This window comes from Podarcis vaucheri (assembly GCF_965113315.1).
Source record: "Podarcis vaucheri genome assembly, chromosome: 7".
NCBI classification, from domain to species: Eukaryota; Metazoa; Chordata; class Lepidosauria; order Squamata; family Lacertidae; genus Podarcis; species Podarcis vaucheri.
In genome coordinates, this window is record NC_138765.1 from 89,206,661 (window position 1) to 89,274,138 (window position 67,478).

The window sequence follows — 67,478 nt, forward strand, 5'->3', positions numbered from 1 at the left end:
TAAGGATCAGTGCTCACTAGATAGTGTAGCTATTGATACTTGCAACACAATTGCATAGGACATATAAAGTAAGGCACAGGTGTTTCCAATAACGATATACTTAAAGGAACAGTATGGCATATACGGCATAGAAAAACAAAATAGACCCATGAAAAACAAATATATAGTGGAATGGTATTGAATGGTTTAAACATAAGTGGAATTGTAATGAAATTAAAAAGTTTTGGGGAAATGATATATAACGAACTGAAGAAAATGTTCCAATTAATATTTGTTAAAAAACCTGAAGCATTTTTGTTAGGGATTGTAGGGAAAGACCTGCCAAGGAAATTGAAAAATATCTTTATGTATGCGACAACGGCAGCAAGAGTCTTAATAGCACAAGGATGGAAGAATGAGGAAATCCCGACTAAAGAACTATGGCAAGAGAAATTGATGGACTGCACAGAATTGGCAAAATTGACACACAAACTACATGACAAGGATAACTGTGATTTTAAAGATGAATGGGAACCCTTTACAAAGTATTTAAAGAAACAACAAAATGAACTGGACTCCTTGGCAGGCTTTGAATAAACATTCACAAACTTTTTATTGATAACACTCAGATAGATAAATTAAGGATCTGTACAGTTTTGTAACATGCAGAAAATAACATAGGCTGATAAACCAGAGAGAGGCGCTGAGGCAAGCCTGGGGGGAGAGGAGGGTGGGTTATGTTTTTGGGGAGGGGGGAAGGGAAAAAACAGAGGGGGGAAATTTAAGGATGATACATTTTTTTGATAAAATGTGATGCTGAAATAATTAATGAAAAATAATTTTAAAAAGAATGCTTTAAACATACAGCAAATGATGCGGGCAGCAATTTTAAAATGAAACAAAGTCAAGTTCAGAATTTAGCCCCCCCCCCCCGCGGGATAAATTGATTTAAACAGAATAAAATGAGTTTCTTGTTGATGTAGCCGCCGTTCAAAATTTGCCTAATCCCAGATTTCTTTTGATTTACCCATAATACTGTACATAATAAATCTGTGTCCGAATGTTTATGGGATATAAAATGTTCGACCAAAGGTGCCTCCATAATGGCATTTCATATGCGGGAACAATGTTCCCCAATGCGAACCCCGACTTCTCGTGTGGTGGAACCTATATATAATAAATTACATGGACATCGAGAAACACCCAGAGGTTGAAAGGAAAAGGACTCCATTGGCGCCTTTGCACACACTTTTCACCCGAAGAATTCCAGATCATAGTGGAAGTTGATAACCATCCCCAGGAGAGCGATCAGCAGCTGTGGGGCACAGCTGCCTTGTATTCCTCCATCCTGAGGATGGCATGCAACAGGCTGATGAGATGTTGCTGGAAAAGAGAGAGGTGCAAGTCACTTTCCCTGCTTTCCTGCAGAATACAGGAACCCCTAGATATTACCCTGGGAAGAAGGAAGCCAGAAAGCAGGTGGTTGGTCCTTACCACTTGGGTGGCAGATTCCGCCAAGGGGCTTTGGTAAAGCTGCTCGGCCATGAGATGGATCAGTTGTTCTGGGTCGGCCGATGCTAAAACCTCCTTCCACACTCTCTGGCAGTCTCTGTGAATGCAAAAACAAGAGTAATTGTCAGATCCAAATCTTCTGCTTGCTGCCATGCTCCAGAGAGAGGAAATGGCAGCAAGGGCTTTCTGAGCAAGCCCTGCAGCTTGCCAACAATACGATACCATACGATAATACAATAATCTTTATTGTCATTGTCCCATACAGAACAACAAAATTGAAAAATCTACATAAGGCATTCAAAAACCAACAAGCCTGCTATCCCAGCTATCCCGACCTGGTTAGCCCCCTAAAAACTCTGATACCCCATTTTTAAATACAATATACAGTACTCCCCTAGAGACTCCTTACACTGCGTTTAAAACCAAAATCACATTTGGGTAGAAACTGTTTCTCAGGCGGCTAGTCCTAGTCTTTAGTCCCTTAGCCCAGTAGAACCTAGAGGGCTCCATACCCGAAGGGAAACTGGAGGAGGTATTCAACCACTTTGTCCAGGTGGTGGTGTGACAAGATGGAGAAAGCGAAGACAGCTATGTTTCGGCCCTCCACTGTAGGCCCCTGGGTGATCTTGTAGAAGGCCTCCAGCAGCACCTCCACCTGTCAGAGAAAAGGAGAGAGTTGCTTGGCGAGTACAAGGAAGCGGGGCTGTCTGCAGGCGGATCCCTCCATCCCTCATTGAAAGAGGGACCCTTGACCTGTGCCACCACAGCCTCTTCCTCCAAGGTACCACTCAGGGTCCTGGGGAGTGTTGGACCCAGGCAGCTCCAGGGCGCCAGTTCCCCTATCCATTGTGGGCCAAGAGAAGAAGCTTGCCAGTCTGCTCCCAGAAGGAGGAGGGTTCCCGATCCCTGAATCCATGTTTCTCAGGACCCTTGGCTGAGGTTCTTGTCCTGACGTTGCCAGGCCCCTCTCAACTAGATAGATAGATAGATAGATAGATAGATAGATAGATAGATAGATTCTTTATTGTCATTACACAAGTGCAACATTGCACAAAGTGCAACGAAATTGGATGCCATCCCTTAAAACAACAAAAGCAAGACAACAACAACAACCAAACAAACCACATTCCAGCCACACCCACACCACACCCATCAAACTCCCAGGTCACACTAACGAGTTACAGCATTCAAAAGGGCCACAGCTCTTGGATAGAAACTGTTTTTCAGTCTATTTGTCTTTGACTTGATGTTTCTATATCTTCTGCCAGAAGGCAGTAGTGCAAACAGACAGTGTCCCGGGTGAGATGAATCCTGCAGGATGTTATTTGCTTTCCTAAGACAACGGGAACCGTACAGTTCTTCCAAAGATGGGAGAGGATGACCAATAATCCTTTGGGCTGTGTGTCCTGGCCACCCAATGGCAGGAGGTTGCCTCCCCTACACCAAACAGAGAATCTTCTTCTCTCCTACTGTCAGGGAACTGACATCAGAGGAAAGGGAGTTGGTAGGGCTCCCAGAGACTGGGAGAGAGTCAGCAGCCAAAGCAGGGACAAGGAGGGGGAGCGAGGGGTCTCTGGAGGAGGATCTCAGTAATGCTGAGAGAGACGCAGCAGCCCAGGCAGGAAACAGCAGGGGAGAGAAAGGGGTGAGAGACACATCCAGCGAAAATAGCGGGGAGGTGTCAGAAGCAACTGCAGGGAGACCCATGCTTCGCCGGAAGCTGCCACGTCGTGAGTCCAGGAGACGCGTTTCCGTTAAGGAACTTCTTTGCTGGAAGCGCTTCCGCAGGCAGCCACTGTCAGACTCTACTAGTGACTAGAGCAGACATGTCTGAGGAGCTCTGTCACACACAGAGGTTTGTGGGGCCGCACAAACTCTGAAGGGGCACAATTTTAAGCACAAGCAGCTAATCATCCCCTGACAGCAGTCTGACAGTCTTTGTACGCTGCCTGTGCAGGAGAAAGCATCATGAGCAACCCAGCCGGAACCGGAGAGGCAGGGGTTGGAGCTGGTCCAAGCTTGGAAGAAAGGTATCAAGCTCTGGAGGTCCAACTTGCGCTGCAGACGGCGAGGCTCGAGGAGAGAAGGGCTCAGGATGCTGACAAAAAGGGGAGAACCACTCAGTTCCCCAGAAAGGTACCAGGATTGGTGCAGAAGTTTGGGGGGGACCCCAAGGATTACCATGCCTTTAGGACCGAGATGCAATATGCCCTGAATGTGCATTTTGATGAGTTCCCTGATGAGGAATCGCGAGTTGCTTTCGTAATTGGGCATCTTGAGAAGGGGGCGCGGGACTGGGTTCGACCCCTGATGGCAACACACAACGATATCCTAAAGGACACTATGAAATTCTTTCGTGCAATGGATATCATGTTTTCCAGCGATATTGAGGAAGGGGTGGTGCGCAGACAGCTAATGGCTTGCAAGCAGGGAAGCAGATCTGTCCATGAGTACTGGACTGAATTTACCATGCTGATTCACAGATTGGGGTGGGATTTATCGGCAGCACCCATTCAGATGCTATTTGAAGAAGGTCTTTCTTCGGCTGTGAAAGACGAGCTGTCCAGGAGCCCCAGGGCGGTGTCTATGGATCAGCTGACCAAATCTGCGCTGACCATTGGAGCGCGCCAGGAGGCAAGAGCTTTGGAGAGGCGGGAAGGGAGAGGGGAACGTTGGAAGGAGTTACGCATTCCAGACATTCCTGAGCCAGCTTTCCCGCCGGCAGAGCCGATGGAAATCGGAACAGCCCGCGCGCGCGCAGTTTCAAAGCCCAGTGAGGGGGCGAAGAAGGAGGGAAAGGGAGCCCGGAAATGCTATCTCTGCCAACAGCCAGGCCACTTTGCCAGAGTCTGCCCCCAGAGGAAGGAATGGCAAGGGATGGTGGGAGCAGTTGAGGGGGGAGAGCAGGGAGAAACGGAGCAGGTAAAAGCCAACGCCTGGTTGCCACCGTCAGGGCACTGCAGCCAGGCCAAAGAGCAGTGAAAGTGCCCGTGCCAGAAGCTCCTCGACCTGCTCTAGTGATTGAAGTGTCGCTAGAGCTGCAAAATGGACACCCCCTAAAAATAAAGGCGCTGTTGGACTCAGGCAGCTCCTGCAATTTTATGAGCAAGGAGTTTGCTGCTGAACATCAGATACAGACTATCCCTTTAAGCAACCCCCTGCAGGTGACCACGATCGATGGCAGGGAACTGTTGGGAGGAGGAGTTAGCTTGCAGACCGTCCCAATGATAATGAGGGTGGCAAGGCACACAGAACTGATAGCGTTTAATGTGGCCACCTTGGGAGGCGCTCCCATTATTTTGGGAATGAGCTGGCTAGCCTTACATGATCCGCTGGTGGGCTGGCATCAAAGAGTGGTTTCCTTCGGTTCAGCACATTGCTTAGAACACTGCAGGGGGGAAAAGGGGTCAGCAGGGGCCCAAGCCACCCTGGCAGGGACTGAAGTAATGGGGAAGGGGAAGGTGCCACCACAGTATGCTGATCTCAGCGACGTATTCAGCGAGAAGGAAGCTGACCAACTACCCCCGCATAGGCCCTTTGATTGCCAGATCAATTTACTCCCTGGAGCACAGCTTCCTGTAGGCAAGTTGTATGCCATGTCAGACAGGGAAATGCAGGAGTTGCGAGCGTTCATTGACAAGAACCTGAAGAGAGGCTTCATCAGAGAGTCCAAGGCAGCGGGGGGTAGCCCAGTGTTTTTTGTGGATAAAAAAAACACGGACAAGCCGAGACTGGTATGTGACTTTAGGCGGTTAAATGCAGTGACAGAGCCGGCGGCTTTTCCTATGCCCAGGATTGATGATATTTTGACCAGGGTGCGGAAAGGAAAGATTTTTACAAAGCTGGACCTAAGGGGGGCGTACAACCTGATACGTATAAGGAAAGGGGATGAATGGAAGACCACCATGTTCACCCCTTTGGGGGCATTTGAATACCTCGTTATGCCTTTTGGATTACAAACAGGCTCCGCGTGTTTTCAAGCCTTCATGAACCACGTACTGGGGCCTTTGCTCTACAAGAATTGCGTGGCCTTCTTAGATGACGTGTTGGTGTATTCGGAGAATGAGGAGCAACATGTGAGAGACGTCAGAGAAGTGTTGAGCAGGCTGCAAGCCAACAGGCTGTGGGTGAAACTGGAGAAGTGTCAGTTTCATACCAAGGAGGTGGAATTCCTGGGGTACCGCTTGTCAGACAAGGGGTTGGCCATGGACCCCGGCAAGGTTCAAGCGGTGCTGGAATGGAAAACACCCAAGACCAAGAAGGATGTGCAGAGGTTCCTAGGGTTTGGAAACTTTTATCGTAAGTTCATCCGGAACTTCGCCCACCTGACGGCGCCCATCACGGACTGTCTCAGCAGTAAAAAGAAGTTTGTTTGGACGGGGGAGGCGGAGCGAGCGTTTGAGGAACTGAAAAGGGCCTTCGCCTCTGATGAACAACATCTACATGTGGATTTACAAAAAAAGCTGAGGGTCGAAACAGACGCTTCTGACAGAGCCATAGGGGCGGTGCTTCTTCTGCAGCCGGGGAAGGAGGGGTCAGAGTGGCGACCGTGTGCCTTCTTTTCGCGAAAGCTGAACAAATCTGAGAGGAACTACACGGTGTACGACCGGGAACTTCTTGCGATTCATGAGGCCTTCCGGAGATGGAGGCACCTGCTAATTGGTGCACAACAGAAGGTGCAAGTGTGCACGGACCATAAGAATCTAGAGTATTGGAGAACTGCGCGAGTGCTCAACCAACGGCAGTTGAGATGGGCCCAGGAGTTCTCCAAATTTAACTTTGAGATTTGTTACGTACCAGGCCCAGAGAACGTTAGGGCGGACGCTCTCTCACGCAAACCTGAATATTTGGAGGGAGAGGGTGCCCCCGAAGAGACCCATGTCATTCCCGAGGACCGCTGGGTGTGTGGGGCGGCATTGGTGGGGCAAAGGGAACTGGTAGAGGGAACGGTGCAGGATGAATACGCCCAGGACAAACTCAGGGGTCTCAGGAGGGAGGGAGACAAACCCGGGGGTTTTGAGGAGAGAAACGGGGCGTTGTACTACAAGGGAGCGTTATACATACCTGAAGGGGAATTGAGGGAAAAGGTACTCAAGCAACTGCACGATAGCCCCACAGCAGGGCATTTTGGGCAACACAAAACCATGTGGCTGGTTACCAGGGAATTCTGGTGGCCCAAGGTCAGGGAAGATGTGCGGGAGTATGTGAGAGGGTGTGACCAATGCCAACGAGCCAAGGGGGAGAGGCGGGCACCGGCAGGTTTATTAGAACCACTACCCACGCCGGAAAGGCCATGGGAGGCAGTGGCAATAGATTTCATGACTGATCTGCCCAGGTCCAAAGGGAAAACAGCCATCATGGTTGTGGTAGACCTGTTAACCAAGATGGCCCACTTTATAGCCTGCTCACATGCGGTCACAGCGGAAGAAACCGCTAAATTGTTTGTGGAAAATGTGTTTAGGCTGCATGGCGCCCCCTTGAGGGTGGTTTCTGACCGAGGGAAACAATTTACTTCCAGGTTCTGGAGGAAGCTCATGAGCTTATTGCATGTAGAGGTGAATTTCTCAACTGCCCGTCATCCAGAAACCAACGGGCAGGCGGAAAGAGCTAATGGTGTCCTCCAGCAATATTTGAGGTGTTATGTGAATGACAGAGAGAATGATTGGGTGGAGAAGCTGGCGTTGGCAGAATTTGCCTACAACAATGCAGAGAACGTGTCCACGGGGATGAGCCCCTTTTTGGCTAATCACGGGTGTCATCCCCGAGCCTTCCCAGGGGGGGAAGGGGAGAACTGGAGCGTTCCAGCCGCAGAACAGTTCGTTGAAGAAATGGAAGCGATCCATCGCCAGCTCCAACTTAATTTAAACAGGGCGAAGGAGGGATATAAGAGGCAGGCAGACAAAACCAGAAGGGAAGGGGAAAGCATTAGGGTGGGGGACCAGGTGTGGCTGTCCACCCAAGGGTTACCATTCAAAGGAGGTTGTAAGAAGTTAAGACCCAAAAGGTTGGGCCCATTTGAAGTCACGCAACAGGTCAACCCAGTGGCTTTCAGACTCCGGTTACCGAACCACATGAAGTTGCACCCAGTGTTCCACAGGTCGTTGCTGTCACCGTATAAAGGGGACAGAGAGGGGAGGGTCAATAGGGGACCAGCTATGGAGGAAAAAGAACACAGCTACCATGTAGCGGAGATTCTCGATTCCAGGTGGAAGGGAGAGCAAGTAGAGTATTTGGTAATGTGGGAAGGGGAGCCGGAGTCGGAAAACACCTGGGTCAGGGCAGAGGATGTAGATGACGAGGTTTTGATTGAAACTTTTCATCAGAGATTCCCTCGTAAACCCCAGCCAGTGGCGAGGTTCCGGAGGGAATACTTCGCCACCACTGACGAAGAAGAAGAGTTGGAGGGGTTCTCTGATTCCGAGGTGGAGGAGGATTCAGCGAGTCGGAACGAAGACCGATGGAGGGAAATGTTCGAGACGTCTGAAGATGAAGAGGATTCTTTTCGGGGTTTCAGCTCCTCACCGCCCAGAGGAGAGAGTAGGGGCGGGGGAGAAGGGGGCCCTGGAGGGGAGGTGGATGTCAGGGAACTGACATCAGAGGAAAGGGAGTTGGTAGGGCTCCCAGAGACTGGGAGAGAGTCAGCAGCCAAAGCAGGGACAAGGAGGGGGAGCGAGGGGTCTCTGGAGGAGGATCTCAGTAATGCTGAGAGAGACGCAGCAGCCCAGGCAGGAAACAGCAGGGGAGAGAAAGGGGTGAGAGACACATCCAGCGAAAATAGCGGGGAGGTGTCAGAAGCAACTGCAGGGAGACCCATGCTTCGCCGGAAGCTGCCACGTCGTGAGTCCAGGAGACGCGTTTCCGTTAAGGAACTTCTTTGCTGGAAGCGCTTCCGCAGGCAGCCACTGTCAGACTCTACTAGTGACTAGAGCAGACATGTCTGAGGAGCTCTGTCACACACAGAGGTTTGTGGGGCCGCACAAACTCTGAAGGGGCACAATTTTAAGCACAAGCAGCTAATCATCCCCTGACACCTACCTTTGCAGACGCCTTACCTTCACTTTTGTGCCGCCAAACTGCTTGATGAATTCTTCTAGTAAGTGGGAGATATCCAGTGGGTTGAAGCTGCTCTCGACAACCAGGTCTCTGGCCAGGAAGCACATGGCCTCCAAGAGCTGCTCCGCAGGGAGAAAGGCTCCAAAGACCTGAAGCGAGAGAGGAAGGTCAGAGATGCCCACAGGGCAGGGCTGGGGAGCAGAAGCCCAGGTGCTGCCTCTGCAGAACCCAGAACATGTGGCTTGAGAGACAGCGACTTACCCTGGCAAGAGAGTAACAATTATTTGAGGACCTTCTCAGCTCTGATGATGTGTTTACTTCCTTGACGTTCATGCCAGTGTCTCTGCAAATAGAATAATAATAATAATAATAATAATAATAATAATAATAATAATAATAATAAATGTTATTTATACCCCGTCCTCCCCAGCCGAGGCTGGGCTCAGGGTGGCTAACAAGCAATAATAAAAACAAGTTGAATGAATACAACTTAAAAACAAGATGAAAATACAACATTAAAACATTAAAATGCAGCCTCATCCCAGAAGGAGAAAGGAAAAAAGAAAGAGGGGGAGGGAATCAAGTTGATTCCAAGCCAAAGGCCAGGTGGAACAACTCTGTCTTACAGGCCCTGCGGAAAGAAATCAGATCCTGCAGGGTGCTGGTCTCATGAGACAGAGCGTTCCACCAGGTTGGAGCCAGTGTTGAAAAAGCCCTGGCTCTGGTTGAGGCTAATCTAACTTCCTTAGGGCCCAGGACCTCTAGGGTGTTGCTATTTATGGACCTTAAGGTCCTCCGTGGGCCATACTGGGAGAGGCGGTCATGTAGGTACGAGGGTCCTAGCCCATGAAGGGCTTTAAAGGTCAAAACCAGCACCTTCAATCTGACCCTGTACTCCACCAGGAGGCAGTGCAGCTGGAAAAGCACTGGGTGAATATGCTCCCATGGCAGAGACCCCGTGAGGAGCCTCGCTGCAGCATTCTGCACCCGCTGGAGTCTCTGGGACAGCTTCAAGGGCAGCCCCGCGTAGAGCGAATTGCAGTAGTCAAGCAAAGGAAAGCCCAAGGGTTAGTTCAGGTCTTGCTCACCTCACCCCATGCTGGGATGCCCATCAGAGCAGCTCCTCACTGGCCTCTGTCCCAAAACATGGCATGGAGCTGCCCAGGGTGTTGCTGAATTCTGAAAACCTTGCCTTGCATTCGTACAGGCTTTGCCCCGGCTTGCTCTTTTTGTGCAACCCAAAGCACTTAGCTCAGGTCAGAACCCCTGAACTGCTACAGTCAGAACAGATCAAAACTCCAGCATCAAGGGCAAAAGTTGCATGAGGGGAAATCCCTGTAGGATCCTCGAGTAAAGTGTGAAGCTCTAGCTGTCCCCTTACTTGGAAGGAAGCACCACTGAAATCAAAGGTGTGAGCTGAGTTTCACAAGTCCTTCCTCTGCCTAGGCCCGTATTTTGCAATTTCAAGGATCACAGTGGGCAAGTCCAGGTGGCACACAGCATATGCCTTTCCCAGGCGCTGCTGTCAGTCCCTGGGGCCTTGGGCTCCAGAGAGAATGCAATTTATATCCGCCCATCGTGTTTCTAATTTCTGGGATTTAAACTGCAGGGCCATGAGCTGTATTAAGGACACGGCTGATCCATCGCCAGTAAATCAAAAAAGAAAAGGGGAATGGAACCAACCTCCAAGAGGTGCTTTGGAATAAATTATTTCCCCATGTCATGAGGGGAGATTCACTTGCCTGCCACATTTTAATGCACTTCCAGATCGAGATAGATAAGGTGAACTTGCTGCATTAAAAAGTTAAGAATGAGCACCTCCTGGCTGGCTTTAAAGTTCAAGCATGGTGCAGATCATAAATCGAAAAGGGTGGCAGCCTCCTGCTAAATGCCAGGCTGACGGAATGCAAATATACGCCTTTTCTCACTCACCATTAGGCTCAAGAAGCAGAAGAGCTGCTCCAGGGAAGCTCATGTTGTTGTTTAGTGGTTTAGTCGTGTCCGGCTCTTCGTGACCCCATGGACCAGAGCACGCCAGGCACGCCTGTCTTCCACTGCCTCCCACAGTTTGGTCAAACTCATGCTGGTAGCTTCGAGAACACTGTCCAACCATCTCGTCCTCTGTCATCCCCTTCTCCTTGTGCCCTCCATCTTTCCCAACATCAGGGTCTTTTCCAGGGAGTCTTCTCTTCTCATGAGGTGGCCAAAGTATTGGAGCCTCAGCTTCATGATCTATCCTTCCAGTGAGCACTCAGGGCTGATTTCCTTCAGAATGGAGAGGTTTGATCTTCTTGCGGTCCATGGGACTCTCAAGAGTCTCCTCCAGCACCAGAATTCAAAAGCATCCATTCTTCGGCGATCAGCCTTCTTTATGGTCCAGCTCTCACTTCCATACATCAGTAAGGGAAGCTCATAGCAGAGGACAAAGGATGTTTGCAATGGGGAACATAGGGCTGGACGTTGGGGCTGAAGTCTGTGCTCTGCTAACCTCTAGGCTGGATTACTGCAACGTGTTACTCATAGGCCTGCCTCAGAAGATGGTTCGGAAACTTCAGCTGGTGCAGAATTCAGGGGCCAGGTTGCTCATCGCGGCAAGGCAGTTTGACAATATCACACTGATCCTGACCTGACTGCAGTGGGAGCCACTTAGTTTCTTGACCCAATTCAAAGTGCTGGTGTTGACCTAAAAAGCCTTAAATGGCTCAGGACCGCAATACCTCAAGGACTGCACCTCCCCATATGAACCAACCTCGACCCTGCAATCATCATCTGAGGTCCTTCTTTATGTTCTTCCTCAAGAGGTCTAGAGCAGAGGTAGGCAAACTAAGGCCAGGTGCCAGATCCGGCCCAATCGTCTTCTAAATCCGGCCTGCAGACAGTCCGGAAATCAGCATGTTTTTACATGAGTACCATTTGTCCTTTTATTTAAAATGCATCTCTGGGTTATTTGTGGGGCATAGGATTTCGTTCATTTCCCCCCAAAAATATAGTCTGGCATCCGACAAGGTCTGAGGGACAGTGGACCGGCCCCCTGCTGAAAATGTTGGCTAACCCCTGGTTTAGAGGGCGGCAACACAAAAATGGGCCTTTTCTGAAGTGGCTAACCATTTCTGGAATACTCTCCACTGGGAGGTTTGTCTGGTGCCATAACAAGAAAACAGCACAGCACAGCACAACACAACACAACAATTTTGTACCCCGTCCATCTGACTGCGTTTCCCCAGCTACTCTGTGTGGCTTCCAACATTATATATCTTTAGGCGCTAGGCGAAAACATTCCTATTCATCCAGGCCTTTGGCTGATTAATATTCTACAGCCTTTTAAATGTGACCGGGGGGGGGGGGAGAGGATATTGTTGTTTTTGCTTTAACGATTTATTTGTGCTTTTAACTTGTATTTTTATTTGGTGAACCACCCTGAGACCTTTTGATGAAGGGTGGTATATAAATCTAATAAATTATAAAATTATAAAAATAATCCCTCTGCTTAGCCCACCTCACAGGGTTAGGAGTTAAAATGGGGCTGTTGTTCCCCTGCGCTAGGAAGGATGGGAGAAGAACACCAGGAGCAGAGAGGGGGAACTATTGCCTCCATGTTCTGCTGGCTTTGGCAAAGCGATAAACAACTACCTGACATTCAGAAGACATCTTAAGGCAACCCTGTTCAGGGAAATTTTTAATGTATGACATAGTAGTGTATTTTGGGTGTTTGTGGAAGCCGCCCAGAGTGGCCGGGGGAACCCGGCCAGATGGGGGCGGGGTACAAATAATAAATTATTATTATTATTATTATTATTATTATTATTATTATTATTATTATTATTATTAAATGATTGCTGCGAATCTTTTAGAGGTTGTTTCATTGTTTGGGGTTTTTTTGTAAACCGCTTTGAGATTTATTTATTTAAAAAAAGAATTGGTATAGATTGTATGAGCTCAATCAAAATAAATAAAGAGATAGATAGATAAATAATGGGGAAACGCTTAAATTCTTTAAAGAGAGCCATCAATGATTGCTGCGAATCTTTTAGAGGTTGTTTCATTGTTTGGGGGTTTTTTTGTAAACCGCTTTGAGATTTATTTATTTAAAAAAAGAATTGGTATAGATTGTATGAGATCAATCAAAATAAATAAATAGATAAATAAATAGATAAATAGATAGATAAATAATGGGGAAACGCTTAAATTCTTTAAAGAGAGCCATCCTGGATCTGTCCAAAGTGCCTTCAGTCCAGCCTCCTGTTCCCTGGAGCGTCCATGCCAATGGAGTCATTTCAAGGTCTGGACAGCAGGAAACAAATCTTAGGTTTGCAGCTATGACAGGTATAGGTGCCACAATGTCAGAAGACACATCAGGATGCTGCTGGATCCTGCCAATGGTGGCCCAGCTAATCCCAAATCCTGTTCTCACAGTGGCCAACCAGATGCCCCGCAGGAAAACCCTCAGCTAGGTCCTCTACTGCAGTGTTTCCCAACCACTGTTCCGCGGCACACTAGTGTGCCGCGAGATGTTGCCTGGTGTGCCGCGGGAAAAATTAAAAAATTCGAAAGATTTTTTTTTTTAAGTCAAATTTTCGATTGGGGCGCCGTCACTAGATGACCCCTGGGGTTCCCTCCCTCCCTCCCGCTCTGCGCCTCCCTCCTCCTCCTCCGGGGAGGCCCTTCCTGGCTCTCGGCCAAGGCTTGGCGGCTGCCACTCACTCGCTCGCCCACCCGTCCCTCCATCCCTGCACCCGGCCTCTCCCCCTCCGTCCCCGGCGCGGGGGCTGCCGGGATCCCTAGTCCCCTCGCCCTTGGGCTCCGCGCCCGCACGGGGTGCGCGAACTACGTTTCCCAGCGTGGCCTGGCGGGCCGGGCGTTTTGTTTGAAGCGCTCTTCTCCCGGCCATGGAATGAGCGCAGCGGCAGCGGCCGGGCAGGGGCTCTTCCGCGCAGACCCCGCGCAGCCTGCCTGCACCCCCACGGAGATCGGGCGGCAGGATGGAGCCCGGGGATCCCCGCGGAGGCGGAGCGGCGGAGGCTGCCCCCCAGGTAGGGCTGCGTCAGGGTTTTTTTATTTTTGTAATGCTGCATCCGCGCCGGAGGGGACGCATCGGACCGCGGGGAGACCCCTTGGCGGGTGTGCAAGGCAATGCATGCGTGCAGGCGTTGCATGGAGTGCAGTGCAATGCAATGGCAATGCGGCACCCTGCATGCATGCATGCAACTTCCACCGGTGCTCCGGACTTGGCAGGTGAGGGGGGTCCCCAGTGGGCGGCAGAGAGAGCCGGGAGGGCGAAGGGGAGCCGGGGGGAGCAGCGCTGCTCCCCGAGCTGAGCCCGGGGGGAAACTTCGGCGTCGTTGCGCCAGGTGTTGGAAGCGGAGGCTGGCGGGGGCCCCTCACCTGCAAAACCTGGTCGCCTCTCATATATTTCGTGCATTGCATTCATCGCCCGCTTTCTCCTCCAAGGAGCTCCCGGGGGCGCACGTGGTTCTCCCCGTGTTATCCTCGCAACAACAGCCCTGCGAGGTGGGTCAGGCGAGTGGCCCAAGGGAGCACCCAGGGATTGTCCTGGCCAGGTGGGGTGATTTGAACCCTGCTCTCTGCCCGGTCTTCGTCCTCATTTAGCCCCCACATGTGCATGACTGTGCATGACTGAGGTTTTCCCCCCTCGTCTTGGCTATGGTGTGAGTCTGTGCTGTTAATTAATGGGGTTCTGCCTTTGGAGAAGATGAGCCAGCCCTCAAGGAGGTGATTATGTAATTTGCTAGCAATTCATGTCCCTCCCGGCGTGACGCTGCGCGCTGACGTCACGGGGCTGTAATGGTGGTGTGCCTCGAGAATTTTTTCATGAAACAAGTGTGCCTTTGCCCAAAAAAGGTTGGGAAACACTGCTCTATTGCATCTAAATCCACCAAGTTAAACCCCCAGCTTCCTGGCACAGAGGACCAGAAACCTACCTACAACTTCCAAAGGGAGCCGAATTCCACTTTGATGCTAACTGTGGGCATGAAAAAAACCCCTCTGCTATTTTTATCTCCCCAACAGGCTATTAATCTGTCGTCAGTGTTTGGGATTTCTCTCCCCCACCCCCCTTTAAATAGGATATATAAAGTCTCTATAAACTCAGCAGCATGATTTATGACCCGCCACCAAGGGACTACAGGAAAGTAATTCAGCAATGTCGCTTTGGGTTGCCTTCTTAACTCAGGTGCTTAGGATTAATGTCTCCCCTGTCCACCACCACATGCTGAGGGATCTTTTACTAGGCTACAGGTGAGTCCAAAAAAGCAAGAGGGGCCAGACCAACCAGATTCCCCACGGGGAGATTTTGCTCACCTGCTTTTAGGAGATCATTTATCCATTCAAGATTCCATGCAGGTGGATCTTCCCTGGGGTGGATATCCTCACGTAAGACAGTCTGGTTCAGTGGAGATGTGTGCCTTCTCCAAGCTGCCTGTGGTCATTCACAGGCCGCCGTGTCTCTCTCTTTACTAATTTGTGGCGCTTATATCCAACTTGGCATCTCAGAGTAGTCCCAAAGCGGTTTCCAATCTAATCAATAAAACAAAATCATAGAATTGTAGATTTGGAAAGAACCCCAAGGCGCATCTAGTCCCATCTCCTGCAAAACAGGAATCCAATTCAAGAATCCCTTGCAAATGGCCACCCAACCTCTGCGTATAAAAAAACCTCCAAAGAAGGAGAGTCCACCACCTTCTGAGGGCGTCTGCATTGATATCCCATCTTTTTCTCCAAGGAGCTCAAGATGACATACATAGTTCTCGCCTTCTCATTTAATCCCCACAACCTGGCCCCAGGTCACCCAGTGAGCTGCATAGCTGAGTAAGGAGGGATTTGAACCCTAGTCTCTCCCAGGGTTTCCCCTTCTGAGAAACAGCTCTTCACTTCACTCACAGAAGCTGCTCAGTTCTGCTCCTGATGAGCAATTGCTGGTGGGGTTTATTTTAAAAACTGCTAGCATTCTATGATGCCACAGTAGGGGGCTTGCAGGCGCTGGGCAACCGAAGTTGGCATGAGTGTTACACAAATCTGAAGGTGCACACATAGCAGACCCGCACCCTAGAGAAAAACCAATCCTATTCCCTGAAAAAAGAGACACTTTCTTTGAGTTCACAGAGCAATCCTGAAGCCATCTTGACCCTCTTAATGCCCCCAGACATTTACTCTGCCGCTGAAGGAAAAACCTTTTCCAATAGTTCTTTTCACTTACAAATCCTTCCAAAGCTATAAACATGAGGAGGCACCTCTCTTTAGGGAAGGGGCAGCAGCTGTGGCTGTCCAGAGGAGAGGGGAGAGGAGAAGAGGGGACACTCCACAAGGGAAGGAGTCAGAAAAAGAACAAGAGGCAAAACATTGGAAGACACAAGATCTACCCACCCTGGAAGACTGGCAGATGCAACTAATAGACTATATGGAGATGGCGGAAATAACTGGCAGAATCCGAGACCAGGGAGAAGACTCAGTGGAAGAAGATTGGGGGAAATTTAAAACCTATTTGCAGAAATATTGTAAAATTTCTGAATGTTGATGACATTGAAATGAAATGCTGGGGTTCTAGCAATAAGGTAAAATTTAAGATTAAACCAACAACAGATAAATTAATGGGCTATGAAATTGCTGAACCAATTTTTAAAAGGGATACAAGAAAGGGAGACGTGAGGAAGTCAGGAAAATATGTGAATTTAAGATATAAAATTAAGAAAGAGGGATTTTTGTGTTTTTCTTATGTTTTTTCTTTTTATTATTAGTTTTTAATGTATGTATGTATTTTTGTATTTTTGTGCTTAATGTTTGTATTGTTGTATTTTGTAGTATGTATTTTGTGTCTTTATTATTATTATTTGTCTCTGTCCTTGTATTTTTTCTTTTATACTGTGCATTGTTAAAACTTAATAAAAAACTTTTAAAAATAAAAAACAGAAAAAGAACAAGAGGCTGCCAGCTCTGCTGGCAAGGGGTGACATAGCTGGGCTCCTGAGCCTCACAGGGCTGCCGCAGAAAGAATGTAGTTGGTCAAGGGAGCCATGGACTCAAAAAAGTCCAAAACCTCTGGGCTAAGGGAAACCCAGCCAGATGGGTGGGGTATTAAAAATAAATTATTATTATTATTATTATTAGCAATTTCTCAAGTCTTTAAAAGTTGTTACACACACTTCTCCTGAGTCCTCACCTCCATGCAACATGTACGGTGAGAAACTCCGTCGCAACAGTAAAATTAAGATCTGCCTTGCTTTGACTGGTTCCTGCCTCCGCTCATTTTTCTCTGACCCATCATGGATTTAGCCCCAACCCCAAGAAACTAGTAACTGAAGGAGGTGGGTCATGGGAGTTGAAGCGTATGCTTTCTGCATACAACACACCCACTGCCAAGCACCTCCATCTCATCTGCCCCCGACCCCATACCACCCTCTCTCCAAAAATAGACCGGGGTCACTGAGTCCTTCCAGGCAATAGAATCAGCCGTACTGGAAGATTCCTAAGATGTTATTAATCCAGAGTCCAGAAGGTTCTGTTATAAGAATTCCAAGGTCCCAAATATAAAAGAAATGTTCATAAATGTACATTGCAAACACATACAGAAGTACAGGGGAGCAATCCTGAAGCCATTTTGACTCTCCCAGACCATTTGGACTCTCCCAAATTGACCTCAAACATTTCTCTGCAAGGAGGAAGGAAATGGGAAAGCCTCTCCCTTGTCTTTTGCTTACCTGTCTTAAGGGCGTATTTGTGTATGAATAGTGCGAGCCTGTGACCTGAATTCAGGAATTAACGTATTTACCATCAAAAAAGAATGACCAGGCTGCCCAGATAAAGCAGTCAGTGACCGTTAACAGATATCTTGGCCAACAGGATTTCTGCTGTAGATCACCTCCTGTGATGAATTTCTGCTGTGGACCTGCCCCCTTCTGTGATCTATGTATGATGTTTTGAGGGGTGGTCTTGAGCTACAGGGTGTGCAATTTCAAAAGTCCATATAAGGGTTTGCACACCATTGTTCTGGGTTCCTCCTGTCTCCCGCATGTGGTGACTTAGGACCCTGTTGCAACAGTTGAATAAAGATCAGGCTTACTAGCTGCTTTGCTTCTCAATAGTCTCTGGCTGGCCTCTGTTATTTTCTCCTACCAATGGGGAACCCACTTAAGGACTCTATACGGGCTCTTGCATACCTCATAGGGAGAAAGGAGCAGGCTTTTTCTATAACATAGGACTTCACATTTGCACACCACCAAGTTGGGCCAGTTCTCCAAGAAAGGGCCCAAATATGCCTTCATGCCTCTTTCTCCTCCTCCTCCTCACACACAAACGCTATTCTCCCTTGTGTATTTCCATCTCGACTGATTGCATACCCTCCAACATTTCTCTGTTGGAAATACGGATGTCCTATTATTATTATTATTATTATTATTATTATTATTATTATTATCCTCCGCCCAGCCACTCTGGGCTGCTTTCAACATACATAATAACATAATCAAACATTAAAGACTTCCTATACAGGGCTGCCATCAGATTGCTTCTAAAGGGTGCATAGTTACTTCGCTCCTTGGCTCAGGGGTCAAATAATTCCATACCCTCCAACATTTCTCTGATGAAAATAGGGACGTCCTAAGGAAAAGTGGGACATTCTGGGGTCAAATCAGGAACTGAGACGGCTTCTGTAAATCCTGGACAGTCCCTGGGTGACTCCAGCTGAGGTCCCAAGGCCCAGGTGGCCGAGGATGGAAGAAGACCAGAAGGACAAAGCTCCATCTCCCTCGGCCTCTCGCTGGGGATCGAAGGGGCTTTAGGCTCCTTTCCACCTCTAGAATGGAGGCTGCACAGGAGGCCTTCTTCACTTGAGGGTTCTGTCCCTGAAATGGCCCGCATGAAGGGTGGCATACAAATTTAAGAAATCACCACCACCACCTGCCATTCCCTGGGCATTAAAGCACCATAACCACCAAAATCTTTGCAGACATTTTGGCTAGAAGACTGGAAAAAGTTTTGGCAGAGGTGATACATAAAGACCAGGCCGGCTTTCTCCCTGGAAGACATCTATCGGACAATACAAGGAATATAATTAACATTCTAGAAAAGCTGCAGGTGAACATTAACACAAAAGCAGTCTTGATTTTCGTAGATGCGGAGAAAGCCTTTGACAACATTTCCTGGAGTTTTATGAAGAAAAATCTTCAGGGTATGGGGGTTGGACAAAACTTTGAAAATGGTATAGGTGCGATTTATTCTGAACAAAAAGCTAAATTGATAGTAAATAATGTGGTTACAGAAGAGTTTAAAATAGGGAAAGGGACACAACAAGGTTCCCCAATTTCCCCATTGCTTTTCATTTCGGTCCTGGAGGTTTTGCTAAATATGATTAGAAGGGACCATTTGATTCAAGGTATTCAGGTCGGAGTCAAACAATACAAACTTAAAGCTTTTGCAGATGATCTTGTTATGACATTACAGGAGCCGATATCCAGCACTAAGAGGGCCCTAGAAGTAATTCAGGATTTTGGTCAAGTGGCTGGCTTTAAATTGAACAAATTGAAAACTAAGGTTTTGGAGAAAAATTTGACACCGATAGAGAAAGAGAGGTTTCAGAAAGAGACAGATTTAACATTAGTAAAGAAGGTAAAATACGTGGGGGTGAATATGACATCTAAGAATGTGAACCTATTTAAAGACAACTATGAGAAATGCTGGTCAGAGGTGAAAAAAGATCTAGAAATTTGGACGAACTTGAAACTTTCCTTGCTGGGTCGAATTGCTGTTATTAAGATGAATGTATTGTTGAGAATGTTATTTTTATTTCAATCATTGCAAATTATTGAAAAGATGGACTGTTTCAAGAAGTGGCAAAGAGATATATCTAGATTAGTCTGGCAGGGCAAAAAGCCCAGAATAAAATTTAAGATTCTTACTGATGCTAAAGACAGAGGGGGGTTTGCCCTGCCAGACTTTAAACTTTATTATGGGTCAGCAGCTTTTTGCTGGCTGAAGGAATGACTACTTCTTGAGAATACAGATGTCTTGGATCTTGAAGGGTATGATAACATATTTGGGTGGCATGCATGGTATGGCAAGGTAAAAGCACATAAGGCATTTAAAAACCATATTGTCAGGAAAGCATTGTTTAATGTCTGGACAAGGTACAAAGATTTTCTGGAGAGTAAAACCCCAAGGTGGCTATCACCTATGGAAGCGAAAGCTTTGAAAAAAAATCAACATGGAGGCTAAATGGCCAAAATATTGGGAAATTTTAGAACAGGAAGGTGACAAACTGAAATTGCAGAGTTATGACAAACTTTAAGAGAAGGTGCGAGACTGGTTACATTATTTTCAAATAAGAGAGGTTTATAACTTGGACAAAAAAATTGGTTTCCAGGTGGAAAAATCAAAGTTAGAAACAGAATTGTTAGAACCCAATGCTAAGATACTTTCAAGAATGTATAATCTGCTGTTGAAATGGAATACTGAGAACGAAACGGTAAAATCTGCAATGATAAAATGGGCACAAGATATAGGATATAATATTATGTTTGCTGACTGGGAGAAGTTGTGGACCACCGGGATTAAATTTACGGCATGTAATGCCCTAAGAGAGAATATTATGAAAATGATGTACAGGTGGTACATGACTCCAGTCAAGCTTGCAAAAATATATCACCTGCCCGATAATAAATGTTGGAAATGTAAAGAAATTGAAGGTACATTTTTTCACCTTTGGTGGACGTGCCCAAGGATTAAGGCTTTCTGGGAAATGATATATAATGAACTGAAAAAGGTATTTAAATATACTTTCCCGAAGAAACCAGAGGCCTTTCTCCTGGGCATAGTTGGCCAATCGGTGTTAAAGAAGGATAGAACTTTTTTTATGTATGCTACAGCAGCAGCAAGAATTCTCATCGCAAAACATTGGAAGACACAAGATCTACCCACCTTGGAAGACTGGCAGATGCAACTAATAGACTATATGGAAATGGCGGAAATGACTGGCAGAATCCGAGACCAGGGAGAAGAGTTGGTGGAAGAAGATTGGAGGAAATTTAAAACTTATTTACAGAAATATTGTAAAATTTTCGAATGCTGATGACATCTAGCAACAAGGTAAAATGTAAGATGGGAATTGATAATAGATAAACTAATAGGACATGAATTTGCTGAATCAATTTTTAAAAGGGATACAAAAAAGGGAGACGTGAGGAAGTCAGGAAAATAAGTTAACTAAAGATGAGAAATAAAGAAAGAGGGAGTTTTTGTTTTCTTTTATATGTGTATTTTCTTCTTTTTGTGTTTAATGTTTGTATTTTTTGTATTTTGTAATTTTGTATTTTTCTGTTTTTGTATTTTTCTGAACTTTTCTATTGATAAAACCTAATAAAATATTATTTTTAAAAAAGCACCATAACCATAGCTGTCAATTTTCAGATTTGAAAATAAGGGATCAGCAGCCTCACCTATCCCAGGGACAGTCTACGGGATATCTAAGAATCCGGGATAGCAGTGGGAAGCAGCGCTGGAATAAGGGAATTTCCCACCCAAAAAAGGGAAGGTTGACAGCTACAACCATAACCTTCCTATATTGGAGCTCTCAGGGGGATGAGGGGTTATGCCCCTTTTGATGTTGGAGGCAAAGCTCCATGAGGAAGAGAAGCAGAATTTCTTGTTATCTCTTCCCCCTTACTTACTTACTTACTTACTTACTTACTTACTTACTTCCATTTTGGACTGGTTTCTAAATTTACTATCCTTCTGCCAGACAGAAATTCTGCAGGTGGGGAGCATTTTCTTTCAATCTTCTTTTTGGAATGTTTGCACTTACAGATCACTTCTATTTCATCATTGTAATGAAGTGCTTTGAAGCCATTTCTACACTGGGTAAAGTAATTTTTAGTCTCCCCCCCCCATTCCCCCACACCCCCACCAATATAAGGGCCTTATATTGCCTAACCACAGAATACCCTCCAACATTTCTCCGATAAAAAGAGAGGTGTCCCATTGCATAATGATGATTTTACTGTTTAAACTCCAAACATCTTACTGGGTTTCCCCAGACACTCTAGGCAGCTTCCAACATATATAAAATCATAATAAAACACTGGACATTAAAAAAACCCACAAACTTCCCTATAAAGGATTGCCTTCTGACGGATCAGGGAACAGATAACTCCATACCCTCCAGGCCATTTTTGCAATGAGAGGGATACTCTAAGGAAAAGTGAGACAATCTGGGATCCAATCAGAAACCTGGATGGCTTTGCTAAATCAGAGAAGCTCTTGGAAAATAGGGACACTTGGAGGGTCTGGCAAAGGGGGCAGCCGAAGCCCCAGCAGAAGCCTTGCAAGCAAAGTTGGAGGCCGTATTTCTATTTCCTATCAGGGAGGCCCTTGACTGGGCCAGTCCAGCCGCCTTCCGACCTTGGCCCTTGTCTGTGGGGCAACGCAGAGGCCTTGCAGTCGGTTGCTCCCAGGAAAGGGGGGGGGGGTGCCAGGGCTTCTGTCTGCTCCTGGGGGTCTCCTGCTCTCACATCACAAGGCAGGACAGGCTTCTGAAGCCTGCATTGGGATTGGCTGCCTAGTTTCAAAGCAGCCAATCCTGCCCTAGGTGGATGTCACCGGGGCGGGCAGAAGTGTATATAAGCCCTGTTTTGCCAGTCTGCTCCTGAACCCAGCTCTCTTCCCTTTGTGAGGGCGAGGGGCCCTTGGAGCCAGGCTACCAATTCTCCATAAACACCCACCCACCCCATCCTGGAACCTGCAGGATAAGGCGGTTGCATTTGAGCCCCTCAGGTGAGCCTGTGCATTTGCATAATTTTTTGTTATCTATTCCCTTCCTTCCTTCCTTCCTTCCTTCCTTCCTTCCTTCCTTCTTTCTATTTTGGGCTGGCTTCCACATTTATGATTATTCCGGCAGGCAGAAATTCAGCAGGTGGGAGCCATTTGCCAGGCACTGCCTGCTGCCTGTGGGGCCCATGTAAGCCCCCCCGGGGAATCTGTGTGACTGCAGTATAACGTTTATTGCTTTCATTTTATCGATCAATGGTCTCATTAGATAGTAAAATTCATGTGAAACTGCTGTTTTAGGGGTTGTTTTTAAAAGTCTAGAACGGATTAATCCGTTTTGCATTACTTTCTATGGGAAAGTGCACCTTGGTTTGGAAACGCTTAGGTTTTGGAACGGACTTCCAGAACGGATTAAGTCTGAGAACCAAGGTACAGTGGTACCTCGAGTTAAGTACTTAATCCGTTCCAGAAGTCCGTTCTTAACCTGAAACTGTTCTTAACCTGAAGCACCACTTTAGCTAATGGGCCTCCCGCTGCCGCCGTGCTACTGGAGCACGATTTCTGTTCTTATCCTGAAACACCATTTCTGGGTTAGCGGAGTCTGTAACCTGAAGCGTATGTAACCCGAGATATCACTGTACCATTATGACTACCAGTTCTCCATAAACACCCACCCAGCCCATCCTGGAACCCAGTGTAGGACAAGGCAGTTGCAACTGAGCCCCTCAAGTGAGCCTGTGCATTTGGGGCCAGATCAGCCCCCCAGGGGAATCTGAGAGGGGCTTGAGCCCCACAGCCCCCTTGGAGTTGGGCATGAAGGTCGACAGGGTCAGTTGCTGCGTCTCTTTCCAAGAAGAGCTGGCGGTGGGGAAGGGCAGCTTGGCCCCAGAAGGAAAGGACTTGCCTGGCGACATCTCAGGCCTCTCCTTGGGCCTTGGGAAAAGGGCTCTTCCTCTGCCTTGTTCCTCCACGTCCCTTCCATTCGGTTTCATGTCTCTGGACTTTCCAAACCTGAGGACAGGACTGGTGTCACCTTCTTTTAAATTGGTGTAAGCTGCTTTAGGAGACAACAAGCGTCTGCAAAGCAGGATAAAAATACCGTATTTTTTGCTCTATTGGACGCAGTTTTCCCCCTCCAGAAATTGAGGGGAAATGTGTGTGCGTCCTATGGAGCGAAGGCAGGCTTGTGCCATAGCCGCGCGCAACCCCTCCGGCAGGGAGAGGCTGCACGGGGCTATGGCTTCTTTAGCCCTGCGCAGCGTCTCCCGGCAAGGAGAGGCTGCACGGGGCTAAAGGGGAAGCCAAAACAGCGAGCGGGATCCATTCCGCTCGCTGCCTTGGCTTGTTCCATAGCTGCGCGCAACCCCTCTGGCAGGGAGAGGTTGATAATAACTGTTCCCAGTCAGCAAACATAATATTACTGCATCCTCAGCATCTCGAGGTTGTCAGAGATGGCCTGTAGTGACCTTCACTCAGTCACTACATTAGAAGATGGCGCCCCAAAGACTCCTGGAGGTAAGTGGAGGTTGCCATGGCCAGGGGACTTAACTCTAGAACCTAGATTAATGATATCACCAAGTTTGGCAAAGAGCTATCCAAAGTCAAAGAAAGGGTTGAGCTTTGCCCAGGTTTTTGGGAGGGGAGAAGCAATGCCAAAAAGGAAAATTCAGTGTCCTATATTGCAGTCGATTGAATATTATTTTGAACAGAGAAACAGCACCATGGACTCTGCTGAGACGGGCCAGCTCCCTCAGGCCTCCTCTCCCCCAACTGTCTTCTGGCGGCAGCCATTTCTTCAGGCTGCCTCAGTGGGAGAGATGAGAACAGCATTCTAGCCTGAGCTTGTGAGTTGTCTTTTCCTCTGCCCTCCTTGCCCCCTTTCCTTGTGTGTTGCATTTCTGTTGATCAGGTTGTTTCTTACAATAGAAGTCTGCCGTTAGGGAGTTTCTTGCATTTGATTTCATGGAAGGCTCTCTTGGAGCCTTTATGGCTTAAGAGTGGGGTACAAATACTCTAAAGGAATGAATGGATGAAGAAGGTCTCTAAGAAAATGGAGGACAGAGATTTTCAGTTTGTTTCCCAACCCACCTTCCCTGCGCTTTCCTGATCGACACAAAAACATGAATGGGTCTGATCCATTCTTCACATTCTGATGTTCCTGTTTCTCTTTTCTCTTTTCTCATGGACAGGGAATTGATTTTGATGAAGATCAAATATCAGAAATAAGCCTGGAAGATGGGGAGGGTCGTCCTCCAAGGTAATCCCCCACCCCCATAATCAATTGCTTTCAAAAGCCCCCGGTCCGTTTCTGTGGTGGTGGTGCTTGGGGTCTTTGAAGGATGGGAGTCAATAAACCCTTTTTACAAAAGTGCTGCTCCTCTCTCCCCTCAGCATCCCAACCACAGCTTCTCCGGCTGAAGGACAGACTTAGAATCATAGAATCATAGAATCATAGAGTTGGAAGAGACCACAAGGGCCATCGAGTCCAACCCCCTGCCAAGCAGGAAACGGACTTGCGGATGTCGTCGCAACGATGAAGAGTGGGAAGATCCGAAGGAAGGCGCTCCAAGATCTTTCCGCCCTCCTGCAGAAGATCCAGGAATACGTGAGTTTCTGAAGGGAAGCATTGCAACCATGCAGGGCTGTCAAGGCCTTCAGGCTGCTGCTTTTAGGCCCACCCTGCAAGGGACAATCAGGCATCCCAGCACTTATCCAATTTGGAGAACAGAGCTGGGCCATAGCAGAACGAATCCCAGCGAGTAAAACAGCTGAGAAAAGAATTAAAAAGCAAACATCAGGAAAAGAGGGGTGGGAAGTCAAAAAGAAATGGTTTTTTTCTGCATAGGATGCTAAATGTTTTGGAATGTTTGGAAGATTTAATTAAAATGTTATAGGAAAAATGGTGGCGGGTTGCTTCTCTTATCAGTCCCTTCTCTGGGTTTCTTCTCAGCCATCGGAAGCGCTTCCTGCACCCTCCCTTGGCCAACTGGTGGCGATTTCCTCTCTGTGCACACTGGAGAGCAGGCAGCAGATGCCCTCTGCCATCTTTTGCCCATTCTGCAGCGCAACAAAGGTAAGACTGGAAGAATGCATCCCAGCATGGGGGTGGGATGAGCAAGACCCAAACTAACCTTTTGGCTTTCCTTTGCAGAGACAATGGCACGAACGTTAAGGAACCCAACATTCATCATCAGAGCTGAGAAGGTCCTCAAATCCACCAGAGCTGGTGAGGAGGCTGCTGTGTTCACAGGGAACCTTACCCACAGGACTTCCTGAGCTGCATGCCAGGTGAGTGAGGCATCTGGAGGTGGGCTACTGGGACATCTGGTGGGCTGTTTGGATGGGACGTTGCTCAAGGAGCCCCTTTCTCCTCCTGACAGAACATCCGCAGTAGCGCCAGGCCAAGGCAACGTAACATCAGAATTGTGCTGCAGATTATTATTTTTTAAAAAAATATCAGAACATAATAAAAATACAATAAAAACATATGCACATGAATAAACAATACAAAAGCCCCGAAACAACACTCCAGGACAACAAATACACAATCTAAATCAATATATCACATTTAACAACCATTTGAAACAACCCCACCCTGCAATTCAAACAGCACCCATCCAAGTTAAAACCCCATCCTTGTTAAAATAGTCATGTTAACACATGGGGGCTGGCCCACAATCTGGTCCCACCCCCTACGTGCCGTCCACAGAGGGACGATCTTACCTTTGTTGTTTCCCCTTTCTTGGGGGTCCCACCCCCAGGACAGGCAGGGTTTATGGAGCTCCCCCAGTCGCTGGTGTCCCCCAGCCCAGTGTCCGGTTCCTTGCAGGACTCTCTGCCGTCCGCTTGAGTGGGGGGCAGGCAACCCCCCAGCAGCAACTTTCTTCCATTTCTTTATTAGAAAACACCTCCTCCTTTTTTAATTCTTTATTCACCAACAGCAGGGATTATTTGGGGGGCAACTCGAGGGTCTAACATTCATGAGATTTAGTACCCTTTCTAACAGAATCTCTTTTCTCTCTTTCCTGCATGGAGCAAAACTGCAGTGGGAAACAGCGGCCTATCTGCTGTAGCCTGGGAGGAGACGTCTGGAGAAAAGAATGCCCCTGCAAGAATGTCATCAGCCGGGAAAGGAGCAGCCCTGAAGACAACACATTTTGTATATTATTTTTCCCCATTCTTTTTTATAAGCATCTTTGTTGTTTTTCCCCTCCCTTCCCTCCCTTCTCATCAAGACGAAGCATTTTGTATATTATTTTTCCCCATTCTTTTTTATAAGCATCTTTGTTGTTTTTCCCCTCCCTTCCCTCCCTTCTCATCACTTTATTTCTTTATAGTTGTAATTCTTTTAATAAAAATAATTTTTCAAGGGTCAATATGTAAACCATGGAAGGGGAGGACAGGTAGTCAATGTATAAAGTAACTTACAGTTTATGTTAAAATTTGTAAAGGGCTTATTTGTGTAAAATTAATAAATGTGTTTTTTAAACATTAAAAAGTGTTGCTTGGCTTCTGTCTTCTTTGAACCTAGGCTGTTGATGGGGCCTAGCAGTTATTTTGCAGTCTGTTTTGATCCATAAAACCATAGCTGTCGTGTCCCTTATTTGAAGGGACAGTCCCTTATTCCAGCGCCATGTCCCGTTGCTGTCCCTTATTGATGGATGTCCCTTAAATGATGTCCCTTAAATTTCAAAGGAAGCAGCTCCTCTCCCTCCCTCCCTGCCGGCCAGGGAGGTGGGAGGCTCCAACTGTGTTGCTTGGCTGTGTTGCTCACCCAATAAGAAGGACTGGGGGTAGAGCTTGCATGCCTTGTGTGTTCATGCAAACTGAGGGGGTTTTTGAATGCTGGATGCCATTTTGTTGCACGTGCTGCTGCAAACTTTGCAGTGCAAAGCCAGGCCGGGGAGCCATCTTAAGTTGAGGCTGCATAGGCCTTGTGGTGCATGTGATTCAGATTCTATTCAGTTGAACCTCTGGTTACAAAGTTGGTTGGACAGTGTTCTCGAAGCTACCAGCATGAGTTTGACCAGACTGCAGGAAGACTGGAGAGCCTGGAACAGGTCCCTTATTTTGGCTGCTGGTCCCTTATTTTCAAATCTGTAAGTTGACAGCTATGCATAAAACGTGGGTGGTGTCGCGTTTCAGGGCGGAGCCCCTTTGTGGAGGTAAATAGGGCCTTTGTGACAGGCTTTACATTTTCAATAAAAACACACACAATCTTAGAACTTGCAGTTTAACACTGTTGCAGCCAAGCCTCCTATAAACGCACACGCTATTCCCCCTTGTGCATTCCCGTCTCTTCTGGCAAGTGGCTGAGGCAATAATTTTAGGTAATTTAATTAAGTTTTCTTCTGCTTTATGTCCCGTGACATAAAGATGTAATGAAATTTTAAAATGCAGTAATTTTACACCCAAAGATTATTAATACTGCAACAGGGCTGCTAGCAACAGAATGTCAAATTACCTGGTTTGCAGACGCATTGAGGTCCCCCCCCCCCTCCTATTTTTCCTTTCTCTTTCCAGAGGTTTGTTATGTAGGATTTACACTCTCCTGCGGAGGGTTGCTATTATCATCATTATTAGGGGCTTGAGCGATGATTTCTCTTTGGCAGGAAAGCTGCCAAAGCTTTGTGGCTCCTGCATGTATCTGGTTCCAAAAAAAACCCCAGGCAAAGTCCATGAGTGAGGCCACATCAACAGCATCTCAGGGCAAGGTGGAAAGGGGGATACAGAGAGACCAGGCACATTGAAATATAACCTTAATGGGGCAACGGCACCCAGGTTCAGATCACCACTCAGTCGCAAAGCTCCCTAGGTCTGTAACTGTCTTGCAGCCTGAGGTACGTTGCACAATTGTTGTGAGGGTGCAAAATGAGAGAGGCAGGACCATCACACCCTCCAACATTTCTCCAATGAAAAGAGGACATCCCATTCCATAATAACAAAAATAAACATAATTTTATTATTTATACTCCGCCCATCTGACTGGGTTGCCCCAGCCACTCTGTTTCCAACATACAGTGGTAGCTCAGGTTAAGAAATTAATTCGTTCTGGAGGTCTGCTCTTGACCTGAAACTGTTCTTAACCTGAAGCACCACTTTAGCTAACAGGGCCTCCCGCTGCCACAGCACAATTTCTGTTCTCATCCTGAAGCAAAGTTCTTAACCCAAGGTATTATTTCTGGGTTAGCGAATTGGGTAACCTGAAGCGTATGTAACCCGAGGTACCACTGTATATACATAAAAGCATAATAAAACATTAAGCGTTGCAGGGTTGCCTTCAGATGTTTTCTAAAGGTTGCATAGTTACTTAACTCCTTGGCTCAGGGGGGTTGCATAACTCCTTACCCTCCAACACTTCTAAGGCAGTGGTGTCCAAAATCCACTTTGGAGGCCTAATCGGCCCTCTGTTTAATCCGGCCCCTGTGGCAGTTTATTTCCTGGGGTAAAATTCTAAAAAATCTCAATAACTTTGGTCGGCCCTAAAGGCCCTTCACTTCATCAAATCTGCCCTCTTTGAAAAAAGTTTGGACACCACTGCCCTAAGGAAAAGCGGGACATTCCAGGATCAAATCAGAAGCCGGGGTGGCTTCTATAAATCCAGGACTGTCCCTAGAAAAAAAGAACACTTGGAGAGTCTGGACCATGGGAGTTCTGTGGTTAAAAAAAAAAAAAGGCAGGACAGAAATGAAATTGATTGATTGATTGATTGATTGATTTGGTTATTTCTTTTCCCCATGACATGAAATTCTGCACCACCCAAAATGCTAGACTATTAAAGCTGCAAAGGGATAAATGCTTAGCATTTATCTCATACTATCATTTTTAAGTTACAGATAGGTAGCCGTGTTGGTCTGCCATAGTCAAAATAAAAAAATTCCTTCCAGTAGCACCTTAAAGACCAACTAAGTTAGTTCTTGGTATGAGCTTTCGTGTGCATGCACACTTCTTCAGATACACAGATACACTGTATCTGAAGAAGTGTGCATGCACACGAAAGCTCATACCAAGAACTAACTTAGTTGGTCTTTAAGGTGCTACTGGAAGGAATTTTTTTATTTTATCATTTTTAAAATATATTTTTACCCTTTAACGTAATTTTTTTAAAACTCATGATAGTAGTTTATGAAATTATGCATGGCGCAGGGTTGCGGGTGGCGCTGTGGGTTAAACCACAGAGCCTAGGACTTGTCGATCAGAAGGTCGGCGGTTCGAATCCCCGTGATGGGGTGAGCTCCCGTTGCTCGGTCCCTGCTCCTGCCAACCTAGCAGTTTGAAAGCACGTCAGAGTGCAAGTAGATAAATAGGTACCACTCCAGCGGGAAGGTAAACAGTGTTTCCGTGCGCTGCTCTGGTTCACCAGAAGCTGCTTAGTCATGCTGGCCACATGACCTGGAAGCTGTATGCCGGGTCCCTCAGCCAATAAAGCAAGATGAGCGCTGCAACCCCAGAGTCGGCCACGACTGGACCTAATGGTCAGGGGTCCCTTTACCTTTACCTTAGGGTTGAGAAACGTTTTTCTCCCTCTGGAACTCGTGGACATGCAAGGAAGCTGAATGTGAGAAGATTCAGGACAAAGACGGGCTTTTTCACAGAGCACATGGTTATACAGTGGAACTCCCTCCCACAAGAGGCAGCGAGGGCTTGGATGGCTTTAAAAGAGGGTTAGCCAAATTCACGGAGCAGGAGGTAGTTTTGCAAAAGAAAAAATAAAACTTGGATGAAAGGGAGCTGTTGGAACAAATCTGGCCTCAGAAATGTTTAGCATTCAAAGGGTGCAGCGCTGGGCTCCTGGAAGTTAAGCTGAAAGCAAGCAGTGAGCTGAGTTAGCATCAATGGTTTTCTTTTTTTTCACAGTAGAAGCCACGAGAAGCAGAAAATCCTGATGAGGCAGCAGAAAGGCAAGGCCTTTTCCTAAAAGAGTTGAAGGGACTGTTAGCGGCCAAGGTAGAAACAGGCCATATATTCTTTCACGAGGGGCAGGGGAGCGCTGGGGTTTTGTGAAACGCCATTATTTCATTCCAAAAAGTCCCTGGCCTTTTGGATATAAAGAACGTGGGAAGAGGCTACTGGATGAGGCCAATGGTCCATTGAGTCCAGCATTGTGTTCTCACAGTGGCCAACCGGATGCCTGTGGGAAACCAGTGTGGGATGTAATCCACTGAGAGCAGTCAAGTGCAACATTCCTTGTTTTGCTAGAGTGGACATGCAAAGGAATGTTTGGTGCAGCCAGTCGAAGCTTCCTGTTCCTTCTGGCCTGGAGCATCCTTCCTTGCATGTGACTAATGGGTGGGCGTGACCTTTCCAGACCTGGTAAAAGGACAAGGCGTGTTTGCACTCTTTTTCTTTTCCATCTTCTTTTCTTTTTTTTTTAATATAAATATTTTATTGAAATTTTTAAGTTACAATATAATAATCAAACAAAATTATAACAAAACATAACATACTTTCTTATCTTCTTGTGACCTCCTCACATCTCCCGCCCCTACCTTCCACGTTAAAAAAATTTAATCCAACAAATTATCACCTTACTTCCATCCTTACTGTCTAATTATCAATTAAATTTAACCAACTGTTTATCCAAAATAAAAATTGTTTTTTCTTACATTTTCACTTATCTTCCTACTTCGCTTCATCTATTTTGATGGTGCCAAATTGTTTATGATCAAGCATCCTGCTTAGCATTCATACAGTTTACAATGTTTTTGCAAGTAAATCTTAAATTTTTTCCAATCTTCTTCTACCGTCTCCTCTCCCAGATCTCGGATTCTGCCGGTCATCTCAGCCAATTGCATATAGTCCATCAGTTGCATCTGCCATTCTTCCAGTGTGGGTAGATCTTCAGTTTTCCATTGCTTCGCGAGAAGTATCCTTGCTGCTGTTGTGGCATCTTTTCCATCTTCTTTTCGTCCTGGAATGAACTGCTACCTGCCAGCCAAGCAGTCCCCCCGGTCATCTCCCTTATGGGATAAACCTGTTAGTATAAGTTGGTAACATTAAGCCTAAAGCCTGCCTTCAGGGATCACACTGTGCTCTGCCTGATTGTGAGTAAACTTTCTTTTTATTGATTATGAATAATAATAATAATAATAAATAAATAATAATTTATTATTTATACCCTGCCCATCTGGCTGGGTTTCCCCAGCCACTCTGGGCGGCTTCCAAAAGAATATTAAAATACTGTGATACATCAAACATTAAAAGCTTCCCGAAACAGGGCTGCCTTCAGATGTCTTCTAAAAGTCTGGTAGTTGTTGTTCTCTTTGACATCTGGTGGGAGGGCGTTCCACAGGGCGGGTGCCACTACCGAGAAGGCCCTCTGCCTGGTTTCCTGTAACTTGGCTTCTCGCAGTGAGGGAACTGCCAGAAGGCCCTCGGAGCTGGACCTCAGTGTCCGGGTAGAACGATGGGGGTGGAGACGCTCCTTCAGGTATACTGGACCGAGGCCGTTTAGAATAAGACTGTGGTGCCTTTATTCTTTTAGATTTAAAAGGGGATCTTACCAGGAACATACAATTCAGTCTGAGGGAGACTAAATTGCATAATAGTAAGAGGTTCTAACGAGCCTGCAGCCAGATTTCTGCTGTGTGAGAGAAGGGGAATGTAAACTTTGCTAAGTAAAGGAACTTGCTAGCACAATTTAGGAAGGGTATTGTGGCGTTCATATGGCGCCCCCGGGTGTCTCACGGACTATTGACCTGTATACCACTAATCCGCTGCCACCAACCAGATCCTCCCCAGTAAAATCACTTCAGTCTCAGTCAGGTTCTCAAATTAATAAAGAAGAGTGTAGTTTATTTCAGAAACAAGCAAACATTTACGGCATTCCAAACCTTGTTACTCTTTACTTTCTTAGTCTTATTTTCCTCTATCTCTTCTACCTCCCCTCACTCAAGAACTGCCCTAACTATCTGCCAACTGCTTCTCCAACTGCCTTTCCCAGCCAGCCAACCCACTAAAACCAACCAACTACCCTCTAATAAACCTCGGGCTAACCCCTTTTATACACATGTAGGCTCCGCCTCCAGCTTTCCTATTGGTCTACATTTTTAACCCTTTCTTTTCCCCCTGCACAGACAGGCTCTAAACGAAAGGGCAAACGCCACAGCCTCAAAAACAAAAACGCAAAATAAATAGCAAAAACAAAAGCATCAAACTTAATCCGTTCCGGAAGTCCATTTGACTTCGAAATGTTTGAAAACCAAGGTGCAGCTTCTGATTGGTGCAGGCACCCCAGAAACAATAGCTGACAGCCGCATCGGACGTTCGGTTTCTGAAAAACGTTTGAAAACCAGAACACTTACTTCCAGGTTTTCGACATTTAGGAACCAAGGCGTTTGAGTACCAAGGCATTTGAGAACCAAGGTACCACTGTACTTCCACTTTATTGCAAAGACTTTGATCAGATCCTCAAAACTAATCTTATGTAACACAACTGCTTCTAAGCAGCGATAAGGCACCCAGACTGCCTTGTTGCGTAAAGGTAAAGGGACCCCTGACCATTAGGTCCAGTCGTGACCGACTCTGGGGTTGCGGCGCTCATCTCGCTTTATTGGCCGAGGGTTTGTCCTCAGACAGCTTCCAGGTCATGTGGCCAGCACGACTAGGTGACTTCTGGCAAACCAGAGCAGCGCACGGAAACGCCATTTACCTTCCCGCCGGAGCGGTTCCTATTTATCTACTTGCACTTTGACGTGCTTTCGAACTGCTAGGTTGGCAGGAGGCTTTGTTGCATAGGTGTTCTTTAATATACTTCAACTGAGAAAATGAACACATGGCTGAGCAATTTGTGACCACTGATACTAAAAATCCAGCCGAGGGAAATTTCCCTGGTGCCCCTTTCCCCTTGCTGTCCTCAGCAAGTGCTTATTTCACTTAATGGTTCGCCCACCCCTGGGCCCCCTCCTCGTACCTTGACAACTCCTGACTCTCATGTCGGCAGCGGCTGGCAATGTGATCTAGAATTGCATCCCTGCAAGGCATCCTAAATCACGGAAGATCTCAAGGCACGGTTTCTCTTTCCAGTCTGCGGTGGTGTTTGCTTATTTATTTATTTTCCTGCTCAGAAATCATCCAAGCCGCACTTGCAAAACAAAAGGGAGACGGAAAGGGAGAGAAAGGCAGAGAGAAGTCAATACAAGACCCCAAATTGCCTTCCTGTGAATTTAAAATTGCCCCATAAATTATTTTCATGGCAGTAACTGTATTCCTCTCCCTCTTCTGACTGATCTTTCTCCCACCCTGTTCCTCCCCCTGCCCTCATCTCCTTTCTTTATATCTGGTCCTTCCCACTAACGAGTTTAAGGTTTCCTTTTTAATAAACCTTGCATAGGCATTCCTCACTATCTGGGGCCTTCATCAATCTAAGAATGCCTTCTTCACCTGAGCCAGACCCTTCCTGAAGCCTTCAGGAGTCCATAAAGCATGAGGCTCACGTACGACAACTCCACCAACTGCCAACGCCAAGGAGAATTCAGTGATGAAAAGGCTTTATAAATCAATAGAGCTGAATTGAAGAGCCCAGGCAGAACCCAGCGTCAGTTCAGCTAGGGTGGGGCTACGGGCTGCTTTTAGCGGCAGCGGGAGCTCGGGAAGAGGACAAGGGGAGACTTGGACCTTCCTGAATCGTTCACGAGTCCAGAAAATTGTAAGGGATTTGCAATCCTTGACTTCTCCCTGTGGGGCTGAGAATGTTCCCTACCTGAAATCAGGGATAGCTGCTTCTAGCCATTGGAGTGCTGAGCTAGAAAGGTCAATCAACTGACTCAGTATAAAACTGCTTCCTTAATTCTAAAGTTTGGAATAATAATAATAATAATAATAATAATAATAATATATTATTTGTACCCCGCCCATCTGCCACTCCGTGCAGCTTCCACCAAAGATTAAGAATACATTAAAATGTCACACATTAAAAACTTCCCTAAACAGGGCTGCCTTCAGATGTCTTTTAAATGTCAGGTACTTGTTTATCTCTTTGACATCTGATGGGAGGGCGTTCCACAGGGCAGGTGCCACTACCGAGAAGGCCCTCTGCCTGGTTCCCTGTAGCTTTGCTTCTCGCAGTGAGGAAACCGCTAGAAGACCCTTGGCGCTGGACCTCAGTGTCCGGGGTGAACGCTGGAGGTAGAGATGCTCCTTCAGGTATACAGGACCGAGGCCGTTTAGGGCTTTAAAGGTCTACACTTTGAATTGTGCTCTATTTTATTTTTGTCCTACACTTATTTAACACTGAACCACAACTTTTGTTGAATGCAACAGCAAAGGTGAGTCTGTTTTCAAGGAGACATTCGTCATCATCAAAAACAATAACAACAATTAAAATTTATATCCTCTCCTTTCCTCTCAAAGGAGTCCAGGGTGGCATACGTCAACATGTTAAAACAAGGCAATTTAAAACAAAACAGAACCACAGTCTCCACTGACTTTCATTCCAAGGAAACTGAACCCTGGGAAAACACAATACTCCCCAGAGTCTTTTGCCCTTGGAGATTCGGAAGACAGCAGAGACAGTGAGAGCCTCCACAGGTTCCAGTTGTTTACTTAGGTTCAGTTTCCTTGGAGTGAAAGTTGGCAGAGGGCTCTTGTTCTCCTACTAGGCGAGGGGGTAGAGGAAAGGCCCACTCCTTAGCCTGCAGGGTCCCATCTGTGGCGATCACACAGGGTCCCGGACGTTTCACCGTCTATTGATCCCTGTGCCACCACTTTATTTCTCGCTGCCACCACCCAGGCCCTACCTGGGACAATACTGAGTCCAGTCAGGGTTAAATTAGAACATAAACTTCTATTTATTTATTGCAGTTTAACAAGCGTGTGGTTTCATAAACGGTATCGGTCAGTTACAATCATGGGGTGCCTATCCAGACCTATAACTTCCGCTACCTGCTCTCACTCACTAAACCACCTCTCAGATATTCCTAGCCCCTAACTGTTCCTGACTCAGCTTATTTCTCTACACTAACTCAACCTACCCACAGACTCTATCCCAATTCACTCCCACTCCAACCAAACCTCCCAACGAACTCCTCCCTTCGCCCCTCCCAGAGCTGGTTTTATAGTCCCTCTGACTCCACCCCCTGGGTCCTGATTGGGTAACCTGCTTAACTATTTCACCTTCAGCACTCTCATATGTTAACGCCACACCATCACTTAGTTTAAGCTCTTGCAACCTGGCTCATTCTGATGAGGACACATAAGTGGCCAGCTAGGTTGCTAGGTTCCATTGTCTCACTAAGAAACCTAGCAACCTCCTCCCTTAGATTCCAACCCTCCTTGGACACAGGACCGCAAGATCTGGAAGGGACTCAGGACAACATCCAGACTGATGGCTCTCTAATAGCTGCTGATGGATTTGTGTGCCATGATTTTCTTTAACCCTTTATGCTGCAGGAGACCAAAGGTCCCTCTGGAACCTGTGGGACTTGTTCCCCACTGGAGCTGGGATAAGAGCAAAATAATTAAAGCCGCCCCTGTGCCCTTTTTGCTTCTGGCATCCACACAGCATCACCTGGGTGCCCGGATTAAAAGTGTCATTTTCTCTGCACAATGCCCTTACCCAGGAAGGATGATGAGCAAAGACAGCGTAAAGCCAGATAGAGATGGACTTATCAGCCAACAGCTGTTTGCCTGGTTTCAATTACACTGAGCCACACTAATCTCCTACTTAGAGGTCTGTGCTTTCTCAATCAACTCTCAAATTATAGAATGAGACCCAGGCGGCCAGAGGAGAAACACCCTTACACCCCCACCAAAGGTCACCGAGTCCTTCCCAGCAACAGAATCAGCCGTACTGGAAGATTCCTAAGATGTTATTAAGCCAGAGTTCAGAAGGTTCTGTTATAAGAATTTTAAGAGCCCAAATATAAAATAAACATCCATAAATGTACAAGACAAACACATACATAAGTATATAAACCACATGTCTGAAATAGTACAGGAGAGCAATCCTAAAGCCATTTTGACTCTCCCAAACCATTTTGACTCTCCCAAATTCACCTCAAATATTTCTCTGCAAGGAGGAAGGAAATGGGAAAGCCTCTCCATTGACTTTTGTTTACCTGTCTTAAGGGTGTATTTGTGTATGAATAGGGCGAGCCTGTGACCCGGATTCAGGAACTAAAGTATTTACCATCACAAAAGAATGGCCAGGCTGCCCAAAGCAGTCAGTGACCATTAACTGATATCCTGACAAACAAGATTTCTGCTGTAGACCACCCCCTTCTGTGATGTATATATGATGTTTTGGGGGTGGTCTTGAGCTACAGGATGGGCAATTTCAAAAGTCTATATAAGGGCTTGCACACCATTGTTCTGGGTTCCTCCTCTCTCCTGCGTGTGGTGAGTGAGGACCCTGTTGCAACAGTTGAATAAAGATCAGGCTTACTAGCTGCTTTGCTTCTCAATATTCTCTGGTTGGCCTCTGTTATTTTCTCCTACTGATAGGGAACCCACTTAAGGACTCTATACGGGCTCTTGGATATCCCATAAAGGAAAAGGAGCAGGTTTTTCTTATAACAGTTCCAGGTGAGGATCAGCCTCCTGAAGGATCCATTGCATTTCGTCTAGAAGCAGGTCAGGGTGATTGTGGGTTTGCAGCACAGCAGTCAACACACACAAGCCCTGTGGTGTGCTTTATCTAGGAACTCACAGAGGCCTGCTTATTGGGAGATTGCTTTGAACTTAATTCTTCAGCAGTTGATGAATATGAGCTATAAAGTCACCCAAGGTGAAGGGGTGTTCCTGGGGGGGGGGGGCTTCAGCCCTCCTTCCCCCTGATACCAGGTTTAGGTACTGCAATAGCCGAAAAACTCACTCATTCTCTCAGAGTTTCCAGGGGTGAAGCAAAACCTATGGACTCTGCAGCATGGTGGTCATTCACATGTGAAACGACAAATGTATGGCTGGCAGATATCTGCAAAGCATGGATTTGATTGTATTCCAGGACTTCTTATTGACTGCTCCATTATGCTTCCGTGGAATCATGATCTTATTATTCATAGCATTGTTTGTAATCTCTCTGCAATAATCATTACTCCAGTCTGTATCCTTTTCCCCCCCTTAAGTTATGGACCCAATGATGTCAAACAGGAAAACCATGGTTCGTTTCTGTATCTCTCAAACATTTGTGTTGTATTTTTATGTAACAAAATAAAAGAATTTTTAAAAACCCACAATTATTTGATTTAGATAGATAGATAGTGTTATGTATTAAGATTAGTTGCAGTTCTCACTCAGGGCCACCAGTATGTAAATGAAGGATTGAAAACTGTCGCTCCTGATTGGTTAGCTAGTTGTGAGTTGTTACTGTTTCAAGTTACTTAGTATTATATAAAGCAGCCAACTAGGCTGCAGTCAGTCTGATTCCAGGAGCAGTTTTAACTGCTTTAATAAAGAGCTGTGAATCCAACAGAGCTGTGTCCTTCGTCCATCTTTTCCACTATTCAACAGATTGATAAGATATACAGATAGACAGAACCACTGGTCCCCTTCCAGCAACTGGTATTCAGAAGCTTTGCTGCTTCCAACTGTGGAGACAGTTTGGCCATCATGCTACTAAGCCATCTCTCCTCTGAGAACTTGTCCAATCCTCTTCTGAAGCTACTCAAGTTGTGGTGGCCATTCCTACCACCTGTGGCCAATGAGCTCCATAGTTTAACTGGCATGAAGAAGAAAGGGAAAAGGGACCCCTGACCATTAGGTCCAGTCGTGGCCGGCTCTGGGGTTGCGACGCTCATCTCGCTTTATTGGCCGAGGGAGCCGGCATACAGCTTCTGGGTCATGTGGCCAGCAGGACTAAGCCGCTTCTGGCAAACCAGAGCAGCGCACGGAAACGCCGTTTACCTTCCCACCAGAGCGGTACCTATTTATCTACTTGCACTTGACGTGCTTTCGAACTGCTAGGTTGGCAGGAGCAGGGACCGAGCAATGGGAGCTCACCCCGTTGCGGGGATTCGAACCGCCGACCTTCTGATCGGCAAGTCCTAGGCTCTGTGGTTTAACCCACAGCACCGCCCGCGTCCCGCATGAAGAAGTACTTCCTTTTATTATATTTTGTGCCTTAAGCAAAATGCCTAAGTTCCTGCCTAGGCCGAGATCAGAAATACAGGGAACTTTTGTTGATGCTCTCTTTATTGTAACCTTAAAAACTCACAGGGTTTCCTCACCCCCCCCACCCCAGCTGCAAATGTCTGTGTCTCGATTTAATGGCTACAGGATGTAAGTGAGCAAAACGCTTGGCTGGCGCCTTGAGCGAACCTCGGCAGTTGCTGACCAGGGCTGTGAAGCAAAATCAATTTTTGCTAGTGAATGAATTAGTTCTAGCTGAGCTGCAGGGGCCAAGGGGAGGAAGAAGCCCAGTTAGCGGATTGTGTGAGGTCAAATACCACCACAGCACAGACGGACCTCTCTGCACAACTCCAGAAATTTATCCTGGCAATGTTGGATGCCATCTGGCAGCCTGGATAAACGCCGTTTCTGGATCAGCCTGGTGCCAGCCATCCAAAAAGCTCCATGTCCATATAGACCAAGGGTGCACAACCTTTTGATTTTGAGGGCCACATTCCCTTGGGAGAAAGAGGTTTGGGACCTTGTACTGCTGGTGGCAGGTAGATACAAAGCAAAGCTTGGTGGGACACCAAGGGAGTGCCACATTCACACCGTACAAGCGATTTGTTGTTGTTGTTTAGCCATGTCTGACTCTTCGTGACCCCATGGATCAGAACACGCCAAACACTCCTGTCTTCCACTGCCTCCCGCAGCTTAGTCAAACTCATGCTGGTAGCTCCGAGAACACTGTCCAACCATCTCGTCCTCTGTCATCCCCTTCTCCTTGTGCCCTCCATCTTTCCCAACACCAGGGTCTTTTCCAGGGAGTCTTCTCTTCTCATGAGGTGGCCAAAGTATTGGAGCCTCAGCTTCAGGATCTGTCCTTCCAGTGAGCACTCAGGGCTGATTTCCTTCAGAATGGAGAGGTTTGATCTTCCTGCAGTCCATGGGACTCTCAAGAGTCTCCTCCAGCACCAGAATTAAAAAGCACCAATTCTTCGGCGATCAGCCTTCTTTATGGTCCAGCTCTCACTTCCATACACCTCAAGGACCACCTCTTTCCATATGAACCTACTCAGACCCTAAGATCATCTTATGAGGCCCTCCTTTGTGTGCGGCCCCCTCAAGAGGTCCGGAAGGTGGCAACACGAGAACGGGGCCTTCTCTGCAGTGGCTCCCCGTCTGTGGAATGCTCTTCCCAGGGAAGTTTGCCTGGTGCCTTCATTATACACCTTAAGGCGACAGGCAAAAACGTTCCTTTTTAACCAGGCCTTTGGTTGATCTGATTTACACCCTATGCCCTTTCAAACTGTGGGGGGTTGGGGGGGCTATTGGGTTGTTTTTATTTTTATTATATGGCTTTATATCTTGATTTTATTATGTGAACCACCCCGAGACCCTCGGGTATAGGGCTGTATAATAATAATAATAATAATAATAATAATAATAATAATAATAATAATAGAAGACATGGCTTCCCCCAGAGAACCTTGGCTGCTGCAATTTGTAAAGGGTGCTGAAGATTGTTAGCAGGCCCCTGTTCCCCTGACAGCGCTACAGTTCCCAGAGTTCCGTGTTGTTACGGAAAAATCTGGGTGCGTATTTACCCTGCCACCCAGCCAATCGGACCAAGTCCGTGGATTCTAGCGGAAGAAAAGGAAGCTCAGCCGGACGCAGGAGCAAAATGCGAAGATCCAAGTTTATTGCGCAACAGGTTCAAGGCGAGATTGAACCCCGAGAATGGGGCGACATAAACTTTTAAAAGTTCCCTCCAAGTCCCATAACACAGTGCGCGGAACGTCATGAATACATTATGGGAAGGTTGGGTTTCATGGATTACATCATGAATATATTACACACGTCATGAATATCTCAGAGAAAGGTGGGGTTACACTAATTTACATTTGAGGGAAGGGAGGGGGAATATGCAGAGCGAGGGTCATACACAAATACACATTTCATGAGTACCGGTGGCGGTGGGACAATGGGTTACTGATATGCGCTGTCTGCCACCTGGTATTGCCCGGGGGACGGGCTGGGCAGAGCGATCTGACAGGATTAAGGAGTTCCTGTGTACGTGACTTGCCGTCTCGAGGATTATGGAGTCGGCCAACATCATGGAGTCCTGGGGAAACTGAGTCGAATGACACCAAGAGCAAGAAAATTGGAGCTGTGGTTGATTTTATATGAATTTTGAAAGGTTCTGATGACTTTCAGTCCGTCCCGTAGCCTAGATCAAAAGCGGAAGCAGAATGTATCCATTCTTGTAGAAATGGATACATTGTAACAAGGGTTTGACAGTTTTACGAGGTCGGGAGTTTCGGTTCTATTGTTCTCGCCGTGGGGGGCCGTCAGCAGCTCGTCAGGAGGTTAAATGAGGCGTGCAAGAGCTCCCTGAGCTAGCTCCTGCAGGACGAATGCATGGCTGTGATTGGCCAAAGCGCGGCCATAGGAATAAGCGGAGAAGGGAAACACTCGGTCTACTCATTCTAAGTATGGAGCGCAGATAGGCATAGGAGAGGATAGGGAATATATATATATTCGAGCTTATTTCGCTCAGGAAAAGGTCTGGGAAACGTGTGGTGCTTGTGCAACGGTGAAGGGGGTTCGAGGGTGGGTGTGCGGTGGTACCCTTGAGGTCATCGCCTCGGACAGCAAAGAAGAAGGGGGGAAATAGGTACCCCCCCCCTCGGTCCGTATCAGTGTGAAAAGAGATTGACGGTTAAATGAGATCCTGGTTTGAGCAGGAAGGAAATAGCCGCGATCTATTTCCTGCCCTGCTAGGTAAACTTCCGTTGCGCAAGGATGCTTCATAGTAATTCAGAATGAGGGAAAACTCAACGTAGTGTTATGATTTTGGGGGAGGGGGGTGTCAGTCTGAATGATACCCTGGATCAGGGGTGTGCAACCCGCGGCTCCAGAGCCGCATGTGGCTCTTTTACACCTTTGCCGTGGCTCCGGGGCGGATACTAGCGAGGGGAGGAGGCGCATTGTGCGCCCCGACACTCTCCACTGTGGTGGGCGCTGTACTGGCTGTGACGTCGCATGGGGGCGGTACGTACGTTAGTCACGCACTGCCCCGACGTCACCTTCCCGCCCGCTGTCAGATCGCGGCTCCGGAGATATATTTTTTTAAATGTCGCAATGGTTTTGCGGCTCCCAGGTTTTTTTTCTTCAGAAACGGGTCCAAGTGGCTCTTTTTGTCTTAAAGGTTGCAGACCCCTGCCCTGGATCCTTAGGCTCTTGAAGAGGCTGCTGAACCAGTCAAGCCAGTTCCTTTGTTAAGGTAATGGCTCTGGCTGGCCAGTTAAGTACTGCCGTTTACTATATCCAAAGAGGTTGCTTTGTTGCTATAGAAACAAATGGGTGGGCCTTTTCCCGCCTCACCTGGCTGGATGCCACATCACCCAAGGAGAGAGAACCGAGAAAAGGGGGCTGTGTAAGAGAGTGAGTTTTGGCTGATTCTGGATTATGGGTAGGAAAACTAAGGCCCGGTGGCCGGATCCAGCCCAATTGCCTTCTAAATCTGGCCCATGGACAGTCCGGGAATCAGTGTGTTTTTACATGAGTAGAATGTGTCCTTTTATTTAAAATGTATCTTTGGGTTATTTGTGGGGCCTGCCTGGTGTTTTTACATGAGTAGAATGTGTGCTTTTATTTAAAATGCATCTCTGGGTTATTTGTGAGGCATAGGAATTCGTTCATTCCCCCCCCAAAAAAAAAATAGTCCGGCCCCCCCACAAGGTCTGTGGGACAGTGGACCAGCCCCCTGCAGAAAAAGTTTGCTGACCCCTGTTCTGGATGCTACGGAGACAGTGGTACCTCGGGTTACATACCCTTCAGGTTACATATGCTTCAGGTTACAGACTCCGCTAAACCAGAAATATTACCTCGGGTTAAGAACTTTGCTTCAGGATGAGAACAGAAATTGTGCAGCAGCGGCGCAGCGGCAGCTGGAGGCCCCATTAGCTAAAGTGGTGCTTCAGGTTAAGAACAGTTTCAGGTTAAGAACAGACCTCCAGGACGAATTAAGTTCTTAACCTGAGGTACCACTGTATTTCTGTGTGCTGGACTCCAGAGCTGTGGGCTGGGGCTTCCCTGGAACCCCAATGAGGAAGCAAGATCTGCCGAGGAACCAGGGTATTAATGCCGTTAGCCACTCCATCCTCTGCTCAGCTTGTATATTTGCAGAAATAAAACCATTTATCCTCAATACACCACAGTCTCCCCATGGACCTTTGTCCCAAAGGAAACCCAGCCCTGCGAAAGCGAAGGCACCCTTTCACTTGGAGATTGGGATACACACAACAGTAAGGTACCTAGTTCTCTCCTACATAAAAAGCAAAGCAATTAATGTGTGTTGGGAATGGGTGGGGAGGGGGGAATAATCCCCTTAAAATGCCGGTGTTATTTGCTTCTCATTTAGCCAAATAAACAGCATCGGCAGTTGCTGCTTCTTTCTATCCAGCCCGTTCGTCATCTTTGCCGAATGCAACGCAGCTTCTCTGAACGCTCCCCTGGCTTGTTCATCAATGGATAAAAATGAGTTTCTGCCTGGCAGTTCCTCATCAGTGGCCGTCAGGAGTCAGGGCATGAATTTGGGAGTCTGATTATTGTGACAGATGAGGCTGGCAAGAGCTGGGATGGATGGTTGTGGCTGGGCTGGCGTTCCAAAGGTTCCTGAAAGCAGATTCTTATACTTAACTTTTTACTTTTTAAGTAAAAGAAAAGAATAAGGGAAAATTTGATAAAATTAAGGGGTAGGATTTGCTGAAACAAATTTGGAAATTGGGCTGCAGAAAGGGGAGGTATGGGGAAGTTGGTGAAGTAAGGTTTAAGAAAAAAGGATTCGAAATTATACATGTTTGTTTATGTGTTTGTTTGTTTGTTTGCATTGTGTAATGTTTGTGTTCATAAAAACTGTGAAAAACCAATAAAAAATTTATAAAAAAGAAAAAAGAAAGCAGATTCTTGCACAGGGGTCTTATGAAGGCATGAAAGGAGTCCCCAAAAGCTGCTGGGAATTTGAACACGGAAAGGCTCTGCATCGACTCAGCCAGTTTGCGCAAAAGATTGCTCAAAGATTGAGTTTGGTGCACATTTTTAAGTGGCAGTCTTCTATAACGGTTACAGTTTTGGACTACCATACAGCTCACTGAGTGACCTTGAACTCTGGGAGACGTAGTTTGCTAAAGGTGCTGCGAGTTGTTCAGAGGCCTCCCCCACCCCCCACAAGCTATGATCCCCAGAGTTCTCTTGGGAAAGAGATTGGCTGTTAAAACACGCCGGGAATTATAGCTCTGAGATCAGAAGATGGGATTTCCTAACAACTCTCAGCAACACCCTTAGCAAACTACAGTTCCCATAATAATTTTGGAAAATGCATGGCTGCTTAAAATGGTATCATAGTACAGTGGTACCTCAGGTTACAGACGCTTCAGGTTACAGACTCCGCTAACCCAGAAATAGTACCTCGGGTTAAGAATTTTGCTTCAGGATGAGAACAGAAATTGTGCAGCGGCGGCACAGCAGCAGTGGGAGGCCCCATTAGCTTAAGTGGTGCTTCAGGTTAAGAACAGTTTCAGGTTAAGAATAGACCTCCAGAACGAATTAAGTTCTTAACCCAAGGTACCACTGTACTTCGAACGTATGCTGTGAATTTAGCTTTAGTGAAAAGGTTGCTCAGATTCGGTAGCTGACTTAGTTGTGCGGGTTTTTGTAATGTCCAATGTGTCACTATTGGCCTGTGGAGTCTGTTATGTACTGAAGTTCTCACCCTGAGCCAGCAGGGAGATACTGTAGATAGTTTTCACTCAGGTCCACATATGCAAATAAGGAATTGAAAGTGATGTTCAGTGATTGGGTAGTTACAGAAAGTTGTTACTGTTGCTTTGTAGTGGAGCTCTATATAAGCAGGCTGGCTGAACCCTTCAGTTCAGTTCTGTTCTGGGTCTGTGAATAAACAAGAGCTGTTTGAAGAATCGCTGTGTCGTCTGATATGTTCACCCACAACTTAACAGAGACAACTGACCATGTTCTGTATTCAGGCTGGAATTGCAGCCTGGATGTTTGTGTCTGTCCTTAATCCATATAGCCTAATCTATGGATCAAGCGCATCCCAGTGAAACAGACTATGTTTAGTTGTGATTTCTGCATTGCAGGGGGTTGGACTAGATGACCCTTGGGATCCCTTCAAACTCTACAATTCTGTGGTCTATTATTAATCTGTCCGGTTTGTGGAGGGAGTAAGAGGCTGAAGACTGGCTGATGGAGGCTCCAATCTGAGACACACATATCTCATGGCTTGCGATCGGCGAGCGGACTAGAAACTTGATTTACTCTCTGTGTGTGACACCTGAAAAAAGAGCATCTAAGATTCTCAGGGTGCCTGGGGCCACATCCTGCATTCTGGAAGCATTAATAATAATAATAATAATAATAATAGTAGTAGTAGTAGTAGTAAAGGTAAAAGTACCCCTGCCCGTACGGGCCAGTCTTGACAGACTCTAGGGTTGTGCGCTCATCTCACTCTAGAGGCCGGGAGCCAGCGCTGTCCACAGACACTTCCGGGTCACGTGGCCAGCGTGACAAGCTGCATCTGGCGAGGCAGCGCAGCACACGGAACGCCGTTTACCTTCCCGCTTGGTAAGCGGTCCCTATTTATCTACAGGCACCCGGGGGTACTTTTGAACTGCTAGGTTGGCAGGCGCTGGGACTGAACGACGGGGGCGCACCCCGCCGTGGGGATTCGAACCGCTGACCATGCGGTCGGCAAGTCCTAGGCGCTGAGGTTTTACCCACAGCGCCGCCCGTGTCCCAATAATAATAATAATAAATATATTCAAATGATGGGCAAGCCATATTGCTCTGCCTTGCAAATCCCACCTCTGTGAATTTGAATAAGAAGCACCATTTCCAAGGGAATATGAAAAATCAAGAAATTCCTTGCACAGAGAGGGTATAACTGATTCACTAGCATCCAGGAGGTAGGTGGAGGGAATTCACAAAACCAAACCTGCCCCCCACCTTTGAGGTTTGAGCTCAGAAGCAAAATTTGGAAATGGCACCCAATGCGAGATCACCGCTCTCCTGAAGATACTTCTCCTCTCCCCCGCAGATGCCTCCTTAAGTGACAGAGCGTCACTTCAGTTGCCATGGAAACAAGGACTTTTTTATTTTAAAAATGTGTGGGATTTGCTCAACTTATTCTCACACGGGTGAAGTTTTCCCCCCCTGCGGGGTCAGTCTACAGGAAAAAGGAAGATTTCATGGAATCACAAGGACTGTAGAGTTGGAAGAGACCTACAAGGGTCATCTAGTCTAACCCCTCTGCAATCATAGCTAAAAAAAAAAAATCTCTGGCAGACAGCCATCCAGTCAATGTTTCAAACCCTTCAGTGAGTCCTTCTGAGGGAGTCCATGCCACTGCCGAACAGCAGCTCTTACAGTCAGAAACCTCTTCCTAATGTTTAGTCAGACTCTCCTTTCTTGAAAACATGCAAAATTCAACGCTGAGCCTCCTCCCACTCAGTTTCCCAATTTTCCACAAAAAGAGGTTTCCTCATTGCCACACGATGATCACTGGCTCAGGTGGCTCTAATAAGGGATGGATGAAAGACGCCAGCTATTGGAGACAATGACAATATCCCTCTGGGTACCAGTTGCTAGGGGCAACAGCAGGAGACGGCCCTGCTTGTGGGCTTCTGATTGGCCCATGCGGATGCTGATTGAGATGGAGCCTCTGTCCAACCCAACACGGCTCTTATTATTACTTTTATTATTACCATCTCAAGGCTGTTTACACGTAAGATAATTGAAAACACAAATGCACGGCAAGACTAAATTGCCATGCCTAACCTTAATTACATACCACTTGAAAAAACAAAACAAAAAACCCTCAAAGCAGTCTACAAAAAGAATAAAACAATTATATAATCAATAAAAGCAGTTTTGGAAAACTATTTGAAACACAGAAATTAATTAGGATCCACAAGAAGCCCCAGACAGATTAAAATACGCACCAACATCCCACATATCTGGACAGGCTTGTCTAAAACAGAATGTTTTTAGCAGGGGCCAAAAATAATACAGCGAAGGTGCCTGCCTGATGGCAATAAGCAGGGAGTTCCAAAATGTGGGTGCTGTCAGACTAGAAGATTGATTTCTTACAAAGGTGGTATTATGTGGCAGCTGTAAGAGCGCCAGTTCCACAGACTGGAGTGGGCATTTATGGGGTCCCAAGTTGTTAAGGGCCTTATATACTAGTGTTGCCATATTTCAAAAGGTGAAAATATTGATTTTTTTAAACTTTTTAAAAAACTTTTTATGTATTTTGTCTTTGTACTTTTGTATCTCCTTTTCTTTTATTATTGTTATTCTTTTTTATTTCTTATTTTTAATTTTGTAACCTTTTGTTGTCTGTAAAATTTCAATAAATATCATTTTTAAAAAAAAGGTGAAAATCCGGACACAAAAGATGTTGAGTTTTTTTGTTTTTACTTTTCCCAAAAGTTGATCTGTTTATCAGCTACTTTTAAGGAAATTCACCAAAATCAACATTACTGACATGGGTTGCAGCACGTCCGGACTTTCCAGGACATTTTCCCCCAAGACCTTACTTGGAAAATAAATACAACCAGATGGCACCACCATAATGGGTTTAATTACAAGTGGAGACGAATTACAGGTGGAGACGTATAGAGGGGAGGTCCAGAAAATATCTACATGGTGCCTAGGGAACAACTTGCACCTTAATATCAGAAAGACAAAGGAGATGGTGTTGGACTTTTGGAGGAAGAGAGGAGAACTAGCCCCACTGTACATCGGGGAGGGCTGTGTGGAGAGAGTCTCTTCCTTTAAATTTCGAGGAGTTTATCTCAGTGAAGACCTTACTTGGAAAATCAATACAGCCCAGGTGGTTAAGAAAGCCCAACAGAGACTTCATCTCCTCAGAGTATTGCAAAAGAATGATGTCAATCAACGTTTGATGATCTCCTTCAACAATAGAAAGTGTCCTTTCATACTGCATCACGGTGTGGTACGCTGGTTTGACATCAACTGATAGGAAGTGTCTACAGAGGGTGGCGAATACAGCACAATCTATTATGGGCTGCCCCATGAATCGGCTGGATGAAACAGCGGAAGAACGTTGCCTCAGGAGAGTGAGGACAATTCTCAGGGGTGATTCACACCCTGGCTGGCACTTTCTTGATCTCCTGCCCTTGGGCAAAAGATATAGAAGCACGATTCGTCGCACCAACAGGGTAAAGAACAGCTTCTATCCGTGGGCTGTTAGGCTGCTGAATGAAAAGATAACAACAGGGCAACTTACTTTCGGGTTTGGTGGGTGTGCATCAGTAAATGAGGGGAATTAAGACTAAGAGAGCTGAGTGGGGGTGCTTGTGTAATCTCATTGTATACAAGTTGTACAAGTGACAATAAAGTATTTCAATTTCTGCCTGGACACAATTTCGGATGGTCAGCTATGTCTGGATGTATGGCAGCTTTATTATATACAAACTGTAACACCTTGGACTTGTCCCAACAGCAAATTGGTAATCAGTGCAGATCTCTGAGCACAGGTGGTCTCACTTTTGTCAGCAATCAGGCCGCAGCATTCTGTACTAACGACAGCTTCTGGATCAAGTGCAAGAGAAGCCCCACATAATAATCTACTAAAACTCATGGCACCAGAGTGATGACATTTTTTTTTACCAGGTTGCAGCCCTAGTAAGAACTTCAAGGTACTCGGGGTTCCAAAATGCCCTCTGCCTGGGACACCCTGAGGGCAACCTCTCTCTCTCCCTGTCTGTCCTGCCACCCCATCCCAGTTCAACTTACAAGAACATAAGAAAAACCTACTGGATCAGGCCAGTGACACAACTCCTTTCTCCACTGGGCTTCACCATTCAGTCTGTGGAGCAGAATCTGGGGAGATCGTGTCCCTCCCTGCCTCCCTGAATCCTGCCTGCAAGGCTAAATTGCATTCTGTATTCTCCATCTCCTGATACAGTGCTGGCACTAATGAGATTCCCCCGGCCCCCAGATAACACATTTTAGCAGCCAGCCCTATGAAAACTCATGTTCTCATCTGGCACTGACTTAATACTCTGCAGGAAGAAAATGTGGCAAGGAGGGGGGCAGAACCCCAGAGGATTGTGCTCCACATTTCCCCTATCGCTGGTACAAGGTAGGAGAAGCAGTTGATACGGGACCGTGAGATGTCCCTGATGCTTGCCGTGGATGCACCAGTCAATTCCGTTGTGCCAAAATGACAGTGGAGATGGGGACAGAGCCACAAGCCAAAGAACAACAGATGGCTCCCAAATGGGGAAGGAACAGGCCATTCCCCACCTCAATAAACTTTGTAGCTGTTGCTTTTAATCCCACTGGAAGGACATCCTCAAGAGAAGAGCAATTAGGCAGGGTCTTGGTGGGTGGTTTTGAGCATTACCCCAGAGAGAGAGAGCTCTTCTGTGAAAGAGCACAGTGCAAAAACAATAATTTGTGGGCATCAAATGAGGCTGAATGTTGGAAGATTTGGGACGGATAGAAGGAAGTGCTTCTTCATGCAGTGCCTAGTTAATCTATGGAACTCTCTGCCACAGGAGGCAGTGATGGTCACCAACTTGGATGGTTAAAAGAGGATTCATGGAGGGCAAGACTACTAGCGGCTATGCTGTGTCTCCATGGTTGTGGGAACCAATACTTCTGAATACCAGTTGCTGGAAACCAGGGGAGAGGGCTCCTGAAGGGATGGACACTAGCCCACGTCTCAAGGTTGTTGTGAGGAGAAAATGCCACTGAGAGGTCATATGAGAGACATCTTCAAACATCAAAAGTGCTGTCCCATGGAAGGTGGAGCGAGCTTCTTTTCTGCTGCTCCAAAGGCCAGAACTTATAACCCATGGATGTAAATTCCAAGAAAGCAGAGTCCAACAAGGACTTTCTGACGGTAAGAGCTGTTCAACAGTAGAATGGTTTCCCTTGGGAGGTTGTGGACTTTCCTTCCTTGGAGATTTTTAAGCAGAGGTTAGATGGATGCTTCAGTTGAGATTCCTTAATTGCAGGGGGCTGGGTGAGATGATCCTTGGGATCTCTTCCAACTCCACAGCTCTCTGAAAATGGAAGGCACTTGAGCTCCTTGAAGGAAAGGCAGGAGTATCAATGTACCGAATTTTTCGCCTTATAGGGTGCACTGGCCCATAGGACACACCTCACTTTTGGGGGGGAAATGAATAAAAAAAATTATTTCCCCCCCCCCAGCCCCCAGAACAGGCTGCCGCCTGCAAGCCTTGCGAGCCCGGGGAGAGTTCCCCCGGGCACTGCAAGCTTGCGGACACCTGCGCGAAGCACGGGGCATCCTCCGGAGGGCACCCGTGCTCCGTGCTGCAGGCTGCCGCCCGCAAGCCTTGCGTGCCCTGGGGAACTCCCGCCGGGCGCGCAAGGCTTGCGGATAGCTTCCGGAAGCCTGGAGAGCGAGAGGGGTCAGTGTGCACCGATGCCTCTCGCTCTCCCGGCTTCAACGAAAGCCTGCATTCACCCCATAGGACGCACACACATTTCCCCTTCATTTTTGGAGGGGGAAAAGTGTGTCCTATAGGGTGAAAAATACGGTAACAAAAGAATTTCAAAGGCTCCAGGGTTGGTCAGCAACTTTAAAAACTGCTTGCAGAAATTTGAGGCCTGGGTTCAGGTTTCCCTGGCTGCAGCTAACAGAGTCTCCACACAACAGCTGTCACACTTGAGACAGTCATAGATGTGGGCTACAAACACCTTGACCTGGTTCCAATAACCGGGATGCTGTGAACTTGCACTCAGTACCCTTTAGAAATCTGTATCAATACACCTGCCTGAGATTCTCATATATCTATGGCAGTGACCCCCTGTAGATTTTTAAAAGACTGCAGGCATCGCCCATGGCTACAGACCTCCATAAACAACAGCCATCTCTACAAAGGTTTCTGCAGTAAGTATGGAACAGCATCCATAGGCAGGGCAGAAAATCTACCATCCGAAGAGAACTGTCACTTCTGATATTCACCTTCTCTGCTGAGGGTATCTTGTTTTCCTTGAGATCTGGGGGCTTCGCAGCCTGCTGCTTCATAATTCATCTGCAGGCTAATTTGATCTCCTGCTTTATTTGATCAGAACTGCAAGAACCAAATCAATTCCACGCCTTGAGGATGCTCAGGAAGGAGTGATTGGATAATGTCTTGGCAGAAGCCTGTTGCTTCATTTCATTTCAGCTTTCCAAATACAAGGTGTGCGAAGGAGGGAGAGGGAATATAGCATCCACCAGGAAGATTTCTCAGTACAGTGGTACCTCGGGTTACAGGTTACAGACTCCGCTTCAGGTTACAGACTCCGCTAACCCAGAAATAGTACCTCGGCTTAAGAACTTTGCTTCAGGAAGAGAACAGAAATTGTGGGGCAGTGGCGCGGTGGCAGCGGGAGGCCCCATTAGCTAAAGTGGTACCTCAGGATAAGAACAGTTTCAGGTTAAGAACGGACCTCCAGAACGAATTAAGTTCTTAACCCGAGGTACCACTGTATTTTACAACATTAACCCATTAACTGTGATTCCTGTATTGCAGGGGGTTGGACTAGATGTCCCCTGGTCTCCCTTCTGATTCGATGGTTCTAGGTGCCTTGGTGGTCTTTCTGCTCCCCACCTCTAAAGGTAAAGGTAAAGGTAAAGGGACCCCTGATTGCTAGTTCCAGTCATGGACCACTCGGGTTGCGGCGCTCATCTCGCTTTATTGTCCGAGGGAGCTGGCGTACAGCTTCTGGGTCATGTGGCCAGCATGACTAAGCCGCATCTGGCGACAGCAGAGCAGTGCACAGAAACGCCGTTTACATTCCCGCCGGAGCGGTACCTATTTATCTACTTGCACTGGTGTGCTTTCGAACTGCTAGGTTGGCAGGAGCAGGGACCGAGGAACGGGAGCTCACCCCGTCGCGGGGATTCAAACTGCCGACCTTCTGATCGGCAAGCCCTAGGCTCAGTGGTTTAGACCACAGCGCCACCCGCGTCCCATGCTCCCCACCTCTAGTGCCTACCAATTCAATCATGCCCTATGCACCCATTCCTTTTGCATGACCCAGTTTCTTTGCTCTGACAGTTAAATGAGCTGGGGATGTTTAGTCTAGAGAAAGAGAAGACTGAGAGGTGTTGTGATAGCTATCTTCAGATATCTGAAAGTGGTGTGTGTGTGTATGCATCCATTCAAGGAGCGATGGCACGTCCCCATCCAAGACAATAGATGTGTATGCATCCATTCAACCTGGCACGTCCCCATCCAAGACAATAGTGCAAAGGACCCTTATCCGAGGGATGCTGTTTGCAGATGACGCAGCCTTGTCGGCCCACTTCCAAGGAAGCTCTACAGAGACTCATCAACTGCACGTTGAGCACGCTGCTTTATGGAATCAAGTCGTGGGTGACTTACACCTGCCTCGGGTGGCCCCTCAACACCTAAGCTTCGTCAGAAGGATTTGGGGCATCACACAGCAGAACAGACATTCAAAGAAAGATGTGCTCTCCCAAGTCCACATTCCCAGCATGTTTGTACTCTGTCTCAGCGACATTTACACTGACTTGGTCACATCCACAGAATGGAAGATGGCAGGATCCCCAAAGACATGTTCTATGGCAGGGGTCAGCAAACTTTTTCAGCAGGGGGCCGGTTCACTGTCCCTCAGACCTTGTGGGGGGCCGGACTATATTTTTTGGGGGGGAAATGAACGAATTCCTATGGCCCACAAATAACCCAGAGATGCATTTTAAATAAAAGCACACATTCTACTCATTTAAAAGCACCAGGCAGGCCCCACAAATAACCCAGAGATTCATTTTAAATAAATGTTTTACTCATGTAAAAAACGCTGATTCCTGGACCGGCTGTGGGCCGGATCCGGCTCCTGGGCATTAGTTTGCCTACCCATGGTCTATGGGGAGCCAGCTTCTAGCACCGGGCCAATTTGGCAGACCAACTGGGTTACAAAAATGTACGTAAATGTGACATGGAGACTATACTATGCGTATATTGGATGGTCTTTTTTGACACCTGGCTCACTACTCATATTATAGTATTGTTGTTGTTTAGTCGTTTAGTCGTGTCCGACTCTTCGTGACCCCATGGACCAGAGCACGCCAGGCACTTCTGTCCTCCACTGCCTCCCGCAGTTTGATCAAACTCATGCTAGTAGCTTCAAGAACACCATCCAACCATCTCATTCTCTGTCGTCCCCTTCTCCTTGTGCCCTCCATCTTTCCCAACATCAGGGTCTTTTCCAGGGAGTCCTCTCTTCTCATGAGGTGGCCAAAGTATTGGAGCCTCAGCTTCACGATCTGTCCTTCCAGTGAGCACTCAGGGCTGATTTCCTTCAGAATGGAGAGGTTTGATCTTCTTGCAGTCCATGGGACTCTCAAGAGTCTCCTCCAGCACCATAATTCAAAAGCATCAATTCTTCGGCGATCAGCCTTCTTTATGGTCCAGCTCTCACTTCCATACATCACTACTGGGAAAACCATGGCTTTTACTATACGGACCTTTGTTGGCAAGGTGATGTCTCTGCTTTTTAAGATGTTGTCTAGGTTTGCCATCGCCTTTCTCCCAAGGAGCAGGCGTCTTTTAATTTCGTGACTGCTGTCACCATCTGCAGTGATCATGGAGCCCAAGAAAGTAAAATCTCTCACTGCCTCCATTTCTTCCCCATCTATTTGCCAGGAGGTGATGGGCCCAGTGGCCATGATCTTCGTTTTTTTGATGTTGAGCTTCAGACCATATTTTGCGCTCTCCTCTTTCACCCTCATTAAAAGGTTCTTTAATTCCTCTTCACTTTCTGCCATCAAGGTTGTGTCATCTGCATATCTGAGGTTGTTGATATTTCTTCCGGCAATCTTAATTCCAGCTTGGGATTCATCCAGCCCAGCCTTTCGCATGATGAATTCTGCATATAAGTTAAATAAGCAGGGAGACAATATACAGCCTTGCCGTACTCCTTTCCCAATTTGGAACCAATCAGTTGTTCCATATCCAGTTCTAACTGTAGCTTCTTGTCCCACATAGAGATTTCGCAGGAGACAGATGAGGTGATCAGGCACTCCCATTTCTTTAAGAACTTGCCATAGTTTGCTGTGGTCAACACAGTCAAAGGCTTTTGCATAGTCAATGAAGCAGAAGTAGATGTCTTTCTGGAACTCTCTGGCTTTCTCCATAATCCAGCGCATGTTTGCAATTTGGTCTCTGGTTCCTCTGCCTCTTCTAAATCCAGCTTGCACTTCTGGGAGTTCTCGGTCCACATACTGCTTGAGCCTTCCTTGTAGAATTTTAAGCATAACCTTGCTAGCATGTGAAATGAGTGAAATTGTGCGGTAGTTGGAGCATTCTTTGGCACTGCCTTTCTTTGGGATTGGAATGTAGACTGATCTTCTCCAATCCTCTGGCCACTGCTGAGTTTTCCAAACTTGCTGGCATATTGAGTGTAGCACCTTAACAGCATCATCTTTTAAAATTTTAAACAGTTCAGCTGGAATACCATCACTTCCACTGGCCTTGTTATTTGCAGTGCTTTCTAAGGCCCATTTGACTTCACTCTCCAGGATGTCTGGCTCAAGGTCAGCAACCACACTACCTGGGGTGTACGAGACATCCATATCTTTCTGGTATAATTCCTCTGTGTATTCTTGCCACCTCTTCTTGATGTCTTCTGCTTCAGTTAGATCTTTACCACTTTTGTCCTTTATTATGGTAATCTTTGTACGAAATGTTCCTTTCATATTTCCGATTTTCTTGAACAGATCTCTGGTTCTTCCCATTCTGTTGCTTTCCTCTATTTCTTTGCATTGCTCGTTTAAGAAGGCCTTCTTGTCTCTCCTTGCTGTTCTTTGGAAATCTGCATTCAATTTCCTGTATCTTTCACTATCTCCCTTGCATTTTGCTTGCCTTCTCTCCTCCGCTATTTGTAAGGCCTCGTTGGACAGCCACTTTGCTTTCTTGCATTTCTTTTTCATTGGGATGGTTTTAGTTTAGTTTAAGATATTATAGTATAGGCACATTTTAAAAGTGGGGGTTTTTTTTGGGGGGGGAGGGTGTGATTTTTTTAAAAGTCAAGGCTTTCAAAATTCTTTACTGATCTCCTTTCAGTGCCTGAGAGCAGACGGAGGTGGAGGAACAACAAATGTTTGCTGATTAAATGTCCAGTGCTTGAAAGTCATAAATACCAAAAGGCAATCAGCTCCCAGCTCTCCAAATCAACAGCCACACCGTTTCCCACATGGCAATAAATCAGGGATGGACAGTGAGGTTTAAGGGACCATCGGGACTGCAACAAAATGTTGCAGCATGCCATCTGCCCTCCCCAAGAGTGCTTCTGTTTAGGGCTCCAGGCACCCATTAGGCTACTCTAGTCCCCCTACTTTCTCAGTTGATAGACAACATTCCATTAACTGAGCATGCTCAGTCTTCTGACAGATGTTTCAGGGAGTTTACTGCCGGGATGTTTCCATTTATTCTATTTTTGTACTTCTACAAACCTTGGGTTCCCCACCAACACCACCAAAAAAAAACCCCCACCAGTGCACTCATTTTGGCTGCAGTCGCAGTGCCGGGAGAGAGGCAGTCAAGTCGTTTATCCATAGCAGTGGCCAGAGGAGAAATGACGGCTGGGAGGAGCACAAAGAGAAGAAATGCCACTCCTCCATTGTCCCCTGAGACAGACGGATGCCAACCGATTATTTATTTATTAAATTTGCATACCACCCTCACCTGAAGTTCTCAGGGCAGTTCACGACATCAAAATGGACCCCCGTTGTGTTTTTTTTCCAAATAGAAGTTTTGTTCTTTTAAAGCAGTGTTGAGTTCTTGGTAAAGGTAAAGGGACCCCTGGCCATTAGGTCCAGTCGTGGCCGACTCTGGGGTTGCGGCGCTCATCTCACTTTATTGGCCGAGGGAGCCAGCGTACAGTTTCCAGGTCATGTGGCCAGCATGACTAAGCCGCTTCTGGCGAACCAGAGCAGCACACGGAAATGCCATTTACCTTCCCGCTGAAGTAGTACCTATTTATCTACTTGCACTTTGATGTGCTTTCAAACTGCTAGGTTGGCAGGAGCAGGGACCGAGCAACGGGAGCTCACCCTGTCGTGGGGATTCAAACCACAGACCTTCCGATCAGCAAGCCCAAGCAGCGCAGTGGTTTAACCCACAGCGCCACCCGCGTCCCTTGAGTTCTTGGTAGGGAAGTCCAATTTCTAAGTCCAGTGGGCTGGAGTATAAGTTTTCTTTGTTCTGTGCTGGTTACCAGGAGGGTCTTTAATTTACTTAGACACCCTCCTTCCTGAGGTTGCTAGTTACAGGCAGCAGTGGCGTAGCGTGGGTGGTGCAGGTTAGGGTTAGGGGGCGCAAATCCACGGGTTAGGGGAGGCAAATCCACGGGTTAGGGGGCGCAAATTACTTGCCTTGCCCCGGGTGCTGACAACCCACGCTACGCCACTGACAGGCAGGCTCTGTGCGTTAGTAGGCAAATCATGCCCCCCCCTTTTTTTTAGTGAGTTAGATGGACCACAGTATGGCAGATTCCAGTTTTCCTAAGAGCACAAGAGGATTAAAATGAAGCATTCTTGGTGTTTTACTTTAAAAACTGGTACCTTTTGAAGTGAAGACTTTTAAAGTTATAGACTAAGGGAGGAGGCAGGGGTGTAGCTGAGAGGCTGTTGCATTTCTCTAATTCTTATATGGCTGCCACCATGTGGGTAGGGGAATGTGTCTGTGTGTTTTACAGGCAGAATGGGGAAAAGCCAAGGACCAGAAGCCACATTTACTATCTCGAACAGGCATCTGGAGCAAAGCCACCAGCTGGGTTGGGAGGGGCCAGCAGAACAATTACCTTTGCTTTATATCTAACAGCACCTGCAGCCAAAACGTAATTTATGACAACGCATCAAATTTTACTAGGCATAAAGTCCTACACAACTCCGGCAAGGAATTGCCTGCTCCTTCCATAAATTGTGCTGTTTTAAGGCTTCCATTGTAACAGGATCCCAGAAGTGGTAGCATGGGAGGTTTTAGAAGAAAGGTTACTTAAACATGCAATCCTCACCATGGCAAAGGAATTTGAATGGCTTTGGTTCTTCCTACAAGGCTTCCATCTTCCATTGGCCATGGTCACTATCCAAGGTGCTGAAACTCTTTGCACCAGTTCTCAGGCCCGAGAAGATTCAGCCTAGCTTTTCTTATATAGCCTGTGGGTAACTCCCAACAGGAGGGCTGATTAACTGGTTAAGCAATTTAACAATGCCTTAGTTGGCTAAAAAGAAGCCCCTAATTAATTGGAGCTAGATTTTATGTCTATTTTTAAGCCAAGCACGCAAACATTAAGAGAAGCTGAAGAAAGCACAAGAAGAAATGGTTTGCTTTAAGACTTCAATATCTCTGTTTTATTAGTCACTGCCATAAAGGTATGGTTTAGTGTTTAACTGCATCCTTCCAGGATGTCCAAAGCGCTGTTAATGCTTTAAAAAGAGAGATAATCTTAGACAAAGACCGAGAGCAAAACATAGATATAGAAATGGACAGCTCTGGTGGAAACTGGTGGCGTCTTCCAAAAACTGTTTTAGAAGCTGGGAAAGAATAACAGAAGTTCAGCAGGCAGCCCAGGAAGCAGCAATGAAGATCTGAAATGCCACGAACAGTTAAGCCATGGGTGGCAAATTCTCAAGCCGTGACCCAGATCATTCTTGCAGAGCCATTTGAAGTGGGTCCCCAAGCCCCAATCTCCCCATCAAAGCTCTGGACTGGGAGAAGAGATTTCTTGCAAAAGGTTAGCTACCCAGGGTCTAAGTCAAACACAGAAAAGGATGGAGAATCATTGAAATGAATAAGAACAATGCTCTCATGTTTCAGGGTGGATCATGCCGCAAGCTGCTTTTGCGCTTCTCCTGATATGAGCATCGAACACAATCCATACAAAAGAGGAAAATGCATTCATTGCTTTATTTTCTCCCATTATGAAACCCCAGGGGGCATCTGCCAGGCAGAACTCCTTCCAGGCAGTGACAAGACCCCAGCCCCTTTAGCAAGTTGGGTGCCTCCTGTGCCTTCAAAGTCACTTGGGCTTCTCACATTCTGCTTGAACTGATCCCATTACACTGTGGGTCTGATCTTGAATCGATTAGTTCTCCAGGGATATCTAAGGGGAGAAGAGGGCTCCAAAGATATACATTTGGCCACACTGACATCCAAAAACAGTTGTTGTCTTTTCATCTGACAAGTCAGCACTGTGATGCAAATCAAGCAAGTGAGAGGCAGGCAAGAGAATCCCATTTCAGTTTTTGAATTTCTCGGGCCTCTGAAGCACCCAAAACAATTATTTTCTACACGCCTCAGCCAAGCGGATCTATAATTCTTGAGTGACAAGGGACTAGTGCTCAGGAAATGAGCCGCTGGCCCTGATGGATGGATGGGTCAATGAAGAGTGCAATGATCAATTGGCTCAGAAAATTCCCAGCACCTGACAAACATTAAATCAGAGGCTGGCAGGAGCCGAACTCCCAAGCTGCTATCTGGGATGGCTCTGATATCGGGCAGCTTGGCGGTCAAGGGACCTGGCTGCCTTTCCCTTGGAGAGTAATATTCAGGGAGGGGTTGTGTGCCAAGGCAGAGAGGCTCACTTCTGTATTTTCACACACAATTAAACATTCAAACCAGACACTTTCAGTAACTGCACATCCACCGTGTAGCCAAACTAACTCTCAGTTACCTCTTACGAAACTGTGCTCCATTTAGGAACATAGGGATCTGTCTTAGGCCCAGTCAGCCCATCAGGACATCCAGCCCTGCATTGTTTACACCAAACTTCCCCAAGCTGGTTGACTCCCTATCCCATCATCCTTGACCACTGGGCACCAGGTGATGAAAGGCAGCTTTACACTGACTGCTGGCAGTCGTGGCCCTGCTCTGACCTTGGTAGCAAGCAGTAAGCGTAGATGGAAAGCTCTTACCAACTTGCTCCAACCAAGTCCAGGCATGTTACCTGTAGAGGGCAATAGACCTTCAGGGTATGTAAGTTTTCAGACCATGAATTCTGGAGGCAGGGGTGAAACTAGGCTTTCTTGCACCTGGGTCAACAACTCAGTTTGACATAGACACACCCGTGTTTACATACATGTGTGTTTACATACACATTCATGTGTGTTTGTGTGCGCGCACACACACACACACATACCTCAACACATTTGTTCTTAAGTAAAGGTAAAGGGGCCCCTGACCATTAGGTCCAGTCGCAGACGACTCTGGGGTTGCGGTGCTTATTTCGCTTTATTGGCCGGCGTACAGCTTCCGGGTCATGTGGCCAGCATGACTAAGCCGCTTCTGGCGAACCAGAGCAGCGCATGGAAACGCCATTTACCTTCCCGCCAGAGCGGTACCTATTTATCTACTTGCACTTGATGTGCTTTCAAACTGCTAGGTTGGCAGGAGTAGGGACCAAGCAATGGGAGCTCACCCCGTTACGGGGATTTGAACCACTGACCTTCTGATTGGCAAGTCCTAGGCTCTGTGGTTTAACCCACAGCGCCACCCGCGCTGTGTTCTTAAAGGGCATTAAAAAACCCAACATAACTTAGAATCCTAGAATTGTAGAGTTGCAAAGGACCCCAAGGGTCATCTAGTCCAACCCCCTGCAACACACGAATCTCAACTAGATCATAGACAAAAGGTGACCATCCAACCTCTACTGAATAATCTCCAAAGGAGAGTCCACAACCTCCCACTGGAGTCTGTTCCATGGCCAAACAGCTCTTACTGTCAGAAAGTTCCTCCTGATGTTTCGTCGGAATCTCCTTTTTCATAACTTGAAGCCATTGGTTCAAGTCCTACCCTTCAAACCAGGAGAAAACAAGCTTGCTCCATCTTCCATGAGACAACCCTTAAGATATTTGAAGAAGGCTCTCCTATATCCTCTCAGTCTCCTCTTTTCCATGCTAAGCATACACAACTCTCTCATCTGCTCCTCCTAAGGCTTGGATTCCAAACCCAATGATCATCTTGGTCACCCTCCTCTGTACACATTACAGCTTGTCAATAGCCTTCTTAAACTGTGATGCCCAAAACTGGACACAGTATTCCAGGTGTGCTCTGACCAAGATAGAATACAATGGTACTATGACCTTCCTTGATCTGGACACTAGACTTCTGTTGATGCAGCTGCTGCATCACACGGTTGACTCATGTTAAGCTTGTGGTCCACTAAGGCCTCACGATGCTTTTCACGTGTACTGTTTACTTGCTGCTACTGTTTTCTTGGTTTTACGTGGCTTTATGTTTGCCTGTATTTTATTTTTGTTTTTAAACTGAGCTGCCCTAAGAGCACTCATGTGCTAAAGATGGAGGAAATACATAAAACAGGCTAATAATAATAATAATAATAATGGTAACTGAGCCCCCCCCCCAGCATCTGATACTCAGAGATAGACTGCACCTGCACATTCTGGCTCCATTTTACTATCATGACAAATTCAGAAGGAGAGATTTGACACAATAAATACATCCGTCAATAAATTCAAATTAGATTTAATTGTCCCTGAGATTACCCAGAGCAGCTGACTTGGAGGTCCCTTCCAGCTCTGATCGTGTACAGAAGGCACCTCTCTCTCAGAGTTCATTTTTCATTATTACTACAATGTCAGAATGAATAACTGACAAAGTCAGGAATAGATTTTTATGAACTAATTCAACATGAAATAAAATCACTTGCTGCCCTCTGGCGGCAGGAGAAAGAGAAAAATTTCCACATTGTGAATTGAGTTTTTAATTTTCTTTGCTCTTTCAAGCATATCTCCATGCTTACCGTATTTTTCGCTCTATAAGACATACCAGACCACAAGACGCACCTAGTTTTTGGAGAAGGAAAACAAGAAAAAAAATATTCTGAATCTCAGAAGCCAGAACAGCAGGAGGGATCGCTGCACAGTGAAAGCAGCAATCCCTCTTGCTGTTCTGCCTTCTGGGATAGCTGCGCAGCCTGCATTCGCTCCATAAGACACACACACATTTCCCCTTACTTTTTAGGAGGGAAAAAGTGAGTCCTATAGAGCAAAAAATACGGTACTCTTTGGGATTACTCTTTGGGCCTGCTCCAGCAAGACTATCCTGATGTTCCTACTTTGGAGTAGACATGCACAGAATTGCAACGTCAGACCTCCGTCTCACCTTAGCTCATGGCACCAGCTTACTGAATTGCTGTGGTTAATTGAATGGGTCACATAACAGAGATAGGTAGCCAGGGACTCGTCTCTGCAGCACACCAGGTGCCAACTCTGCCACCGTGTCTGCTACGGCAACATCAGTAAAGGACCTAACACAGTCATTTACAATATCAGGACGTTGTATTCACCTACTCACCCTCCAATGTTACATCTGCCAGCAATGCCCTTCTGCATTCTACGCAGGTCAAACATGATACCTGTTGTGCAGAAAAATCAAATGGATACAATTCTGACATCACATCAGAAATAGCAGTACCCCAAAAATGGTGGAACAGGACAACACTTTTAATTTCCCAGACTACACTGTAACTCTCCTTAGATGTGACCATCCTGCAACAGAGATTGCACTATGAAACCAATGAATTCCTCCAACGGTTCAATGCTATCATGTGTGGATTGAAGCAGGACAATGGGCTTTTAGATCACACTAACTGGCATATTAGAAGTTTACATTATCAATAATTTTTTATTTTTGTAAATGGCCAATGTTCATAACCTAATGATGGCCACCTGTAATTTCTGGCATTTCAATTCCTCGGACCTTGCTGTTGACAACTCCCCCACCCCAACCCCACAGATTAACATTCTACGCATCAAAGGAGGTGTGCTGCGGACTGGAAAATTAAGACCACCATACATTTGCAAGGCTGCTTACAGGCAAGAACTAAATACTGAAAACCAGGCATGGAAATATCACAAATGGGCCATTGGTAAGTTTAAAAAACAAACAAATCAGATTCCCCCCAGAAAATATGAATTAAAGCACAGAGGTGGGGTAGGAGATGGGTTGTTATTTTGATGCCAATGACATGAATGGGCACTTTTAAAAATGTACCTGCTCAGGGGCACCAGTACCAACACCTCTCTGGATGACCCTTGGACTCTAAGGTCCCACAATACTGTTGCTTGTGCTGCAACTTGACTAGCACAATCAGAGCAAAGGAAGCTTCCTTTTTACCATGTCAGACCACTTATCACCTAGCTCAGTAATGTCTACACTGACTGGCAGCAGCTCTCCGTGATTTCAGAAAGAGAGTCTCTCCCAGTCCTACCAAGAGATGCTACTGGAGATTGAAAGTGGGACCTTCTGCATTCAAGGCAGATGTTCTGCCACCAGCGGCGTAGCGTGGGTTGTCAGCACCCGGGGCAAGGCAAGTAATTTGCGCCCCCTAACCCGGGGCAAGGCAAGTAATTTGCGCCCCCTAACTCCTAACCTGCTGCCGCTGCCAGTATTAAGTTGTGGGTTGACATAGCAGCCGGCACAGCGATTCCTTCAAGTAGCTCTTTATTAAGGTAAGCTGGAACAGAACTGACTGCGAACAGCTCAGCCGGCCTGTATTTATAGGCAGCCGGCTGTCAACATTGTAACCACCACAGCCCAGAGTTCCCGCCTAAAATAACTGCCGCGGACCTGAGTGAAAACTATCTACAGACCTGAGTGAAAACTATATACAATATCCCCCTGTTGGCCCAGGGTGAAACTACACTACATAACACCCCTCCCCACCGAGATAAGGCGTTAGTTACAATCGTAATGGTTTCCTTATATACAGCACTACGCGTAATGGTTCAATTAGGCACAAAAGCATATCGGTTACATTTCCCATACTTAGACCAACAGTGATACCTGTCCAACAACATAGTCCTTTAAATAAGTTGGGCGCTTGGAAACTCTGCCAGACCGCCGGGGACTGGTAGCCAAGTCCGGAGGGCCACACAGTTCTCGCTGAGGCTGTGGTGCGACCCTAGGTGGCGTTGGAACCAACTCCCCTGGATCCGCTGCTGTGGGTGGAGCCTCCGCCAGTGGAGTGGTCTGAGTCTGTTCTGAAACGGCTTGGTTCGGCTCCACGCTGGCAGTTTGCGAGGGAGGTGTAGGTGGGGCCTCGCCATCTGTACGTGTCTCTTCTGGAGCCGCAAGCGCAGTTGGGGGCACCTCGGTAGTGTCCAAGTCGCCAACCCTGCGCCTAAGCTGGTCTATGTGCCGTCGCCACAAACGTCCGTCTTCGAGTGCCACCTGGTACGAGCGAGGTCTAGTGACTCCCACTACTGTGGCTGGCACCCAAGGGATGTCCCCCACATAGTTCCGGGCAAAGACCTGGTTTCCTGGGACAAATGACCGTGGTGCGTTGGCACAGCCTGGGGGTTCAGCCACGGCAAAGTCTGGGTGTAGCCGGTCGAGCGGTGACCTGAGGCGGCGGCCCATAAGCAGTTCAGCAGGACTCCTCCCTGTGGCCGCATGAGGGGTGATGTGTTGCACGAACAAGTATTCGGCGACCCGCTCATGCCAGTCTCCCCGGTCCAGGCGCGCCAGTGCCTCTTTTGTCGAGCACACCATTCTTTCCGCTTGCCCGTTGCTGGATGGATGAAAAGGTGCCGTTAGGGCATGGCGGATGCCCAGTCCCAAAAGATACCGCTCAAACGTGCCTGACGTGAACTGCGGTCCGTTGTCAGAGACAAGGACATCAGGACACCCATGCGTTGCAAACAGGCCTCGCAGCACCCGGATGACAGCTTCGGTAGTGGTGGAGGGCATCAGGGTGACCTCCAGCCATTTGGAATAGGCGTCCACCACTACCATAAAGGTCCGGCCGTGAAAGGGGCCAGCCAGATCGATGTGCACCCTCGACCAGGGTGTCTTTGGCGTCTCCCAGGTGTGTCCCTTAGCTGCCGGTGGTGCAGGCCTCGACTCTTGGCACGCTTGACAGGCGGACACCCAGGCAGTGATGGCATCGTCCATATTAGGCCACCAGACGTAACACCGAGCCAACGCCTTCATTTTGACAATTCCCGGGTGGCCAACGTGCAGAGCCTCCAGGACGCGCTGACGGAGTCCCTGGGGAATCATGACGCGGTCTCCCCACAGCAGACAGCCGCGATGAGCTGAGAGTTCATGTTGTCTGGTTGCGAAGGGCTGGAACTCCGATGCAAAAGGCCCTTGTGGCCACCCCCTCCACACCCAGTTGAGCACCCGGCTGATGGTGCGATCCTGGGCAGACGCGGAGGCCACAGTGGCAGCCGATACAGACGCTGCCGGAAGATCCTCAATCAGAAGGAGCGATGAAGCTGGAGCCGGGTCTTCCACAAATGCTGGAAGAGGGCAACGGCTGAGGGCGTCGGCATGGCCCATCGATTTCCCCGGGCGATGGATGAGCCGGTAGTGGTAGGCAGCCAGGAAAACAGTCCATCGCAGCATGCGTGGTGAGAGGACCGGTGGAGTTGGACGATCACCGGCGAGGAGGCCCAGGAGTGGCTTGTGGTCAGTGATGAGGTCAAAGGTCCTGCCATAGAGGTATTCATGGAACCTCTTCACTCCAGCCACAAGTGCCAATGCCTCCTTGTCGAGCTGGCTGTAATTCCGTTCCGTCGGAGATAGTGTCCTGGAAAAGTAGGCGAGCGGTGCTTCTCTTCCATCTGGAAAACGGTGACTAAGGACAGCACCGATGCCAAAAGGTGAGGCGTCGCAGGCAAGGACCAGCGGCCTGGATTCACTGTATTGTACCAGCACACTGTCAAGAAAGGAGGGCCTTGACCGCGTTGAAGGCCGCCATCTCTCGATGACCCCAGGCCCAAGGCGTCTTAGTGCTAAGGAGTCGGTGAAGAGGCTCAGCCACTGTGGCTTTGTGGGGCAGGAACATGTTATAAAAGTTCAGCAGCCCCAGGAATGCCTGCAACTCCGTTTTGTTCTTTGGGGTGGGGGCCTGCTGGATAGCGCGGATCTTGGATGTGGTTGGATGAAGGCCGGAGGCATCGATAAGATAGCCCAGGAACTCTACCTGTGGAACGGCAATCTGGCACTTCTCCCTCTTTACCTTGAGCCCGGCCTCCTGGAACCTGGTCAGCACGGCACGGAGGCGCTCGAACAGCTGCTGGTGTGAGTCTGCAGACACCAAGACGTCATCAAAATATGGTACCACGCCAGGAAGCCCTTGCAGGAGACGCTCCATAAGGCTTTGGAAGATGCCAGGAGTCACACTCACCCCGAACTGCAACCGGCGGCAACGGAATGCCCCCCGGTGGGTGACGATCGTCTGGGCTTCAGCAGTGGCATCATCGACTGGCAGTTGTTGATAGGCTTGGGCAAGGTCCAGCTTAGCGAAGACCTTACCCTCACCCAGGGAATGCAGCAGGTGTTGGACAACAGGAACCGGATAAGCGTGCTGCGGAAGTGCCTTGTTTATCGTGCACTTGTAGTCAGCGCAGATTCTCACCGACCCATCTGGCTTGACAGGCGTGACGATGGGGGTTTCCCACTTTGCGTGGTCAACCGGCTCCAAAACTCCTTGGGCGATCAGTTTGTCCAGTTGTTCGTCCACCTTAGCCTTGAGCGCAAAGGGAACCCGGCGTGGCTTTAGCTTGATGGGGGCGACTTGTGGATCAAGGCTAAAGGAGATGGGCGTACCTGTATATTGTCCCAAGGTGCCGTCAAAAACCTCGGCAAAGTCTTTGACCAGACCCTCAGTCTCTGCGTTAGAGATGCAGTTGATGCCGGTGACTTCCAGGCCGAGGGCATCAAACCAGTCTAGCCCTAGGAGGCTTGGCCGCTGACCTTCGACCACCAGCAACCGGAGCAGGCCCGAAAAATCCTTGAAGGCGATCCGGAACCGGCCAACGCCTACCACGGGAACGTCGTTTCCCTGGTAGTCTCTCAGGTGTACGCGGTGAGAGTCGAGTTGCCTTTTGGACACTCTGGGTACCAGTCTTTTGATGGTGCTCCATGACACGATGGACAGGGCAGACCCGGTGTCGATCTCCATGTCACATGGAGCTCCTTCAATGAGCACCGTGACGTTCAGCTTGCGTCGCGTAGGCGAGTTGCTTTGGCCAATCGTGGTTCCAGACGGGCAGCGGCAGTTGGTGAGAGCGAAACAACTTTCCTTGGCAGACTGGAGTGAAGACTTGAACTTGCGAGTCGATGAAGGGGGGGTGTCAGACGGAGCCAATCGGCAGACCTTAGCGATGTGGCCCCTTCTGGAACACTTCCTACAGATGGCGTCTCTGAATCGACACTTGGCACGGGAATGGTTGCCTCCGCAGCCAGCACATTCCGGTTGGCCCTTGGACTTCTGTTGGAACTTCCTGCGCTTCCGCTTTGTCTGGTGCACGTCATCGTCTTCACTGGAGGATGCCTCATCACTGCTGGCCTCTTCATGATGCACCGGAACTGGCTCCCTAGCAAGACGGGGGCTGCTGGACTTGCGGATCTCCTGGGCGGAGCGTTCAGCAGCTTCTGAGGCCACAGCCTCCTCAATGGCTTTCTGTAGCGTGAGGTCTGGCTTGGCTAGGAGACGCCGTTGCAGATGGATGTCCCGGACCCCGCAGACGATTCGATCCATCAGGGCATCGTCTAAGTCTCGGAACTCACAGTGCATTGCAGCCTGTCGCAGGGCGGTGGTGTAGTTGTTGATTGACTCCCCCTCTGCCTGGTTCCGGTGGTAGAACGCATGGCGGGCAGCAATCTTGGACGGCTTCGGTGCGTAGTGGTTGCGGAGCTTCTCTTGGATCGTGTCCCATGGTGTTGCCTGGACTGCTTCAGGCGCAACCAATGCTCGGGCCGTCTCAAACACCTCAGGCCCACAGAGGCTGAGGAATAGGCCCCGCTTCCGATCCGTTGATACTGCTGTCAGCTCGTTGGCTTGGAGGTAGCAGTCGAACCGAGCAAGGTAGGAGTCCCATGATTCAGAGGCTGGCGCAAACGGCGGTAGAGGCACAAGTGAAGCCATGATTCCGATGCCGGCGTGAAGGGCGATGGATGGAACACAGTGCTCTAGCCAGAACAGTCAGCTCTGAATTGGTTCTGCCCAGTGATTTCGCTCAGTGATTTCGCTCTGTGATTCAGCTCAGTTCAGAGGCTGGCCGCATCTGGCTGTGCTCTGATGTCCATCTATCCCACCCTCGTCGCCAGTATTAAGTTGTGGGTTGACATAGCAACCGGCACAGCGATTCCTTCAAGTAGCTCTTTATTAAGGTAAGCTGGAACAGAACTGACTGCGAACAGCTCAGCCGGCCTGTATTTATAGGCAGCCGGCTGTCAACCTTGTAACCACAACAGCCCAGAGTTCCCGCCTAAAATAACTGCCGCGGACCTGAGTGAAAACTATCTACAGACCTGAGTGAAAACTATATACAATATCCCCCTGTTGGCCCAGGGTGAAACTACACTACATAACAGCCAGCTTCTTCTTGCTGCTGCCTGGGCTGGGCTGGTGTGGTTCTCTCCCGCGCGCAGTGCTGCGCTGGGCGGCCGCTGCACTGTCCCTCCCCCAGATAGTCCCTCGCTCTCTCTCTGCACCGCACGCCTGGCACCCACCCCCTCCACAGTGGGTGGCGACCCGGCGGCTCGGATCGGATTCGCACAGCCAGCACTGCAGTGAGAGAGAGTGAGCCAGGTAGGGGCAGAGAGCTGCGAGTGCGAGCACGCCCCCCCCCCCAGATGTTGCGCCCTGTGCGCCCGGCCCCCCCTGCACCCCCACGCTACGCCACTGTCTGCCACTGAGCTATGCCCTGTCTCAAACTGTTCTTGCCATCTGTTTGTCTCGAGACAATCCACGTCCAGGGATTAAGTCAAACAGAAGTGACCTCCCCACAAGCCTGAGCAGTGTTTATGGGGGTCCCAGGCTCCCCAGCTGACAACACCCTGCTCATGGCCTTGTTAACAGTGGTCCAAAGGAAAGCAGAGCAAAACATTTGGCACCAGCTTGGCTGCAGGAGTTGCTGGAAGGAGGCGTACAGTGGTACCTCGGGTTACATAGGCTTCAGGTAACATACGCTTCAGGTTACAGACTCCGCTAACCCAGAAATAGTACCTCAGGTTAAGAACTTTGCTTCAGGATGAGAACAGAAATCGTGCTCCAGC

At 47.6% G+C, this 67,478-nt stretch overlaps 1 protein-coding gene and 1 long non-coding RNA gene across 2 annotated transcripts; one reads left to right on the plus strand and one right to left on the minus strand.

Moving 5' to 3' along the window:
• Positions 1-1,232: 1,232 nt before the first annotated feature.
• Positions 1,233-8,877, minus strand: LOC309537601 (uncharacterized protein; the record flags this gene model as incomplete). Its single annotated transcript, XM_082232495.1, has 5 exons — positions 1,233-1,362; positions 1,474-1,588; positions 2,004-2,146; positions 8,544-8,693; positions 8,806-8,877. The coding sequence occupies 5 exons, from the start codon at positions 8,875-8,877 to the stop codon at positions 1,288-1,290; spliced, it is 555 nt and encodes a 184-aa protein (XP_082088621.1). The 3' UTR covers positions 1,233-1,287.
• A 16,456-nt stretch (positions 8,878-25,333) lies between these two features.
• LOC309536516 lies at positions 25,334-25,749 on the plus strand. The gene is made up of 3 exons (XR_014221556.1): positions 25,334-25,387; positions 25,466-25,602; positions 25,695-25,749. It is a non-coding gene; the product is annotated as an uncharacterized lncRNA (long non-coding RNA).
• The last annotated feature ends 41,729 nt before the right edge of the window (positions 25,750-67,478 follow it).